The sequence below is a fragment of the Aegilops tauschii genome, chromosome 2 (genome assembly GCF_002575655.3).
Source record: "Aegilops tauschii subsp. strangulata cultivar AL8/78 chromosome 2, Aet v6.0, whole genome shotgun sequence".
NCBI classification, from domain to species: Eukaryota; Viridiplantae; Streptophyta; class Magnoliopsida; order Poales; family Poaceae; genus Aegilops; species Aegilops tauschii.
Window position 1 is genome coordinate 444,493,092 of NC_053036.3, and position 72,089 is coordinate 444,565,180.

General features: G+C 45.1%; 1 protein-coding gene across 1 annotated transcript; it reads right to left on the bottom strand.

Annotated features, from left to right (window-relative positions):
* Positions 1-9,452: 9,452 nt before the first annotated feature.
* LOC141041106 (uncharacterized) lies at positions 9,453-31,533 on the bottom strand. The gene is made up of 5 exons (XM_073507220.1): positions 31,474-31,533; positions 21,550-22,239; positions 20,757-21,402; positions 20,370-20,480; positions 9,453-11,446 (listed from the first exon to the last, which is right to left on the bottom strand). Exons 1-5 carry the CDS (start codon positions 31,531-31,533, stop codon positions 9,453-9,455), a joined length of 3,501 nt encoding a protein of 1,166 aa, XP_073363321.1.
* Between the last annotated feature and the right edge of the window lie 40,556 nt (positions 31,534-72,089).

Consider the following 72,089-nt stretch of genomic DNA (forward strand, 5'->3'; position numbering starts at 1 on the left):
TTTTTTCTACGGTTTGGGTGTGATCGAGAGTTTTGGTTGAGCGAGAGGGCCGGGGGGGGGGGTGCTCCCGTGGTATAAGTTATCACGGTCGAGAGGGGGTATAAATATCGACCGTCCATCATGTCGAAGTTATCTGGGAGGGAGTTATATATATCGACAACGACGACATACATACATGGGAAAATAATGTTATCGGGGAGGGGGTATATCGACCCCCCACGTGTTGAAGTTATCGGGAGGGGGTTATATCGACAACGACAACGAACGTATATGGGAAAATAATATTATCGGGGAGGGGGTATATCGACCCCCCCTCGTGTTGAAGTTATCGGGAGAGGGGTATATCGACGACGACAAACCCGATAAAACATAAGAAAACGAAGAAGAAACAAAAAGAGGAGAAGAAGAAAAGGAATAGAGGAGAAGATCGAAGAAAAAAAGAAGAAGAAAAAGAGGAGAAGAAGAAAGGAATAGAGGAGAGAAGAAGAAAAAATAGAATTTTTTCTATTTTTTCTTCTTCTCTTCTATTCCTTTCTTTTTCTCCTCTTCTTTGTCTTCTTTTTTCCTCTTCTTATTTATTTCTCCTCTTCTTCCTCTCCTCTTCTTCTCCTTTCTTCCTCTTCTTAATTACCTTTTTCCTCTCATTCATAAAAAAAATGTTCAAATAGAAAATTTCGAAAAAAAGTAAAGGTTTTGCCTAATGCATTGTTCATATGAATATACAAACATTTGCATATTCTACAATAATTAATATCACCAAAAAAATCTATGAACAGAAAAAATCCTAACTTTTCTAAAAATCTATCTTTTGCATATATACATGAACATATATATACACAGAGAACATATATACATACATATACACAGAGAAAATGCAAAAAAAAAGATCTAAAAAAAGGACATATAAACAGATATACACACATGCATATACTCATACATATACATATAAGCATATAAATGTGCAGAAAAAACAGGGAGGAATTAGGGGGCAGTGCCAGCCCTGACCAAGGCGACGGCGGCGCATCGGGGCAGGGGTAGAGGCGACGGCGGCGTGGTCGGGGCAGGGGCAGAGGCGTCTGCGGCGAAGGGCGGGGCAGGGCGACGGTGACGACGGGGACGGGCCGGGGCGGCGCGCGTCAGGGCAGGGGCGCGGCTGACGGCGAGGGCACGGGCAACGGCGACGACGACGATGGGCACGGGCGACGGCGGGGGCGGCGGGCGGTGTCGGGGCAGCCTGGCGGCGTCGGCGTCGTCGGGGCGGCAACTGCTAGGTAACTCTGAAAATTTCCTAAGTGTGAACTTATATAGCAAAGCCTTTAGTCCCGGTTCGTGGCACCAACCGGGACCAAAGACCTCTTTTCAGCAGCGCAAAGGGCGGGAAGCGGCGGCCTTTGGTCCCGGTTGGTGGCGCCAACCGGGACTAAAGGGGGGGCATTGGTCCCGGTTGGTGCCACGAACCGGTACCAATGCACCCCTTTAGTCCCGGTTGGTGGCACCAACCGGGACCAAAGGCCTCTTGCTGCCCGCGTCGCGGCCAAAAGTTTAGTCCCACCTCGCTAGTTGAGAAGGGCTCGGAGTGGTTTATAAGCCCCGCTGCGGCTGCTGTCTCGAACTCCTCTCTATAGCAGGCTTCTGGGCCTAACTTTGGCGCGCTGCCCGTTGAGCCCTCTAGCCCTTCTGGGCCTGTATTTGCAAACCCGAGGGTTGGAGGGCCCAGCGGACAGCGCCCCAACAATTTTTTTTGCTGTATTTAGTTTTTTTGTTTTCTTTTTTGCTTTATTTATTTTGTTTTGTTTCTACTTACAACAAAAAACTTATTTATTTTGTTTCTAATTACTTATTTATTTTACTTTATGATAATTCTTTTTGCTATTAAAGTTTCTATCAAAAAAGTTCTTTATGAAAATTCTTTTTGCTGTATTTAGTTTTTTAGTTTTCTTTTTTGCTTTATTTATTTTGTTTTGTTTCTACTTACAACAAAAAACTTATTTATTTTATTTTATTTTGTTTCTAATTACTTATTTATTTTACTTTATGATAATTCTTTTTGCTATTAAAGTTTCTATCAAAAAAAGTTCTTTATGAAAATTCTTTTTGCTTTTAATGATTTTGAACAGAAAATACTTCGATAATTTTAGTTGCATCAATTTTATATGATTTTAGTTTCAATAATACTAGAGGTTTCTTATAATGTTTTGAACAGAAAATACTTTGTTAATTTTAGTTTCATAAATTTTATTAAAGTTTATTTTATTTTGTCGGAACACAAGAAGTCCGGAGTTGTAATAAGTTATTAAAAATAAAAAAGAGGCGCAATGCTCGTTGATTTGCTTCAAGCCTTTCGGAATAGTGTAGACTGCACTGCACATAGCTCCATGCAGTCTACCTTATTCCTCAAGGCTTGAAGCTAAGCAACGTGAGCATTGCGCCTCTTCTTCATCGTCTCTGCACTCAGGGCTTATAAACCGCTCCTAGTGCCTCTCAGCTAGCGAGGTGGGACTAAAAAACTGCTTAGTAAGAAACTCTAGTACCGGTTCGTGCCACGAACTGGTACTAAAGGTGCTCGTGGGGCCACAGCCTCATTAGTACCGGTTCGTGGCACCAACCGGGACCAAAGGGTGGAATTGGTCCCGGTTCATGCCACCAACCGGGACCAATGGCCTTGCACAGCGGCGTGGTGGTGAGTTTAGTCCCACCTCGCTAGCTGAGAGAGAGCCGCACCTGTTTATAAGGTGCGGTGCGCCTGAGCTGTCGAGCTCCTCTCTAAAGCAGGCTTACGGGCCTAACCTCTCTGTACATGCCTGTGGGCCTACTGGGCCTTCTGCGGGCCTGAATCCTGGCCCATGGATGGGTTTCTAATCGTATTCAGGCCGTGGTGGCCCAGTAGGTGGCATAATTTTTAATTTTTGGCCTGTTATTTTTCATGCATTTACTAATTATTTTGAGCTATAAGACCCTAAAATTGAAAAGCATTTCAAATGAACTCTGAAAAGGTTGAAAGTTGGCATGGTATCATCATTTCATCCACATAGCATGTGCAAGAAAGTTGAGAGGGTTACGACAAAAACTAGATGCACTTCGTGTACAAAACGGACAATGGTATCATACTCGTCTGTTACAAAGTTGGCATGGTATCATCATAATAGTTGCGGGAGAAAGTCTTCACTTTTTCTTCGCTTGTGTCATTTGCTTATTGCGCCGTAACCATGGATAATCTTCATCGTTTATCAGGATGCTTGGGTCAGCCTTGACTTTGAAGGGAGGAATTTCATGAAACTTTTCATAATCTTCAGACATGTCTGTCTTGCCCTCCACTCCCAGAATGTCCCTTTTTCCTGAAAGAACTATGTGGCGCTTTGGCTCATCGTATGATGTATTCGCTTCCTTATCTTTTCTTTTTCTCGGTCTGGTAGACATGTCCTTCACATAGATAACCTGTGCCACATCATTGGCTAGGACGAACGGTTCGTCAGTGTACCCAAGATTGTTCAGATCCACTGTTGTCATTCCGTACTGTGGGTCTACCTGTACCCCGCCTCCTGAGAGATTGACCCATTTGCACTTAAACAAAGGGACCTTAAAATCATGTCCGTAGTCAAGTTCCCATATGTCCATTATGTAACCATAATATGTGTCCTTTCCCCTCTCGGTTGCTGCATCAAAGCGGACACCACTGTTTTGGTTGGTGCTCTTTTGATCTTGGGCGATCGTGTAAAATGTATTCCCATTTATCTCGTATCCTTTGTAAGTCAATACAGTCGAAGATGGTCCCCTGGACAACGAGTACAACTCATCACAAACAGTGGTGTCACCTCTGAGACGTGTTTCCAACCAACTGCTGAAAGTCCTGATGTGTTCACATGTAATCCAGTCGTCACACTGCTCCGGGTGTTTGGAGCGCAGACTGTTCTTGTGTTCATCGACATACGGGGTCGCCAAGGTAGAGTTCTGTAGAACTGTGTAGTGTGCTTGAGACCAAGAATATCTGTCCCTGCATATTATTGAGTCCCCTCCAAGCGTGCCTTTTCCAGTCAGTCTCCCCTCATACCGCGATTTAGGGAGACCTATCTTCTTAAGGCCAGGAATGAAGTCAACACAAAACCCAATGACATCCTCTATTTGATGGCCCATGGAGATGCTTCCTTCTGGCCTAGCGCGGTTACGGACATATTTCTTTAGGACTCCCATGAACCTCTCAAAGGGGAACATATTGTGTAGAAATACGGGCCCCAGAATGACAATCTCGTCGACTAGATGAACTAGGACGTGCGTCATGATATTGAAGAAGGATGGTGGGAACACCAGCTCGAAACTGACAAGACATTGCGCCACATCACTCCTTAGCCTTGGTATGATTTCTGGATCGATCACCTTCTGAGAGATTGCATTGAGGAATGCACATAGCTTCACAATGGCTAATCGGACGTTTTCCGGTAGAAGCCCCCTCAATGCAACCGGAAGCAGTTGCGTCATAATCACGTGGCAGTCATGAGACTTTAGGTTCTGGAACTTTTTCTCTGGCATATTTATTATTCCCTTTATATTCGACGAGAAGCCAGTCGGGACCTTCATATTGAGCAGGCATTCAAAGAAGATTTCTTTCTCTTCTTTCGTAAGAGCGTAGCTGGCAGGACCTTCATACTGCTTCGGAGGCATGCCGTCTTTTTCGTGCAAACGTTGCAGGTCCTCCCGTGCCTCAGGTGTATCTTTTGTCTTCCCATACACGCCCAAGAAGCCTAGCAGGTTCACGCAAAGGTTCTTCGTCACGTGCATCACGTCGATTGAAGAGCGGACCTCTAGCTCTTTCGAGTAGGGTAGGTCCCAAAATATAGATTTCTTCTTCCACATGGGTGCGTGTCCCTCAGCGTCATTCGGAACAGCTAGTCCGCCGGTACCCTTTCCAAAGATTACGTGTAAATCATTGACCATAGCAAGTACGTGATGACCGGTACGCATGGCGGGCTTCTTCAGGTGATCTGCCTCGCCTTTGAAATGCTTGCCTTTCTTTCGACATTGATGGTTGGTCGGAAGAAATCGACGATGGCCCAGGTACACATTCTTCCTGCATTTGTCCAGGTATATACTTTCAGTGTCATCTAAACAGTGCGTGCATGTGTGGTATCCTTTGTTTGTCTGTCCTGAAAGGTTACTGAGAGCGGGCCAATCGTTGATGGTTACAAACAGCAACGCGTGCAGGTTAAATTCCTCCTGTTTGTGCTCATCCCACGTACGTACACCGTTTCCATTCCACAGCTGTAAAAGTTCTTCAACTAATGGCCTTAGGTACACATCAATGTCGTTGCCGGGTTGCTTAGGGCCTTGGATGAGAACTGGCATCATAATGAACTTCCGCTTCATGCACATCCAAGGAGGAAGGTTATACATACATAGAGTCACGGGCCAGGTGCTGTGATTGCTGCTCTGCTCCCCGAAAGGATTAATGCCGTCCACGCTTAAACCAAACCATACGTTCCTTGGGTCAGCTGCAAACTCAGCCCAGTACTTTCTCTTGATTTTTCTCCACTGCGACCCGTCAGCAGGTGCTCTCAACTTCCCGTCTTTCTTACGGTCCTGACTGTGCCATCGCATCAACTTGGCATGCTCTTCATTTCTGAACAGACGTTTCAACCGTGGTATTATAGGAGCATACCACATCACCTTCGCAGGAACCCTCTTCCTGGGGGGCTCGCCGTCAACATCACCAGGGTCATCTCGCCTGATCTTATACCGCAATGCACCGCATACCGGGCATGCGTTCAAATCCTTGTACGCACCGCGGTAGAGGGTGCAGTCATTAGGGCATCCATGTATCTTCTGCACCTCCAATCCTAGAGGGCATACGACCTTCTTTGCTGCGTATGTACTGTCGGGCAATTCGTTATCCTTTGGAAGCTTCTTCTTCAATATTTTCAATAGCTTCTCAAATCCTTTGTTAGGCACATCATTCTCTGCCTTCCACTGCAGCAATTCCAGTACTGTACCGAGCTTTGTGTTGCCATCTTCGCAATTGGGGTACAACCTTTTTTGTGATCCTCTAACATGCGATCGAACTTCAGCTTCTCCTTTTGACTTTCGCATTGCGTCCTTGCATCGACAATGACCCGGCGGAGATCATCATCATCGGGCACTGGTTCCTCTTGATCTTCAGTAGCTTGCCCCCTTGCAGCATCATTGGGCACATCGTCTGGTTCCTCTTGATCTTCAGCAGCTTCCCCCGTTGCAGCATCACCGTATTCAGGGGGCACATAGTTGTCATCGTCCTCTTCTTCTTCGCCGTCTTCCATCATAACCCCTATTTCTCCGTGCCTCGTCCAAACATTATAGTGTGGCATGAAACCCTTGTAAAGCAGGTGGGTGTGAAGGATTTTCCGGTCAGAGTAAGACTTCGTATTCCCACATATAGGGAATGGACAACACATAAAACCATTCTGCTTGTTTGCGTCAGCCACTTCGAGAAAATCATGCACGCCCTTAATGTACTCGGAGGTGTGTCTGTCACTGTACATCCATTGCCGGTTCATCTGCGTGCATTATATATGATTAAGTGTGTCAAAAACCATTACAGAACATCATGAAAAGATAATTAAGTGACCAAATTAATAGAAGTTCATCATCACATTAAAACCAAAGTACATACATAGTTCTCATCTAACAACATATATATAGATCTCCAGAGCATCTAATTAATTACCATACATTGAAACTATGTAGAACATTTCAATGCGAAAACAAATGCGATCATAATCGCAACCAAGGTAACAATTGATCCAATGGCATAATGATACCAAGCCTCGGTATGAATGGCATATTTTCTAATCTTTCTAATCTTCAAGCGCATTGCATCCATCTTGATCTTGTGATCATCGACGACATCCGCAACATGCAACTCCAATATCATCTTCTCCTCCTCAATTTTTTTTATTTTTTCCTTCAAGTAATTGTTTTCTTCTTCAACTAAATTTAACCTCTCGACAATAGGGTCGGTTAGAATTTCCGGTTCAACCACCTCCTAGATAAATAAAATCTATGTCACGTTGGTCGGTATATTTGTCATAAACAATAAATGAACCAAATAGTTATAAAAAGATAATATATACCACATCCGAATCATAGACAGGACGAGGGCCGACGGGGGCGGATACCAAAACCATTGCACTATGTAATAAGAAGGAATAATAAAAGTAACAAAATTAGACAAGTAACTATCTAAAGTAAGAATTTTTTCCTTTCAGAAAGAAGATAAGAACAAGAGGCTCACCACGGTGGTGCTGGCGACGAGATCGGCGCGGGCGATCGACGGCGGTGAAGACGGGGACGGGACGTGACGGACCGCTAAACCTAGACAAATCTCGGGGAAAATGGAGCTCGGAGGTCGAGTTTCGAGAGGAGAAAGATTAACTAGTGTGGCTCAGACATTTCATCGAACACCTCATGTGCATAGGAGGTGAGCTAGAGCACCCAAATGCCCTCCCCTCGCCGGCCAGAAAAAACAGAGCACTGTGGAGTGCTCTGCTGTGGCGATGGGGTATATATAGGGAACTCTTTGGTCCCGGTTCGTGGCACCAACCGGGACTAAAGGCCTTTGGTCCCGGTTGGTGCCACGAACCGGGACCAATGCCCCCTTTAGTCCCGGTTGGTGGCACCAACCGGGACCAAAGGCCTTGTGCTGCCCCGCGTCAAAAGTTTAGTCCCACCTCGCTAGTTGAGAGGGCTCGAGAGTGGTTTATAAGCGCTGCTGCGCCCACCCTCTCGAGCTCCTCTCAACTGCAGGCTTTCGGGCCTAACCGTTCTCTTTGCCTATGGGGCCTACTGGGCCTTCTGCGGGCCTGAATCCTGGCCCACGGATGGGTTTCAAGTCGTATTCAGGCCGTGGTGGCCCAGTAGGTGGCATAATTTTTTTCTCTTTTTTTGTTTTCTCTTTTGCTTTATTTGTTTTGTTTTGTTTCTACTTACAACAAAAAACTTATTTATTTTATTTCTAATTACTTATGTATTTTACTTTAATTATTTTATTTATATTTATTTTACTGCTGCTATTTTTATTTATTTTACTGCTGCTATTTTTATTTAATTTATTAAGGTTAATTTATTTTAGTTACTATAGTTTATTTTATTTTATTTTATTAAGGTTTATTTATTTTTATTTATTTTATTAAGGTTTATTTATTTTATTTACTATAAAAAATGAACATAGATGCGCTTATAGAGGAAATTCAACCTAAATTCATAATAAATTTCTATGAAATTTACTGTGAATTTAGGTCAAATTCCCTGTATAAGGGCATCTACTTTCACTTTAAGAGGAGCTCAACAAGGCAGAGAGGGACGGGCTTATAAACTGGTGTGAGCGCCCTTCGGTTGGCGAGGTGGGACTAAACACTGGCCGCAACTAGGACCAGCCCTTTAGTCCCGGTTTGTGGTATGTATCGGGACTAAAGGGTGGTGGGGCAGGAGCGTGGCCCGTTGGTCCCGGTTTGTCCCACCAACCGGGACCAAAGGGTCCGAACGAACCGGGACCAATGCCCCCATGAGGCCCGGCAGGCCCGTGGCCGCACGAACCGGGACCAATGCTCACATTAGTCCCGGTTCGTGACTGAACCGGGACTAATGTGAATATTGCCCTGTGACCAAAGCCCAGTTTTCTACTAGTGATTGGATGTACAATTCGCTTTATATAAGATGAGGGTTGAGAGAGTAATAAACAAACAATACTCACTAGTGCTAAACCTTGACTAGTTGGCTTGACCATCGAAGAATTGGAATGCAGTATGGAGAATTGGATGTGTCGCCTAGTTTAATCGGACTAAATCTAATCAGGACTAGTGAGGCAAGAAGGAGCACCGGCGACCGGCAGCCTCCAATAACGCGTTAATCACGCTGGGAGCTAACCTATTCTTTTAGGGTAACGGCCTGGCTAGTAGTTAACGCATCGAGCGGCCTGTGAGGCTGGGACGCTCGACTCAGCGGCCAGAGGACCAGCGGCCCAGCGCCATGCATGACCCAGCGCACAGGATTATACACATAGGCTTATAAAATTTTTTGGGGCCCCCAAAATTGATGGGCCCTGTGCGGGCTGCACACTCGGCACCACTATGGGCCCGGCCCTGCTGCTGCACCATGCACCTGGGAAGGCCATGGAATGGGAATTCAGGATGCTGCAGATGCCTTATGGCAAGGGCGTCCCTGACTTTCTGTATGGTTCCTGGAATACCGACTCCGTCATCCCCTTTGGCGGTTCCTTGTGCTGGGTCGATTGCTACCTTGGCTTGCTGTTTGTCACCGTGCATGGAGATTGTGAGCGAGAGAGAGGGAAGAATGAGCTAGGCACCTTGCGGTCCTGTTGCTGTATTGGACTCGTATATATGAGTTATAGGCGCATGAGAGTGCGCGGTTTGTACAAGGCGATCGTGCGCCGGAGGAGGGGTCGTGCGCTAGAGCACGTCCCGAGTGACCTACGTGGGTTGACCATGCAGTTGCTTCTGACAGCCCGCCGCAGCTGAAGCGTTCGGAGGGCGGATGCACAAGCTTGATCGAAACTCTTGGAATGCCGGTGTTGGCAGCCCTTTCGTCATGATGTCCGCGAATTGCTGTGTCGTGGGGACATGAAGAACACGCAGCTCGCCGAGGGCAACCTTCTCGCGCACAAAATGTATGTCGAGCTCGATGTGTTTTGTGCGTCGGTGGTGAACCGGGTTAGCCGCCATGTAGACCGAGGAGATGTTGTCGCAGTAGACCACGGTGGCTTTGTGCAGCGGGGCGTGGAGTTCACCGAGGAGGTGACGAAGCCAGCAGCATTCTGCGACGGCATTGGCGACGGCGCGGTACTCCGCCTCCGCGCTGGACCGTGAGACGGTGGGCTGGCGTTTCGACGACCAAGGGACGAGGGAGTCGCCGAGGAAGATAGCGTAGCCCGACGTCGAGCGCCGCGTGTCCGGGCACCCGGCCCAGTCGGCGTCGGAGTAGGCGACCAGGTCGAGAGCGGACGAGCGGCTGATATGCAGCCCATGCGTGGAGGAGCCGCGGACGTAGCGCAGGATGCGCTTAACCAATGCCAGGTGCTGGGCGCGTGGGTCGTGCATGGAGAGGCATTCCTGCTGTACCGTGTACGCCAGGTCGGGCCTGGTCATGGTCAGGTACTGCAACGCCCCCACTATGCTGCGGTAGTCGGAGGGGTCGTCCACCGGTGGTCTGGCATCGCCAGAGAGCTTGCTGTGCGTGTCCACGGGCGTGCTCACGGGCTTGCATGCCGTCATGTTGGCGCGGTCGAGCAGCTCGGCGGCATACTTGCTCTGGGAGAGGAAGAAGCCCGTGTGTTCGCGGGTGACCTGGATGCCGAGGAAGAACTGGAGAGGGCCGAGATCTTTCATGGAGAACTCGGCAAAGAGCTGGCGCTGAAGGCGTTGCAGCAGTGCGGACGTCGAGGCCGTGAGAACAATGTCGTCCACGTACAGAAGAAGATACGCCACCTGATCACCGTGATGTAGCACGAACAGTGAGGGATCCGCCCGAGCTGCCACGAACCCGATCGCCCAGAGGAACGCGGCGAATCGGTCGAACCAAGCGCGGGGCGCCTGCCGCAGGCCGTAGAGCGACCGGTCGAGCAGGCAGACATGATCAGGCCGGCTCGCGTCGACGAAGCCAACAGGTTGCTGGCAGTAGACGCGTTCGGTGAGGTATCCTTGAAGGAATGCGTTGTTCACATCCATTTGATGGACAGGCCAATCCCCTGCGGCGGCAAGGGCGAGCACGACGCGGATGGTGGCGGACTTGACCACCGACGAGAAGGTCTCATCGAAGTCGACGCCGGGGCGCTGCGAAAAGCCGCGCACCACCCAGCGTGCTTTGTATCGTTCCAACGAGCCGCCGGCCGTGAACTTGCGGCGGAAGAGCCATTTGCCGGAGACGATGTTGGTGCCCGGCGGTCGGGGCACGAGAGACCACGTCTGGTTCGCCATCAACGCCCTGTACTCCTCCTGCATAGCATTAAGCCAGTGTGGATCCCGCATCGCAGCGTGCACACTATTAGGTAGTGGTGAGATGTCTGTGTTGGTGGTGGTCGTAGCGAGGTTTGCATCGGCGTATTTGGGGTTAGGGTGGAATTTGCCGAGTTTGCCACGAGTAACCATGGGATGCGTGGGGACGACGCTGCGGGTGGAGCGACTGGCCGGAGCTGCAGGTGGATCAGCGAGGGGTTGGTGCGGGGAGGAGGGTGGAGGTGTGCTGATGGGAGGCGTAGGTGTTTGACGTGTGGGGGTAGACGGGCTAGGGTTTGGCGGGTCGTCTATAGGAGTGGGGGCAGGGCGTGCGGCGTCGAGGGTGGACGCGGCGTTGGGAGGATGCGGCCGAGTGGAACGGGGCTGGCGCGGGATGTAGGCAGGGAATGGGTGCGGTGATGGATGGTCGTCGTCGATGGCAGAGGACGGGGGCGTGCATGGCACACTGTCGTCTGAGAAGGGGAAGTGGGTTTAGTCGAACACCACGTGCCGGGAGACGATGACACGGCCAGTGCTGCGGTTTAAGCAGCGGTAGCCTTTATGCTCCGGAGAGTAACCAAGGAACACGCATGGATGAGAGCGTGGTGCGAGTTTGTGAGCGCTGGTGGCGGTAAGGTTTGTTGGAAATATGCCCTAGAGGCAATAATAAAATGGTTATAATTGTATTTCCTTGTTCATGCTATAATTGTATTAACTGGAAACCGTAATACATGTGTGAATACATAGACCACAACATGTCCCTAGTAAGCCTCTAGTTGACTAGCTCGTTGATCAATAGATGGTTATGGTTTCCTGGCCATGGACATTGGATGTCATTGATAACGGGATCACATCATTAGGAGAATGATGTGATGGACAAGACCCAATCCTAAGCATAGCACAAGATCGTGTAGTTCGTTTGCTAAGAGCTTTTCTAATGTCAAGTATCAATTCCTTAGACCATGAGATTGTGCAACTCCCGGATACCGTAGGAATGCTTTGGGTGTACCAAACGTCACAACGTAACTGGGTGGCTATAAAGGTGCACTACAGGTATCTCCGAAAGTGTCTGTTGGGTTGGCACGAATCGAGACTGGGATTTGTCACTCCGTATGACGGAGAGGTATCTCTGGGCCCACTCGGTAATGCATCATCATAATGAGCTCAATGTGACTAAGGAGTTAGCCACGGGATCATGCGTTACGGAACGAGTAAAGAGACTTGCCGGTAACGAGATTGACCGAGGTATTGGGATACCGACGATCGAATCTCGGGCAAGTAACATACCGATAGACAAAGGGAATTGTATACGGGATTGATTGAATCCCCGACATCGTGGTTCATCCGATGAGACCATCGTGGAACATGTGGGAGCCAATATGGGTATCTAGATCCCGCTATTGGTTATTGGCCGGAGAGGTGTCTCGGTCATGTCTGCATGGTTCCCGACCTGTGGGGTCTACACACTTCAGGTTCGGTGACGCTAGAGTTGTTATGGGAAATAGTATGTGGTTACCGAAGGTTGTTCGGAGTCCCGGATGAGATCCCGGACATGACGAGGAGCTCCGGAATGGTCCGGAGGTGAAGATCGGTATATTGGACGAAGGGTATTGGAATCCGGAATTGTTCCGGGGGTACCAGGCTATGGCCAGCATGTCCGAAAGGGGTTTCGGAGGCCCCGACAAGCATTGGGGGGCCTTATGGGCCAAGGGGAAGGGGCAAACCAGCCCACTAAGGGGCTGTGCGCCCCTCCCAACCCCTCTCACGTAACCAGGAGAGATGGGGGCGCCTCCCCTAGGGCAGCCGCCCCTCCTGGCTTGGGGGGCAAGTCTCCTAGGGGTGGGGGCGCCCAGAACCCATCTAGGCTTTTCCCCTTGGCCGCCGCCCCTCCCCTAGGGCGCCTCCTCCACCCCCTTCCCCCTATATATAGTGAGGGAGAGAGAGGGCAGCCGCACCCCTTGCCTGGCGCAACCCTCTCCTCCTGCAACTCCTCCTCCGTAGTGCTTAGCGAAGCTCTGCCGGAGAACCACGAGCTCCATCGCCACCACACCGTCGTGCTGCTGGAGTTCTCCCTCAACTTCTCCTCTCCCCTTGCTGGATCAAGAAGGAGGAGACGTCCCCGGGATGTACGTGTGTTGAACGCGGAGGCGCCGTCCGTTCGGCGCTAGATCGGATCTTCCGCGATTTGAATCGCCGCGAGTACGACTCCATCAACCGCGTTCTTGTAACGCTTCCGCTTAGCGATCTTCAAGGGTATGAAGAGGAACTCCCTCTCTCTCGTTGCTAGCATCTCCTAGTTTGGTCTTGGTGACACGTAGGAAAATTTTGAATTATTGCTACGTTCCCCAACAGTGGCATCATGAGCTAGGTCTATGCGTAGATTCTATGCACGAGTAGAACACAAACTAGTTGTGGGCGATGATTTGTTCAATTTGCTTACCGTTACTAGTCTTATCTTGATTCGGCGGCATTGTGGGATGAAGCGGCCCGGACCGACCTTACACGTACTCTTACGTGAGACATGTTCCACCGACTGACATGCACTTGATGCATAAGGTGGCTAGCGGGTGTCTGTCTCTCCCACTTTAGTCGGATCGGATTCGATGAAGAGGGTCCTTATGAAGGGTAAATAGCAATTGGCATATCACTGTTGTGGCTTTTGCGTAGGTAAGAAACGTTCTTGCTAGAAACCCATAGCAGCCACGTAAAACATGCAACAACAATTAGAGGACGTCTAACTTGTTTTTGCAGGGTATGCTATGTGATGTGATATGGCCAAAAGGATGTGATGAATTATATATATGTGATGTATGAGATTGATCATGTTCTTGTAATAGGAATCCTGACTTGCATGTCGATGAGTATGACAACCGGCAGGAGCCATAGGAGTTGTCTTAATTTATTCTATGACCTGCGTGTCAATGAAAAACGCCATGTAATTACTTTACTTTATTGCTAACCGTTAGCCATAGTAGTAGAAGTAATAGTTGGTGAGACAACTTCATGAAGACACGATGATGGAGATCATGGTGTCATGCCGGTGACGAAGGTGATCATGCCGCGCCTCGAAGATGGAGATCAAAGGCGCAAGATGATATTGGCCATATCATGTCACTTTATGATTTGCATGTGATGTTTGTCATGTTTACATCTTATTTGCTTAGAACGACGGTAGCATAAATAAGATGATCTCTCACTAAAATTTCAAGAGATGTGTTCCCCCTAACTGTGCACCATTGCGAAGGTTCATTGTTTCAAAGCACCACGTGATGATCGGGTGTGATAGATTCTAACGTTCGCATACAACGGGTGTAAGCCAGATTTACACATGCGAAACACTTAGGTTGACTTGACGAGCCTAGCATGTACAGACATGGCCTCGGAACACAAGAGACCGAAAGGTCAAACATGAGTCGTATAGTAGATACGATCAACATGGAGATGTTCACCGTTGATGACTAGTCCGTCTCACGTGATGATCGGACACGGTCTAGTCGATTCGGATCATGTATCACTTAGATGACAAGAGGGATGTCTATCTAAGTGGGAGTTCATTAAATAATCAGATGAACTTAATTATCATGAATATAGTCAAAAGGTCTTTGCAAATTATGTCATAGCTTACGCTTTGGTTCTACTGTTTAAGATATGTTCCTAGAGAAAATTTAGTTGAAAGTTGATAGTAGAAATTATGCGGACTGGGTCCGTAAACTGAGGATTATCCTCATTGCTGCGCAGAAGGCTTATGTCCTTAATGCACCGCTCGGTGTGCTGAACCTCGAGCGTCGTCTGTGGATGTTGCGAACATCTGACATACACGTTTTGATGACTACGTGATAGTTCAGTGCGTAATGCTAACGGTTTAGAATTGAGGCACCAAAGACGTTTTTGAAACGTCGCAGAACATATGAGATGTTCCAAAGACTGAAATTGGGATTTCAGACTAGTGCCCACGTCAAGAGATATGAGACCTCTGACAAGTTTCTTAAGCCTGCAAACTAAGGGAGAAAAGCTCAATCGTTGAGCATGTGCTCAGATTGTCTGGGTACTACAATCGCTTGAATCGAGTGGGAGTTAATCTTCCAGATGAGATAGTGATGGTTCTCCATAGTCACTGCCACCAAGCTATTAGAGCTTCGTGATGAACTATAACATATCAGGGATAGACATGATGATCCTTGAGCAACTCGCGATGTTTGACACCACGAAAGTAGAAATCAAGTAGGAGCATCAATTGTTGATGGTTAGTAAAACCACTAGTTTCAAGAAGGGCAAGGGAAAGAAGGGATACTTCATGAAACGGCAAATCAGTTGCTGCTCTAGTGAAGAAACCCAAGGTTGAACCCAAACCCGAGACTAAGTGCTTCTGTAATGAGGGGAACGGTCACTGAAGCAGAACTACCCTAGATACTTAGTAGATGAGAAGGCAGGCAAGGTCGATAGAAGTATATTGGATATACATTATATTAATGTGTACTTTACTAGTACTCCTAGTAGCACCAGGGTATTAGATACCGGTTCAGTTGCTAAGTGTTGGTAACTCGAAATAAAAGGCTACGGAATAAACGGAGACTAGCTAAAGGTGAGATGACGATATGTGTTGGAAGTATTTCCAAGGTTGATGTAATCAAACATCGTACGCTCCCTCTACCATCGGGATTGGTATTAAACCTAAATAATTGTTATTTGGTATTTGCGTTGAGCATAGACATGATTGGATTATGTTTATCGCAATACGGTTATTCATTTAAGGAGAATAATGGTTACTCTGTTTATTTGAATAATACCTTCAATGGTCTTGCACCTAAAATGAATAGTTTATTGAATCTCGATCGTAGTGATACACATGTTCATGCCAAAAGATATAAAATAGTAATGATAGTACCACATACTTGTGGCACTGCCATTTGAGTCATATTGGTATAAAGCGCATGAGGAAGCTCCATGTTGATGGATCTTTGGACTCACTCATTTTTTGAAAAGATTGAGACATGCGAACCATGTCTATTGGTAGATATGCATGAAGAAACTCCATACAGATGGATCGTTTGGACTCACTTGATTTTGAATCACTTGAGACATGCAAATCATACCACATGGGCAAGATGACTGAAAGGCCTCGTTTTCAGTGAGATGGAACAAGAGAGCAACTTGTTGGAAGTAATACATTTTGATGTGTGCAATCCAATGAGTGCCGAGGCACGCAGTGAATATCGTTATGCTCTTACTTCACAGATGATTTGAGTAGATTCTAAGTATATTTACTTGATGAAACACAAGTATGAAATATTGAAAGGTTCAAGTAATTTCAGAGTGAAGTTGAAGATCATCGTGACAAGAGGATAAAATGTCTATGATATGAATATCTGAGTTACGAGTTTGGTACACAATTAAGACATTGTGGAAATTGTTTCACAACTAATACCGCCTGGAACACCATAGTGTGATGGTGTGTCCGAACATCATAACTGCACCCTATTGGATATAGTGCATACCATGATGTCTCTTATCGAATTACCACTATCGTTTATGGGTTAGGCATTAGAGAGAACCGCATTCACTTTAAATAGGGCACCACGCAATTCTGTTGAGACGACACCGTATGAACTATGGTTTATAGAAACCTAAGCTGTCGTTTCTTAAAAGTTCAGGGATGCGACGCTTATGTGAAAAAGTTTCAGGCTGATAAGCTCGAACCCAAAGCGGATAAATGCATCTTCATAGAATACCCAAAACAGTTGGGTATACCTCATATTTCAGATCTGGAAGCAAAAGTGATTGTTTCTAGAAATGGGTCCCTTCTCGAGGAAAATTTTCTCTCAAAAGAATTGAGTGGGAGGATGGTGGAGACTTGATGAGGTTATTGAACCGTCACTTCAACTAGTGTGTAGCAGGGCACAAGAAGTTGTTCCTGTGGCACCTACACCAATTGAAGTGGAAGCTTATGATAGTAATCATGAAACTTCGGATCAAGTCACTACCAAACCTCGTAGGACGACAAGGATGCGTACTACTTCAGAGTGGTACGTAATCCTGTCTTGGAAGTCATGTTGCTAGACAACAATGAACCTACGAGCTATGGAGAAGCGATGGTGGGCCCGGATTCCGACGAATGGCTCGATGCCATAAAATCCGAGAGAGGATCCATGCATAAAAGCAAAGTATAGACTTTGGAAGAACTACTTGATGGCCGTAAGGCTGTTGGGTGCAGATGGATTTTAAAAGGAAGACGGACAATGATGGTAAGTGTCACCATTAAGAAAGCTCGACTTGTCGTTAAGATCTTTTCCGACAAGTTCAAGGAGTTGACTGCGATGAGACTTTCTCACTCGTAGCGATGCTAAGAGTCTGTTGGAATTATATTAGCAGTTACTGCATTATTTATGAAATCTTGCAGATAGGATGTCAAAACATTGTTTCCTCGACGATTTTCTTGAGGAAAGGTTGTATGTGATACAACCAGAAGGTTTTGTCAATCCTGAAATATGCTAACAAGTATGCAAAGCTCCGGCAATCCTTCTAAGGACTGGAGTAAGCATCTCGGAGATGGAATGTACGCTTTGATGAGATGATCAAAGATTTTGGGTTTTTACAAAGTTTATGAGAAACTTGTATTTCCAAAGAAGTGAGTGGGAGCACTATAGAATTTTTGATGAGTATATGTTGTTAACATATTGTTGATCAGAAATGATGTAGAATTTCTGGAAAGCATACAGGGTTATTTGAAAAGTGTTTTTCAATGGAAAACCTGGATTAAGCTACTCGAACATTGAGCATCCAGATCTATAAGGATAGATCAAAAACACTTAATAGTACTTTCAAATGAATACATACCGTGACAAGATTTTGAAGGAGTTCAAAATAGATCAGCAAAGAAGGAGTTCTTGGCTGTGTTACAGGGTGTGAGTATTGAGTAAGACTCAAAACATGACCACGGCAGAAGAGAGAGAAAGGACGAAGGTTGTCCCCTATGCTTTAGACGTAGGCTCTACAGTATGCTCTGCTGTGTACCGCACCTGAAGTGTGCCTTGCCATGAGTCAGTCAAGGGGTACAAGAGTGATCCAGGAATGGATCACATGACAGCGGTCGAACTTATCCTTAGTAACTAGTGGACTAAGGAATTTTCTCGATTATGGAGGTGGTAAAAGAGTTCGTCGTAAAGGGTTACGTCGATGCAAACTTTGACACTAATCCGGATGACTCTGAGTAGTAAACTGGATTCGTATAGTAGAGCAGTTATTTGGAATAGCTCCAAGTAGCGCGTGGTAGCTGCATCTACAAGATGACATAGAGATTTGTAAAGCACACACTGATCTGAAAGGTTCAGACCCATTGACTAATAACCTCTCTCACAAGCGATATATGAACAAATCCCATGGGTGTTGGATTCATTACAATCACATAGTGATGTGAACTAGATTATTGACTCTAGTGCAAGTGAGAGACTGTTGGAAATATGCCCTAGAGGCAATAATAAAATGGTTATTATTGTATTTCCTTGTTCATGATAATTGTCTATTGTTCATGCTATAATTGTATTAACTGGAAACCGTAATACATGTGTGAATACATAGACCACAACATGTCCCTAGTAAGCCTCTAGTTGACTAGCTCGTTGATCAATAGATGGTTATGGTTTCCTGGCCATGGACATTAGATGTCATTGATAATGGGATCACATCATTAGGAGAATGATGTGATGGACAAGACCCAATCCTAAGCATAGCACAAGATCGTGTAGTTTGTTTGCTAAGAGCTTTTCTAATGTCAAGTATCATTTCCTTAGACCATGAGATTGTGCAACTCCCGGATACCGTAGGAATGCTTTGGGTGTACCAAACATCACAACGTAACTGGGTGGCTATAAAGGTGCACTACAGGTATCTCCGAAAGTGTCTGTTGGGTTGGCACGAATCGAGACTGGGATTTGTCACTCCGTATGATGGAGAGGTATCTCTGGGCCCACTCGGTAATGCATCATCATAATGAGCTCAATGTGACTAAGGAGTTAGCCACGGGATCATGCGTTACGGAACGAGTAAAGAGACTTGCCGGTAACGAGATTGAACGAGGTATTGGGATACCGACGATCGAATCTCGGGCAAGTAACATACCGATAGACAAAGGGAATTGTATACGGGATTGACTGAATCCCCGACATCGTGGTTCATCCGATGAGATCATCGTGGAACATGTGGGAGCCAATATGGATATCCAGATCCCGCTATTGGTTATTGGCCGGAGAGGTGTCTCGGTCATGTCTGCATGGTTCCCGACCTGTGGGGTCTACACACTTCAGGTTCGGTGACGCTAGAGTTGTTATGGGAAATAGTATGTGGTTACCGAAGGTTGTTCGGAGTCCCGGATGAGATCCCGGACATGACGAGGAGCTCCGGAATGGTCCAGAGGTGAAGATCGGTATATTGGACGAAGGGTATTGGAGTCCGGAATTGTTCCGGGGGTACCAGGCTATGGCCAGCATGTCCGAAAGGGCTTTCGGAGGCCCCGGCAAGCATTGGGGGGCCTTATGGGCCAAGGGGAAGGGGCAAACCAGCCTACTAAGGGGCTGTGCGCCCCTCCCAACCCCTCTCACGTAACCAGGAGAGATGGGGGCGCCTCCCCTAGGGCAGCCGCCCCTCCTGGCTTGGGGGGCAAGTCTCCTAGGGGTGGGGGCGCCCAGAACCCATCTAGGCTTTTCCCCTTGGCCGCCGCCCCTCCCCTAGGGCGCCTCCTCCACCCCCTTCCCCTTATATATAGTGAGGGAGAGAGAGGGCAGCCGCACCCCTTGCCTGGCGCAGCCCTCTCCTCCTCCAACTCCTCCTCCGTAGTGCTTAGCGAACCTCTGCCGGAGAACCACGAGCTCCATCGCCACCACGCCGTCATGCTGCTGGAGTTCTCCCTCAACTTCTCCTCTCCCCTTGCTGGATCAAGAAGGAGGAGACGTCCCCGGGCTGTACGTGTGTTGAACGCGGAGGCGCCGTCCGTTCGGCGCTAGATCGGATCTTCCGCGATTTGAATCACCGCGAGTACGACTCCATCAACCGCGTTCTTGTAACGCTTCCGTTTAGCTATCTTCATGGGTATGAAGATGCACTCCCTCTCTCTCGTTGCTAGCATCTCCTAGATTGATCTTGGTGACACGTAGGAAAATTTTGAATTATTGCTACGTTCCCCAACAAGGTTTGGGTAGCAGAGACAACCGAACACCCGAACGGCGGAGTACGTGGGAAGCACGCCGTAGAGCAGGTAGAAGGGCATGTGGTTATGCCGTGCGCGGCAGGGGCGACAGTTTAGGAGAAAGGTTGCTGTGTTGAGGGCCTCGACCCAGAAGGTGTACGGCATAGACGCATGGACGAGGAGGGAGCGAGTGATGTCGTTGAGTGTACGTAGGATACGTTCCGCTCGGCCATTCTGTGGCGAGGTGTATGGGCACGACAGGCGGAGCTGAATGCCTTCGGAGGAGAAGAATGCGCGGGATGCGTTGTTGTCAAACTCGCGCCCATTATCTGTTTGCATAGTTAGGATGTTTAGGTTGAAATGGCAGCGTACAAACGTGTGAAAGCGTTTGATGGTGAGCGGAACGTCAGATTTGTGTCGTAGGGGAAAGGTCCAGGCGAAGTGGCTATAATCATCGTGAAGCATAAGGTAATACTGATAGCCTGACATACTGATTACAGGAGAAGTCCATACATCGCAATGCACTAGTTGAAAGGGAAAGTACGACACATGATCAGAGCTGCTAAACGGGAAACGAGCGTGTTTTCCTAATTGACGAGCTTTACAGGAAGACGACGGAGCGCCATGAGCTGTGATGGCCGAGGAGCGAAGCAGATGGGCGAGGGAGTCGTGCCCCGGATGACCAAGCCGCTGGTGCCAGACGTCAGTGGTGACCGCGGTGAGAGCATGGTGCTGGGTGGGCTGGGACACGGGGTAGAGCTCGTCGCCGGAGTCGTTACATCGGAGGATCACCCGCCTCGTCCTTCGATCCTTGACAGAGCAACCAAAATCGTCAAACTCGACGTTAACAGGGTTTTCACGAGCAAGTTTCTTGACAGATATGAGGTTTTTGATTAGGTGAGGGGAAACGAGAACGTCATTGAGAGCTAAGGAAGCTGTGGTGGTGGGAAGTGTGGCTTGGCCGGTGTGCGTAACTGCAAGCGAGGTTCCATCACCAACTAAAATGCCAGAGGAGGTGTAAGGGCGAGATGAGGAGAGCATACCAGAGGAGGAGGCCATGTGTGTGGACGCGCCCGAGTCCAGGTACCATTCGGCGGAAGGCGCGGGCGGCTGCTGCTGCTGGACGTGCAGGTTGTTGAGGGCATGCACCAGAGTGGACTGATCCCAGGCCGGGCTGGGCGCGGCCGCGCCGGGCCCGATCGGCGCGCTGTATGGCGGGTGGACGGGGATAGGGACGGCGCCAGGGTGCCACTGCGGCGGCGGGGCGCCAGCAGCGACGGGGTAGGGCGCGCCTTAGTGTGTGGCGGCACCGGCGAACGGCGCAGGCCCGCCTAGCCGCGGCCCAAGGACACCAGCGCCCGGTGCATGAGGACGCCACGGCATCGGCCAGGCGTGTACCATGCCGGTCCAAGGCGTGGTGCTGACCGGTGCAGGCGGCGCGGGGCCGCGGATGGAGGACGCCCCGCCGTGCGGCGAGCCACCGGAATTGTCCAGCGCCTTCCCTTTGCCGCGATTGCGGCCGCCACCCCCGCCGGAGCCGTTGTGGCGGTTGTTGTTGCCGCTGTAGGAGCTCGGTGGAGGAGGAGTGCGAGCGGCGTGAAGCGCCGTCTCGTGGGTGAAGTCGGGGGTCAGGCGGCTCTCTTGAAGAAGCAGAAAGGCGCGGCAGTGGAGGAAGGTAGGGAATGGCGTCTGCATCATGAGGATGGGGATGGCGTACCGGAGACGAGGGTGAAGGCCGCGAAACATGTTGAGAACTTGGTCGCGGTCCGACACGATCTCGCCGAGGTCAGCGAGCCGGTCGGCGCACTCCTTGAGGCGCCCGAAGTAGTCGATGACGGACGCGCCGCCCTGCTCGATGCGGCGGAACTCCGTGGCGAGGAGGACGACTTGGTGCTCAGCGTTCTCCATGAATAGCGAGAGGACCGCGGCCCATATCTCCGCGGCCGTGGCGCCGCGCTGGTGAACGAGGCGGAAGATCTCCGAGCTCACGCACGTGTATAGCCAGGAGAGGATGTGGGCGTCGTCCTGTACCCAGGCGGCGTCGCCGGGACGAGCCGCGCCGGTGATGTGGTCGGTGATCACGTACTTCTGAACATGACCTCGAAGAGAGTTCGCCACTGAGAGAAGTTGGGGGGTGAGGGTGAGCGTTATGGGCACATGCTGGTTGATGTAGATGCCGGCTAGGGGGGAGAAGGTCGATGCCGCTGAGGAGGAAGCGGCGGGATCAGTCAGGAGGAGGGGGCGCCGCGAGCGAGCACAGACGGCGTGAGCAGAGGCTGCTGGGGGCGCGCCGGTGTCATGGGAGAGGAGCCATGGCCAGGGAAGGTGGTGTTGGGGAACGTAGTAATTTCAAAAATTTCCTACGCACACGCAAGATCATGGTGATGCATAGCAACGAGAGGGGAGAGTGTTGTCCACGTACCCTCGTAGACCGACAGCGGAAGCGTTATCACAACGCGGTTGATGTAGTCGAACGTCTTCACGATCCGACCGATCAAGTACCGAACGCACGGCACCTCCGAGTTCTACACACGTTCAGCTCGATGACGTCCCTCGAACTCCGATCCAGCCGAGTGTTGAGGGAGAGTTTCGTCAGCACGACAGCGTGGTGACGATGATGATGTTCCATCGATGCAGGGCTTCGCCTAAGCTCCGCAACGGTATTATCGAGGTGTAATATGGTGGAGGGGGCACCGCACACGGCTAAGAGATCTCAAGGATCAATTGTTGTGTCTCTGGGGTGCCCCCCTGCCCCCGTATATAAAGGAGCAAGGGGGAGGCAGCCGGCCAAGGGTATAGGCGCGCCAAAGGGGGGAGTCCTACTCCCACCGGGAGTAGGACTCCTCCTTTCCTTGTGGGAGTAGGAGAAGGGAAGGGGGAAGGAGAAAGAAGGAAGGGTGCGCCCCCCTTCCCTAGTCCAATTAGGACCAGGCCATGGGGAGGGGTGCGGCCACCTTTTGAGGCCTTTCTCTCCTTTCCCATATGGCCCATTAAGGCCCAATACGAATTCCCGTAACTCTCCGGTACTCCGAAAAATACCCGAATCACTCGGAACCTTTTCGAAGTCCGAATATAGTCGTCCAATATATCGATTTTTACTCTCGACCATTTCGAGACTCCTCGTCATATCCCTGATCTCATCCGGGACTCCGAACTCCTTCGGTACATCAAAACTCAATAAAACTGTCATCGTAACGTTAAGCGTGCGGACCCTTCGGGTTCGAGAACTATGTAGACATGACCGAGACACCTCTCCGGTCAATAACCAATAGCGGGACCTGGATGCCCATATTGGCTCCCACATATTCTACGAAGATCTTTATCGGTCAGACCGCATAACAACATACGTTGTTCCCTTTGTCATCGGTATGTTACTTGCCCGAGATTCGATCGTCGGTATCTCGATACCTAGTTCAATCTCGTTACTGGCAAGTCTCTTTACTCGTTCCGTAATACATCATCCCGCAACTAACTCATTAGTCACAATGCTTGCAAGGCTTATAGTGATGTGCATTACCGAGTGGGCCCAGAGATACCTCTCCGACAATCGGAGTGACAAATCCTAATCTCAAAATACGCCAACCCAACAAGTACCTTTGGAGACACCTGTAGAACACCTTTATAATTACCCATTTACGTTGTGACGTTTGGTAGCACACAAAGTGTTCCTCCGGTAAAAGGGAGTTGCATAATCTCATAGTCATAGGAACATGTATAAGTCATGAAGAAAGCAATAGCAACATACTAAACGATCGGGTGCTAAGCTAACGGAATGGGTCAAGTCAATCACGTCATTCTCCTAATGAGGTGATCCCGTTAATCAAATGACAATTCATGTCTATGGCTAGGAAACATAACCATCTTTGATTAACGAGCTAGTCAAGTAGAGGCATACTAGTGACACTCTGTTTGTCTATGTATTCACACATGTATTATGTTTCTGGTTAATACAATTCTAGCATGAATAATAAACATTTATCATGATATAAGGAAATATATAATACTTTATTATTGCCTCTAGGGCATATTTCCTTCAGTCTCCCACTTGCACTAGACTCAATAATCTAGTTCACATCGCCATGTGATTTAACATCAATAATTCACATCACCATGTGATTAACACCCATAGTTCACATCTCTATGTGACTAACACTCAAAGGGTTTACTAGAGTCAATAATCTAGTTCACATCGCTATGTGATTAACACCCAAAGAGTACTAAGGTGTGATCATGTTTTGATTGTGAGATAATTTTAGTCAACGGGTCTGTCACATTCAGATCCGTAAGTATTTTGCGAATTTCTATGTTTACAATGCTCTGCTCGGAGCTACTCTAGCTAATTGCTCCCACTTTCAATATGTATCTAGACCGAGACTTAGAGTCATCTAGATTTAGTGTCAAAACTTGCATCGACGTAACCCTTTACGACGAACCTTTTGTCACTTCCATAATCGAGAAACATATCCTTATTCCACTAAGGATAATTTTTGACCGCTGTCTAGTGATCTACTCCTAGATCACTATTGTACTCCCTTGCCAAAATCAGTGTAGGGTATATAATAGATCTGGTATACAGCATGGCATACTTTATAGAACCTATGGCCAAGGCATAGGGAATGACTTTCATTCTCTTTCTATCTTTTGCCGTGGTCTGGCTTTGAGTCTTTACTCAATTTCACACCTTGTAACACAGGCAAGAACTCTTTCTTTGACTGTTCTATTTTGAACTACTTCAAAATCTTGTTAAGGTATGTACTCATTGAAAAAACTTATCAAGCGTCTTGATCTATCTCTATAGATCTTGATGCTCAATATGTAAGCAGCTTCACCGAGGTCTTTCTTTGAAAAAAAAACTCCTTTCAAACACTCCTTTATGCTTTGCAGAATAATTCTACATTATTTCTGATCAACAATATGTCATTCACATATACTTATCAGAAATGCTGTAGTGCTCCCACTCACTTTCTTGTAATACAGACTTCACCGCAAGTCTGTATAAAACTATATCCTTTGATCAACTTATCAAAGCGTATATTCCAACTCCAAGATGCTTGCACCAGTCCATAGATGGATCGCTGGAGCTTGCATATTTTGTTAGCACCTTTAGGATTGACAAAACCTTCTGGTTGCATCATATACAACTCTTCTTTAATAAATCCATTAAGGAATGCAGTTTTGTTTATCCATTTGCCATATTTCATAAAATGCGGCAATTGCTAACATGATTCGGACAGACTTAAGCATAGATACGAGTGAGAAACTCTCATCGTAGTCAACACTTTGAACTTGTCGAAAACCTTTTTGCGACAATTCTAGCTTTGTAGATAGTAACACTACTATCAGCGTCCGTCTTCCTCTTGAAGATCCATTTATTCTCAATTGCTTGCCGATCATCGGGCAAGTCAACCAAAGTCCATACTCTGTTTTCATACGTGGATCCCATCTCGGATTTCATGGCTTCAAGCCATTTTGCGGAATCTGGGCTCACCATCGCTTCTTCATAGTTCGTAGGTTCGCCATGGTCTAGTAACATGACCTCCAGAACAGGATTACCGTACCAATCTGGTGCGGATCTTACTCTGGTTGACCCATGAGGTTCAGTAATTACTTGATCTGAAGTTCCATGATCATCATCATTAACTTCCTCACTAATTGGTGTAGGAGTCACAGGAACAGATTTCTGTGATGAACTACTTTCCAATAAGGGAGCAGGTACACTTACCTTATCAAGTTCTATTTTCCTCCCACTCACTTCTTTCGAGAGAAACTCCTTCTCTAGAAAGGATCCATTTTTAGCAACGAATATCTTGCCTTCGGATATGTGATAGAAGGTGTACCCAACTGTCTCCTTTGGGTATCCTATGAAGACACATTTCTCCGATTTGGGTTTGAGCTTATCAGGATGAAACTTTTTCACATAAGCATCGCAACCCCAAACTTTAAGAAACGACAACTTTGGTTTCTTGCCAAACCACAGTTCATAAGACGTCGTCTGAACGGATTTAGATGGTACCCTATTTAACGTGAATGCAGCTGTCTCTAATGCATAACCCCAAAACGATAGTGGTAGATCGGTAAGATACATCATATATCGCACCATATCTAATAAAGCACGATTACGACGTTCGGACACACCATTACACCGTGGTGTTCCAGGTGGCATGAATTTGTGAAACTATTCCACATTGTTTTAATTGAAGACCAAACTCGTAACTCAAATATTTGTCTCCGCGATCAGATCGTAGAAACTTTATTTTCTTGTTACGATGATTTTCTACTTCACTCTGAAATTATATGAACTTTTCAAATGTTTCAGACTTCTGTTTCATTAAGTAGATATACCCATATCTGCTCAAATCATTTGTGAAGGTCAGAAAATAATGATACCTGCTACGAGCCTCAATATTCATCGGGCCACCTACATCTGTATGTATGATTTCTAACAAATTTGTTGCTCTCTCCATAGTTCCGGAGAACGGCGTTTTTAGTCATCTTGCCCATGAGGCATGGTTCGCAAGCATCAAGTGATTCATAATCAAGTGATTCCAAAATCCCATCAGTATGGAGTTTCTTCATGCGCTTTACACCAATATGACCTAAACGGCAGTGGCACAAATAAGTTGCATTATCATTATTAACTTTGCATCTTTTGGCTTCATTATTATGAATATGTGTATCACTACGATCGAGATCCAACAAACCATTTTCGTTGGTGTGTATGACCATAGAAGGTTTTTATTCATGTAAACAGAACAACAATTGTTCTCTAACTTAAATGAATAACCGTTTTGCAATAAACATTATCAAATCATATTCATGCTCAACGCAAACACCAAATAACACTTATTTAGTATCAACACTAATCCCGAAAGTACAGGAAGTGTGCGATGATGATCTTATCAATCTTGGAACTACTTCCAACACACATCGTCACCTCGTCTTTTACTAGTCTCTGTTTATTCTGCAACTCCCTGATTTGAGTTACTACTCTTTAGCAACTGAACCAGTATCAAATACTGAGGGGTTGCTATAAACACTAGTAAGTACACATCAATAACATGTATATCCAATATACCTTTGTTCACTTTGCCATCTTTCTTATCCACCAAATACTTGGGGTAGTTCCGCTTCCAGTGACCAGTCCCTTTGCAGTAGAAGCACTTAGTCTCAGGCTTAGGACCAGACTTAGGCTTCTTCACTTGAGCAGCAACTTGCTTGCCGTTCTTCTTGAAGTTTCCCTTCTTCCCTTTGCCCTTTTCTTGAAACTAGTGGTCTCGTCAACCATCAACACTTGATGTTTTTTCTTGATTTCTACCTTCGTCGATTTCAGCATCACGAAGAGCTCGGGAATTACTTTCGTCATCCCTTTCATACTGTAGTTCATCACGAAGTTCTACTAACTTGGTGATGGTGACTAGAGAATTCTGTCAATCACTATTTTATCTGGAAGATTAACTCCCACTTGATTCAAGCGATTGTTGTACCCAGACAATCTGGGCACATGCTCACTAGTTGAGCGATTCTCCTCCATCTTTTAGCTATAGAACTTGTTGGATACTTCATATCTCTCAACTCGGGTATTTGCTTGAAATATTAACTTCCACTCCTGGAACATCTTATATGGTCCATGACGTTCAAAACGTCTTTGAAGTCCCGATTCTAAGCCGTTAAGCATGGTGCACTAAACTATCAAGTAGTCATCATATTGAGCTAGCCAAACGTTCATAACGTCTGCATCTGCTCCTGCGATAGGTCTGTCACCTAGCGGTGCATCAAGGACATAATTTTTCTGTGCAGCAATGAGGATAATCCTCAGATCACGGATCCAATCCGCATCTTTGCTACTAACATCTTTCAACATAATTTTTCTCTAGGAACATATCAAAAATAAACACAGGGAAGCAACAACGCGAGCTATTGATCTATAACATAATTTGAAAAATACTATCAGGACTAAGTTCATGATAAATTTAAGTTCAATTAATCATATTACTTAAGAACTCCCACTTAGATAGACATCCCTCTAATCATCTAAGTGATTACGTGATCCAAATCAACTAAACCATGTCCGATCATCACGTGAGATGGAGTAGTTTCAATGGTGAACATCACTATGTTGATCATATCTACTATATGATTCACACTCGACCTTTCGGTCTCCGTGTTCCGAGGCCATATCTGTACATATGCTAGGCTCGTCAAGTTTAACCTGAGTATTCCGCGTGTGCAACTGTTTTGCACCCGTTGTATTTGAACGTAGAGCTTATCACACCCGATCATCACGTGGTGTCTCAGCACGAAGAACTTTTGCAACGGTGCATACTCAGGGAGAACACTTTTATCTTGAAATTTTAGTGAGAGATCATCTTATAATGCTACCGTCAATCAAAGCAAGATAAGATGCATAAAGGATTATCATCACATGCAATCAATATAAGTGATATGATATGGCCATCATCATCTTGTGCTTGTGATCTCCATCCCCGAAGCACCGTGCTCGTGATCTCCATCTCCGAAGCACCGTCATGATCACCATCGTCACCGGCACGACACCTTGATCTCCATCGTAGTATCGTTGTCGTCTCGCCAACTTATTGCTTTTACGACTATCGCTACCGCTTAGTGATAAAGTAAAACTATTACATGGCGATTGCATCTCATACAATAAAGCGAAAACCATATGGCTCCTACCAGTTGCCGATAACTCGGTTACAAAACATGATCATCTCATACAACACATTATATCACATCATGTCTTGACCATATCACATCACAACATGCCCTGCAAAAACAAGTTAGACGTCCTCTACTTTGTTGTTGCATGTTTTACTTGGCTGCTACGGGCTTAGCAAGAACCGTTCTTACCTACGCATCAAAACCACAACGATAGTTTGTCAAGTTGGTGCTGTTTTAACCTTCGCAAGGACCGGGCGTAGCCACACTCGGTTCAACTAAAGTGAGAGAGACAGACACCCGCCAGTCACCTTTAAGCAACGAGTGCTCCGAACGGTGAAACCAGTCTCGCGTAAGCGTACGCGTTATGTCGGTCCGGGCCGCTTCATCTCACAATACCGCTGAACCAAAGTATGACATGCTGGTAAGCAGTATGACTTATATCGCCCACAACTCACTTGTGTTCTACTCGTGTATAGCATCAACGCATAAAACCAGGCTCGGATGCCACTGTTGGGGAACGTAGTAATTTCAAAAATTTCCTACGCACACGCAAGATCATGGTGATGCATAGCAACGAGAGGGGAGAGTGTTGTCCACGTACCCTCGTAGACCGACAGCGGAAGCGTTATCACAACGCGGTTGATGTAGTCGAACGTCTTCACGATCCGACCGATCAAGTACCGAACGCACGGCACCTCCGAGTTCTACACACGTTCAGCTCGATGACGTCCCTCGAACTCCGATCCAGCCGAGTGTTGAGGGAGAGTTTCGTCAGCACGACGGCGTGGTGACGATGATGATGTTCCACCAACGCAGGGCTTCGCCTAAGCTCCGCAACGGTATTATCGAGGTGTAATATGGTGAAGGGGGGCACCGCACACGGCTAAGAGATCTCAAGGATCAATTGTTGTGTCTCTCGGGTGCCCCCTGCCCCCGTATATAAAGGAGCAAGGGGGAGGCAGCCGGCCAAGGGTATAGGCGCGCCAAAGGGGGGAGTCCTACTCCCACCGGGAGTAGGACTCCTCCTTTCCTTGTGGGGGTAGGAGAAGGGAAGGGGGAAGGAGAAAGAAGGAAGGGTGCGCCCCCCTTCCCTAGTCCAATTCGGACCAGACCATGGGGAGGGGTGCGGCCACCTTTTGAGGCCTTTCTCTCCTTTCCCATATGGCCCATTAAGGCCCAATACGAATTCCCGTAACTCTCCGGTACTCTGAAAAATACCCGAATCACTCGGAACCTTTCCGAAGTCCGAATATAGTCGTCCAATATATCGATATTTACGTCTCGACCATTTCGAGACTCCTCGTCATATCCCCGATCTCATCCGGGACTCCGAACTCCTTCGGTACATCAAAACTCAATAAAACTGTCATCGTAACGTTAAGCGTGCGGACCCTTCGGGTTCGAGAACTATGTAGACATGACCGAGACACCTCTCCGGTCAATAACCAATAGCGGGACCTGGATGCCCATATTGGCTCCCACATATTCTACGAAGATCTTTATCGGTCAGACCGCATAACAACATACGTTGTTCCCTTTGTCATCGGTATGTTACTTGCCCGAGATTCGATCGTCGGTATCTCGATACCTAGTTCAATCTCGTTACCGGCAAGTCTCTTTACTCGTTCCGTAATACATCATCCCGCAACTAACTCATTAGTCACAATGCTTGCAAGGCTTATAGTGATGTGCATTACCGAGTGGGGCCAGAGATACCTCTCCGACAATCGGAGTGACAAATCCTAATCTTGAAATATGCCAACCCAACAAGTACCTTTGGAGACACCTGTAGAGCACCTTTATAATCACCCATTTACGTTGTGACGTTTGGTAGCACACAAAGTGTTCCTCCGGTAAAAGGGAGTTGCATAATCTCATAGTCATAGGAACATGTATAAGTCATGAAGAAAGCAATAGCAACATACTAAACGATCGGGTGCTAAGCTAACGGAATGGGTCAAGTCAATCACGTCATTCTCCTAATGAGGTGATCCCGTTAATCAAATGACAATTCATGTCTATGGCTAGGAAACATAACCATCTTTGATTAACGAGCTAGTCAAGTAGAGGCATACTAGTGACACTCTGTTTGTCTATGTATTCACACATGTATTATGTTTCCGGTTAATACAATTCTAGCATGAATAATAAAAATTTATCATGATATAAGGAAATATATAATACTTTATTATTGCCTCTAGGGCATATTTCCTTCAGGTGGGACGGGGAGGAAGTGGGGGAGGTGGTGGTGGCGGAGAAGGAGCCGCCATTGTTGCGGGCTCGGAGACGAGGCAGCGGAAGCTGGAGGTTACAGACAGGGGATGGAACCGGCGTCTGATACCATGCGAGCGAGAGAGGGAAAAATGAGCTAGGCACCTTGTGGTCCTGCTGCTGTATTGAACTCGTATATATGAGTTACAGGCGCGTGAGAGTGTGCGGTTTGTACAAGGCGATCGTGCGCCGGAGGAGGGGTCGTGCGCTAGAGCACGTCCCGAGTGAGCTACATGGGTTGACCATGCAGTTGCTTCTGACAGAGATCTTACAAGGCCGCCCCGCTATGTCTCGATGCCAGCAGATCCGGATACTCGTCGTCTCTATATTGACCCAGGGGTCCCTGACCCAGCACGCCGTGTGTGCGTCACTCACAGCGGCATGATTAAGCTCATTTGTATCAGCGATGTTGCAGGCCGCAGCGTGCATATACATTCTTCTGATTTCAAAATCAGGACATGGAATCTGTCCAACGGGGTATGGAAAAAACATGCCACCATGGAAGCCCGTGAGCTCGAGAATGTTCTTTCCTCTGACAAGCGCCTCCCCCTGCTCCTGCCAAAGTTTCCTATCATGAACTTGGTTGATCATGATGTTGTCTGCTTTGTGTTGAATAATAGAAACGACACTTTCTGGCTGGTTGAGGTCAATCTGAGGAAGAAGGCGCTTGGGGCAGTCACCCTCTATACCAACGAAGAAAAAGAAAACCAAGCAGCAGCAGAAGAACACCTGACCTGGGATGACATTGTCCGCAATACCTTCTTCACCACCGTCTCCGTCAACCCCATCTCCTTCATCCCCAGCCAATTCATCATGTACTTGGATAGGCATGCCATCAAAAGGTATTTAAGTCTCATGTTTATGTGATTATCCTTGCCATTCATGTTAATGTTAAATCTTCTATCTTGTAGCATTTCTTAGCATTGGTTAGTACTACTTTTACTCATCTGTCATTTATGTTCTTGTTAATTTTTGAACTCAACTCAACAGAAGGTGATGTTTAATTGCTACTCCCTCCGTCTCAAAATATAAGAACGTTTTTGACACTAATGTAGTGTCAAAAACGTTCTTATATTACGGGCCGGAGGGAGTAGATAATAAGCTTATAGGAAAACCTATATTAGCTAAATGACTAATTAATCTTGTAAACCATGGTTTGTTGTGTCACATCATAGCAACACTCAATGTTGTGTAAATGGCGACTCAATCTTTTAAATATTCATTAGTCATCCGATTTTTAATATGGCAGTTATACTCTGTACTTCCTCTTAGTTATATTTCCCTTGGCATCAAGTAGAATTTTACATTTGCTCTTATATTGATGCTGATCTTCTTGAACATGATATCAGTATCGTACATAGTTCGGTCAGGTAATTGAATAAAGACATTATTAGGCAGTGTAAAACATAACCGAATATTTTTAACATTAACTTGCAAGTAGTACTACTAAAGCAAACACTGATTTCATATTTTCATGTAACAATATGTCTCATGCATCCTTGCTTAAGAAGCACAATATTTAATCAGTATCCGATAGAATGGAAATATATTCTCTTCGATCAGGTAGCATAGTAGTTTGTCCATCAAGTAGTGGCAAGGATGTTCTGGTTCCATCAAATACTACATAATTACATAAACTTTGTGCCTCAGTTTGTGCAACAGGGATATATTACGAAAACAGAGGGAGTACACATTATGTGATGTAAAACAAATAGCCAAAAGAAATGACGTTCGTTGCACTTTGTGTCATAAGGGCTATCTGCTTTGTAGTTTTCTCTGTGACTGACATCTCCAAAAATATATGTCATGAATCCTGTTTATTGTTATTTTCATGGTCCGACATAATCTCGGTTTATTGACTTGTGCTCACATCTACATTTGCAAACAACAACACTTGGTCCTGCTCGATAGCCTCTGGCGGTCATCCTCTGCATGATCAAGTGTCGGCATACTTTTTGCACTTCAGATTCATTCAGCTATTAACATGTATTTCTCTATCAGCAGTTGCTTTAGAGCATCTACCATTATGATAGTCATCATAGTGGATTGCTGTAGAGTTTTATGTACATGAGATTGGATTGTTAAATCTCTTTCACAAGCCAAGTAGATAAAGCGGAGCAAATTATTACATCCGTTTGAATATCTGGACTGCGCTTATATATTTTCCGAGACAACTTATGTTTGCATCTCACACTAACGATTTTTTTGGGGGGAACCAAGTTACTATAGCCGCCTTGTGACCTAAGTTTGCTTTGTATTTTGATGAAGCCTTGGTTTCAGCAAGAAGTTAGAGGAGGAAGAAGTAAAGCGAGCAATAGAGAATGGATGGATTAAAGACTCAATGGGAGATGTTGAAGAAATCTGCTGATGCATTTATCTACTGTTGCTGCTGCTGCTACTACTACTAGCGCCTGCTGCACGACGACTATGCCACTGATGACGTTATCTTGCTTCATCTTGTTGATGTAGCTCCTGCCTGTCTTCATGCCTGACTTGGATTCGGGAAGAAGACGTAGATCTGCAGGGACATTACCAACATCGTCAATCAGTCAACACCCTACATTGGAAATCACGGGGAGGTCGGCGGAAGGAGAGGATGAGGGGAGTGGGGGGGTGCACCTGTTTCGCCAGGCTTGTTGTTCTTGATGCGCGGAGAATGAAGTAAAATTGAAGCAAAACAAGCAAAGCTTTGCCAGTTTCTCCAAAAAAAAAACAGTTCTAATAAAGCTTGGCACTGGTCAGAGTCGAACTTGCAACTTTGCATGTACATAGAATAGGCCTCTCTCTGCATGAAATTCCCCTCTGCTCTTTACTTCAGCTTGTAAAAAGTTATTTTAATCTCCGTTAATCTTTACCTGCTCTCCTTTTTTAGTTTGGGATTTTGTTTCCCTCTTCTTTGTAAAAAGAAGCTTGTTCACTGTTTTCAAACTTTGGCTCAGGCCGGCTTTATGCCCGCCGTAGTTCCCTCAAAAGGCAAATCAGAGTTTCTTAGCAGATTGCAGGTTGAGGTTTTCCAGCCAACTGATTGCTTGACGCAACATTACAGTTTGGGGTTGACAAGTATTAAAGGAGATTGGCACGGTTTCTAATTCTGCTTGCTAATTATTCCGTTACCTTCTTTTTGGAAATTTCAGTAGAAGTGAAGCCCTGTAGAAGCGCCCTAAGGACTCTAGCTAAGACCTTTTTGAGACCCTGGGTGACTCGCGTGCCGATCAAATCAACTGATCAGTTAGGAACTCTCCCATTCCATTTGCATATTCACTTTAAGTTTTTGTCAAAGCTTTTTATACCTGTTCCGGGCAGCAGGGGGTTAGATGATGGGGCCCCTATTCTGTGAGGGAGAAATCGCGCACATGCAAGGGAGGAAATCGCCCCCGCGCGTGCGCGCATATAGTACTGCTCCATTATATAGTCTAGTACAGCTCAATCCAGTCGTGAGATTTATGCTGCAATCTCATTAGATTTTTGCATCTACTTTAAATGGAAGTGGAATAAGACCAGCATTATGAACTACTGTTCACTGAAAACCGTATGTGAACTACTCACTTCCAATCCAAGTAGAAGTAGACTTACTTGATCGGAGAAAATCGGCTATTTGCCACTTTCAATACGGGGCTTCGCAAAATTGCCACTCTCAACACTGGCTTCGTAAAAATGCCACCCAGCTCGTGTGCACTTTGATTAACATGCCATTTTCCCTTTTTTCATTGCTTTTCTTTTTCCTTTTCATTTTCTAGCACCTGAAAGGACCAAAGTACCCTTGGATATTTCAACCTTGTCTGATGTGTTTGTGGACTGGTTGCATGGGGATTGCTTGTGACTAGCTCATCCTTGTTGTCACGTTGCTCACCGTTGTACTTCATTGATGGTTGCCTGAGCCAGCGCAGCTCCCCGCCTTAGCTGGACCACGCCCTGACGCCCGGGTGAGCAACAACAGGTCGCCGCCGTTGCTAGCCCATGCCTGCGAGCGCCACCACGGCTTGCTGCCTTAGCTGGACCACGCCCGTGTGGTGTGGGTAACCGCAGGTCGCCGCCGTTGATAGCCCACGCCCGTGCGCACCACCGCGACTCACCGCTCTAGCTTTACCATGTCCGTGTGAGCAACCGCAGGTCGACGCCGGTGCTCGCCCTTGCCGTGCTATGCCTGCAGCTCGCCTCCGGTGCTCATCCACGTCTGTACGGGCCGGCGCAGCCTCGCGGATGCCTGCGCGAGCCATCGTAGCTGGCTGTCGGTGCTCGTCCACGTCTGCACGGGCCGGCGCAGCCTCGCGGATGCCTGCGCGAGCCACCACAGCTCACCACTGGTGCTCGCCCATGCCTGCGCACGCCAGCGCAGCTTGCCCTCCCCTTCGCGCGTTTGCAGCAGCAGCTGGAGGAGTAGACGGATGCGTGCACAAGTTGTGAAGATGGAGAATGCAAGACATGCAAGCAACCTGTAAGTGATGTTTTCTCTAATCTTTGACTTGATCTTGGATTGCAATGCAATTACATAAAAAATAGCAGGCTAGTTTCTGTGTCAGGTTCAACTGAGCGACAATACGATTACAGGGCACTGAATAACCATAAAGGACTACCAACTGTGGGCAGCGTCCAGCGACTGAAGCAAGACGTCCAGGCGATCAGGGATGCCGACACGATATTCTTGGCGGGCAGCACGGACTCACCCGCTTCAAGCGCTTTGATCTGATGGCAAATACGTGTAGAGAGCAGTAGATAGCATCAGGGGTACTTTGGTCCTTTCAGATGTCAGAAAATGGAAAAGACAAAGAAAAGCAATGGAAAAATAGAAAATGGCATGTTAATCAAAGTGCACACGAGCTGGGTGGCATTTTTGCAAAACCAATATTGAGAGTGGCAATTTTGCGAAGCCCCGTATTTGCTATGCGTGCACTTCCATATGTTACTAATTTTCCAGGTTACCTTTATTCATCTGCACCTTATATGACCAGTATTGCTCTCGTAGCGTATTCACCACTTATATCAACTATGCTCTGACTACAAGAGCATTTGTTGCAAGGTCATTTGTAATGAAAACGATATGTGCATATTTATGTAAAAGTTGTACTAAGTCAGCGACATTTATTTTGAAACGGGAGAAATACTACAGTACGAAGTGAATATCCGAATAGTGGCGCAGGACTCCGTTTATTCAGGCAGAACAAACCAATAATGGCATAGTTTTAGCATTCAGGCAAATACAAACCAATAATGGCATAGTTTTAGCATGCCTGACTCTGAAGCCTGAGCACCTTGACATCAAACGTCATCAAAAAATGTGAGTGTTTCTCATACGAGTTGCTGACAACATCTGATATCAGCAAAAAAAATCTTACCATTAAGGAAGTAAACCAAATCCAACATATCACTTGTTTTCATAATATAACAATCAAAGGAGATGGCATCTACTGGTAAGAACACTTCAGCATAAGAATGCGCAGGTCATTTCATCTGAAGATGCGTGTGCAACAGAATTAAGAACAAACAATCACCAACTTAATAATTGTCCTAAGCAGCACAACAGTGGACGAATAGCAAGAAGCCAATAACTAGCAACAAATTGACCATCTGATGCAAAATTCAGGTTATCAATTCATTGCAGTAAACACATACTCCCTCTGTCCGGAAATACTTGTCGGAGAAATGGATAAAAATGAATGCATCTAGAACTAAAATACGTCTAGATACATCCATTTCTCCGACAAGTATTTCCGGACGGAGGAAGTACTTATGTAGTTATGTGACAATTGCATATGTGCAGGTTTGTATTGGAAGAACGGGAGAGGGAGTTGATTTAGCCTTGGCGTGGGAGTTGCTTTATAACGAGGGTGATGTTTAGCTACAAATCACGAGGATGAAGGGACGGCCGAGATGTAACTTGTTCCATGGGATCGTGAACTAAATGGATCTCGAGGACGAAGGGACGGCCGGGATGTGACTTGTTCCACGGGATCGTGAACTAAATGGCATATTTGCAAATTTCCTCCCTGCTGAACTAGGCAGCAGGATATCATGTAAAATTATAAATAATAAAATAAAATGGAAAAGCTTCTCCTCAACCGACTAATAGTTGGCACGCATCGACCGCAGCGACCGTTCGACTGGTCTTTGATCATGCGGCGCCCAACGTCCTCCCCACCACACACACATGCTTTGCAACACGGGTTGTGTTGCAGACAACCGAGGGCAACATGGGGTGTGTTGCAATCCCATCGAATAATTTTAGTGTAGCATCAACCACCTCATGTGATCGCCACGTGTCCGATGGGCCCATGCGCTATCCACCTTATCCTCTCCATTGCCAGTCGTCTTCATTGTTCCTCTACTTCTCTCGCGCGCGTATGCCTCCTAAACCAGGTCGAGACGAAGTACTCGAGCTAGCCATTGCTACTAGTGCAGGCTTGCTCCCCTTCCCTACCTCCTCCTCCCCGCCTTCTCATCCGCCGCGTCTGAAGGATACTAACAACCTTGCGCGCCCATCACCGATGCTATAAAGCAGTGCCTCGACAACGACGATGACGACTATGAGAAGTGTTGCAATCCACAGGGGTGGTGATGCGGGAGTAACGTCATCCATGCTGTAAATGTCCGGTGTTGTGGAAGCAACATCAGCCATGTTGCAAACTGTCGGTGTTGTGGGAGCGCCCGTGCTCGTCCTGCGAGCAAATGTTTGTGCAACACGATGAATGTTGCGACGAGGGCAACTAGGTCGTGGGTTGGCGACGCACGGTGTGCAATGCCGGCCATGATGAGACAGGGTGATGCAAGCTGGACAACCAGAACAACGACCACAGTGGGCAACATCAGTCATGCTATGATGGGATGCTACAAGATGGGCCACCACAACAATGTTGGTGTTGCAATGCGACGACGGCAACACTACACTGGTTGGCGGTCAACATGAAGGTTGACAATGTTACATGCTTACAGCTCAGGGGTGCCTCGCCTTGTCTGCTGTCGTCTCAGATTGTTGAGGTTTTCATGGATGATTTTTTTTCCGTTTACGGAACTTCTTTTGATGATTGCTTAAGCAATCTTGATCGAGTTTTGCACATATGCGAGGAACTAATCTTGTCTTGAACTGGGAGAAGTGCCACTTTATGGTAAATGAAGGTATTGTATTGGGACATAAAAGTTTTGAACGAGGTATTGAGGTGAATAAAGCTAAAGTTGATGCAATTGAGAAAATGCCATGTCCTAAAGATATCAAAGGTATCCGTAGTTTCCTGGGTCATGCTGGTGTCTATAGGAGGTTTATTAAAGATTTCTCTAAAATTTCTAGGCCCCTTACAAATCTTTTACAAAAGGATGTTCCATTTGTTTTTTATGATGATTGTGTAGAAGTCTTTGAAACACTTAAGAAAGCCTTAATTTCTGCACCTATTGTTCAACCACCTGATTGGAACTTGCACTTTGAAGTTATGTGTGATACTAGTGATTATGTTGTTGGTGTTGTTTTAGGACAAAGAGTTGATAAGAAATTAAATGTTATTCATTATGTTATTAAAACACTAGACATTGCCCAAAGAAATTATGCTACCACTGAAAAAGAATTTTTAGCTGTTGTGTTTGCTTGTGATAAATTCAGATCTTACATTGTTGATTCTAAAGTGATTGTTCACACTGATCATGCTGCTATAAAGCATCTTATGGAAAAGAAAGATGCTAAACCTAGACTCATTAGGTGGGTTCTCTTGCTATAAGAATTTGATTTACATATTACTGATAGAAAAGGAGCTGAGAACCCCGTAATTGATAACTTGTCTAGGTTAGAAAATATTCTTGATGACCCACAACTAATTAATGATAGTTTTCCTGATGAGCAACTAGTTGCAACAAATGTCTCTCAAAACACTCCTTGGTATGATGATTACGCTAATTATATTGTTACTAAATATATACCACCTAGCTTCACATACCAACAAAAGAAACAATTCTTCTATGATTTAAGACATTACTTTTTGGATGACCCACATCTTTATAAAGGAGTAGATGGTATTATTAGACATTGTGTACCTGAGCATGAACATGGACAAATCCTATGAAAATGTCACTCCGAAGCTTACGAAGGGCATCATGCGGGAGACAGAAATGCTCACAAGGTATTGCAATCTGGTTTTTATTGGCCTACTCTCTTCAAGGATGCCCGTAAGTTTGTTTTATCCTGTGATGAATGTCAAAGAATTGATAATATTGGTAAGCGTCAGGAAGCCTATGAATTATTCTCTTGTTGTTGAGCCATTTGATGTTTGGGGTTTTGATTACATGGGATCTTTTCCTTCCTCTAATGGGTATACACATATTTTGGTTGCTGTTGATTATTTTACTAAGTTGGTGCGACGACCCGAGACCGACGTTCCAGATGCCGTCCAGTTATTTTGTTGTCGCCGTGTGTTTTGCTTTGCTTGTTGCATTTCATCATCGCATCATCTGCATAGCATCGGCACTCCATTGCCGTCATCGTTTTCAAAAACTTGCGTCCGCTCGTAGTTGCCGCTTCTTCTTGTCTCTGTTGACCTCCTCTCAGATAAACCGGACCGCTCTTTGCTACCTCTTGAGCATGTGTTGGTTTTCCCTTGAAGAGGAAAGGGTGATGCAGCAAAGTAGCGTAAGTATTTCCCTCAGTTTTTGAGAAACAGGTATCAATCCAGTAGGAGACTACACGCAAATCGCCTAGTACCTGCACAAACAATCAAGAACCTTGCAACCAACACGATAAAGGGGTTGTCAATCCCTTCACGGCCACTTGCAAAAGTGAGATCTGATAAAGATAATAAGATAAATATTGCTGGTATTTTTGTGATATAGATTGCAAAATAAATAGTAAACTAGAATTGTAGATTGGAAACTTATATGATGTAAAGTAGACCCGGGGGCCATAGGTTTCACTAGTGGCTTCTCTCAAGATAGCATGTATTATGGTGGGTGAACAAATTACTGCCGAGCAATTGATAGAAAAGCGCATAGTTATGATGATATCTAAGGCAATGATCATGAATATAGGCATCATGTCCGTGTCAAGTAGACCGAAACGATTCTGCATCTACTACTATTACTCCACACATCTACAACTATCCAGCATGCATCTAGAGTATTAAGTTCATAAGAACGGAGTAACACATTAGGCAAGATGACATGATGTAGAGGGATAAACTCAAGCAATATGATATAAACCCCATCTTTTTATCCTCGATGGCAACAATACAATACGTGTTGTTTCCCTTTCTGTCACTGGGATCGAGCACCGCAAGATTGAACCCAAAGCTAAGCACTTCCCCCATTGCAAGAAAGATCAATCTAGTAGGCCAAACTAAACCGTAACTCGAAGAGACTTGCAAAGATATCAAATCATGCATATAAGAATTCAGAGAAGAATCAAATAATATTCATAGATAATCAAGTTCATAAACCCACAATTCACCGGATCTCGGCAAACACACCGCAAAAAGTATTACATCGAATAGATCACCAAGAAGATCGAGGAGAACTTTGTATTGAGATCCAAAGAGAGAGAAGAAGCCATCTAGCTAATAACTATGGACCCGAAGGTCCGTGGTAAACTACTCACACATCATCGGAGAGGCTATGGTGTTGATGTAGAAGCCCTCCGTGATCGAATCCCCCTCCGGCAGATCGCCGGAAAAGGCCCCAAGATGGGATCTCACGGGTACAGAAGGTTGCGGCAGTGGAGAAGTGGTTTCGTGGCTCTCCTGGATGTTTTCAGGGTATAAGAGTATATATAGGCGAAAGAAGTAGGTCGGTGGAGCTACGAGGGGTCCATGAGGGTGGGGGGCGTGCCCTCCTGCCTCGTGGCCGCCTTGTTGCTTCCTTGACATCCACTCCAAGTCTCATGGATTGTGTTTGTTCCAAAAAAGATCCTCGCGAAGGTTTCATTCCGTTTGATATTCCTTTTCTGCGAAACACTGAAATAGGCAAAAAAACAACAATTTGCACTGGGATTTCGGTTAATAGGTTAGTCCCAAAAATAATATAAAAAGGTATATTAAATCCCATTAAACATCCAAAACAGATAATATAATAGCATGGAACAATCAAAATTTATAGATACGTTGGAGACGTATCAAGCATCCCCAAGCTTAATTCCTGCTCGTCCTCGAGTAGGTAAATGATAAAATAGAATTTTTGATGTGGAATGCTACCTAACATAATTTTTCAATGTAATTCTCTTTATTGTGGCATGAATGTTTAGATCCAAAAAGATTCTAGACAAAGTTTTAATATTGACATAAAAATAGTAATACTTCAAGCATGCTAACCAAGCAATTATGTCTTATCAAAATAACATAGCCAAAGAAAGCTTATCCCTACAAAATCATATAGTTTGTCCATGCTTCATTTTCGTCACACAAAATGCTCCCATCATGCACAACCCCAATGACAAGCCGAGCAATTGGTTCATACTTTTTAACGCGCTTCAGCCTTTTCCACCCTTACGCAATACATGAGCGCAAGCCATGGATATAGCACTATAGGTGGAATAGCATATGATGATGGGGGTTATGTGAGAAGACAAAAAAGGAGAAAGTCTCACATTGACGCGGCTAATCAACGGGCTATGAAGATGCCCATCAATTGATGTCAATGCGAGGAGTAGGGATTGCCATGCAACGGATGCACTAGAGCTATAAATATATGAAAGCTCATCAAAAGAAACTAAGTGGGTGTGCATCCAACTTGCTTGCTCACGAAGACCTAGGGCATTTTGAGGAAGTCCATCATTGGAATATACAAGCCAAGTTCTATAATAAAAATTCCCACTAGTATATGAAAGTGACAAAATAAGAAACTCTCTATCATGAAGATCATGGTGCTATTTTGAAGCACAAGTGTGGAAAAAGGATAGTAACGTTGTCCCTTCTCTCTTTTTCTCTCATTTTTTTGTTTGGGCTTCTTTGGCCTCTTTTTTTTATTTGGGCTTCTTTGGCCTCTTTTTTTTTCATCCGGAGTCTCATCCCGACTTGTGGGGGAATCATAGTCTCCATCATCCTTTCGTCACATGGGATAATGCTCTAATAATGATGATCATCACACTTTTGTTTACTCATAACTCAATATTACAACTCGATACTAGAAAAAAATGACTCTATGTGAATGCCTCCGGCGGTGTACCGGGATATGCAATGAATCAAGAGCGACATGTATGAAAGAATTATGAAGGTGGCTTTGCCACAAATACGATGTCAACTACATGATCATGCAAAGCAATATGACAATGATGGAGCGTGTCATAATAAACGGAACGGTGGAAAGTTGCATGGCAATATTATCTCTGAATGGCTATGGAAATGCCATAATAGGTAGGTATGGTGGCTGTTTTGAGGAAGATATAAGGAAGCTTATGTGTGATAGAGCGTATCGTATCACGGGGTTTGGATGCACCGACGAAGTTTGCACCAAATCTCAAGGTGAGAAAGGGCAATGCACGGTGCCGTAGAGGCTAGCAAATTGCGAAAAGGTAAGAGTGCGTATAATCCATGGACTCACATTAGTCATAAAGAACTCATATACTTATTGCAAAAGTTTATTAGCCCTCGAAGCAAAGTACTACTACGCATGCCCCTAGAGGGGATAGATCGGTAGGAAAAGACCATCGCTCGTCCCCGACCGCCACTCATAAGGAAAGCAATCAAAGAACACCCCATGCTTCAAATTTGTCACACAATGTTTACCATACGTGCGTGCTACGGGACTTGCAATCCTCAACACAAGTATTTCTCAATTCCACAATTTCCCAACTAGCATGACTCTAACATTACCACCTTTATATCTCAAAACAACTATCAAGTATCATAGTATTTAATGCACTCTATATGAAAGTTTTTATTATACCCATCTTGGATGCCTATCATATTAGGACTAATTTTATAGCCAAAGCAAATTACCATGCTGTTCTAAAAGACTCTCAAAATAATATAAGTGAAGCATGAGAGATCAATAATTTCTATAAAATAAAACCACCACCGTGCTCTAAAAAAATATAAGTGAAGATTCATGTGTGTCTCTCTCAAAAGGTGTGTACAGCAGGGATGATTGTGGTAAACTAAAAAGCAAAGACTCAAATCATACAATACGCTCCAAGCAAAACACATATCATGTGGTGAATAAAAATATAGCCTCAAGTAAAGTTACTGATAGACGAAGACGAAAGAGGGGATGCCTTCCGGGGCATCCCCAAGCTTAGGCTTTTGGTTGTCCTTGAATTTTACCTTGGGGTGCCTTGGGCATCCCCAAGCTTAGGATCTTGCCACTCCTTATTCCATAATCCATCAAATCTGTACCCAAAAACTTGAAAACTTCACAACACAGAACTCAACAGAAAATCTCATGAGCTCCGTTAGTATAAGAAAAAAACCACCACCTTAAGGTACTGTAATGAACTCATTATTTATTTATATTGGTGTTAAACCTACTGTATTCCAACTTCTCTATGGTTCATACCCCCCGATACTAGCCATAGGTTCATCAAAGTAAGCAAACAACACACGAAAAACAGAATATGTCAAAAACAGAACAGTCTGTAGCAATCTGATTTGTTCGGATACTTCTGGAACTCCAAAAATTCGGAAAAACTAGGACAACCTGAATAATTTGTATATTGATCTACTGCAAAAAATTGGTATTTTATCACGTTCTGGTGAATTTTAACAATTATTTTCGTGAGCGTAAAGTTTCTTTCTTTTTCAGCAAGATCAAACAACTATCACCCAAGAAGATCCTATTGGTTCTACTTGGCACAAACACTAACTAAAACATAAAACCACATCTAAACAGAGGATAGATGAATTATTTATTACTAAACAGAAAAAAAATCAAGGAACAAAAATAAAATTGGGTTGCCTCCCAACAAGCGCTATCGTTTAACGCCCCTAGCTAGGCATAAAAAACAAGAATAGATCTAGGTATTGTCATCTTTGGTATGCAATCCATAAGTGGCTCTCATAATAGATTCATAAGGTAATTTAATTTTCTTCCTAGGAAAGTGTTCCATGCCTTTCCTTAATGGGAATTGGAATCTAATATTTCCTTATTTCATATCAATAATTGCACCAATCGTTCTAAGGAAAGGTCTACCAAGAATAATAGGACATGTAGGATTGCAATCTATATCAAGAACAATGAAATCTACGGGTACATAATTCCTATTTGCAACAATAAGAACGTCATTAATCCTTCCCATAGGTTTCTTAATGGTGGAATCCGCAAGATGCAAATTTAAAGAACAATCATCAAATTCACGGAAACCTAGCACATCACACAAAGTTTTTGGAATCGTGGAAACACTAGCACCCAAATCACATAAATCATAACATTCATGATTTTTAATCTTAATTTTAATAGTAGGTTCCCACTCATCATAGAGTTTTCTAGGGATAGAAACTTCCAATTCAAGCTTTTCTTCATAGGATTGCATTTAAGCATCAACGATATGTTTGGTAAAAGCTTTATTTTGACTACAAGCATGAGGATAATTTAACACGGATTGCAACAAGGAAATACAATCTATGAAAGAACAATTATCATAATTAAATTCCTTGAAATCCAAAATAGTGGGTTCATTGCTATGTAAAGTTTTGACCTCTTCAATCCCACTTTAACCAATTTTTGCATCAAGATCTAAAAACTCTGAATCATTGGGACGCCTTTTAACTAAAGTTGACTCATCTCCAGTCCCATCTTTATCAAGATTCATATTGGAAAACAAAGATTTAATATGGGACACATCAATTACGTTTAGATCTTCATCATTATTATCATGAAAACTAGAAGAACACGCTTTCACAAAGCAATCTTTTTTAGCACGCATCCTAGCGGTTCTTTCTTTGCACTCATCAATGGAAATTCTCATAGCTTTGAGAGGCTCATTGATATCATGCTTAGGTGGAATAGATCTAAGTTTCAAAGAATCAACATCAAGAGAGATTCTATCCACGTTCCTAGCCAACTCATCAATCTTAGGCAATTTTTCTTCAAGCAAAGCATTGAAATTCTTTTGCGAATTCATAAATTCTTTAACACTACTCTCAAAATCAGAGGGCATCTTATTAAAATTTCCATAAGAGTTGTTGTAGGAATTACCATAATTATAAGAGGAATTACTAGGGAACGGCCTAGAATTAAAGTTTCCTCTATACGCGTTATTACCAAAATTGTTCCTACCAACACAATTCACATCCAAAGATTCATTATTATTCTCAATCAAAGTGGACAACGGCATATCATTAGGATCAGAAGAAAAACTCTTATTAGCAAACAATTTCATAAGTTCATCCATCTTTCCACGCAAAACATTAATCTCTTCTATCGCATGAACCTTTTTACTAGTAGATCTTTTGGTGTGCCATTGAGAATAATTAACCATAATATTATCTAGGAGTTTAGTAGCTTCTCCTAAAGTGATTTCCATAAAAGTGCCTCCCGTGGCCGAATATAAAAGATTTCTAGAAGCAAAATTCAATCCGGCATAATTTTTTTGTATAATCATCCATAAATTCAAACCATGTCTAGGGCAATTACGTATCATTAGTTTCATCCTCTCCCAAGCTTGTGCAACATGCTCATGCTCAAGTTGCTTAAAATTCATAATATCGTATCTAAGAGAGATGATCTTAGCGGGAGGAAAATACTTAGAGATAAAAGCATCTTTGCACTTATTCCATGAATCAATACTATTTTTAGGCAAAGAAGAGAACCAAGTTTTAGCACGATCTCTAAGCGAAAACGGAAATAGCTTCAATTTAACAATGTCATTATCCACATCTTTCTTCTTTTGCATATCACACAAATCAATGAAGTTGTTTAGATGGGTAGCGGCATCTTCACTAGGAAGGCCAGAAAATTGATCTTTCATGACAAGATTAAATAGAGCGGCATTAATTTCACAAGATTCAGCATCGGTAATAGGAGCAATCGGAGTGCTAATAAAATCATTGTTGTTGGTATTGGAAAAGTCACACAATTTAGTATTGTCTTGAGCCATCGTGACAAACAATCAATCCAACACACAAGCATAGAAGAAGCAAGCAGAAGGAAGCGAACGAAAAAGGGCGAATAAAACGACAAAGGTGAAGTGGGGGAGAGGAAAACGAGAGGCAACTGGCAAATAATGTAATGCGAGGGATAAGAGTTTGTGATGGGTACTTGGTATGTCTTAACTTGAGCATAGATCTCCCCAGCAACGGCGCCAGAAATGGCTAGTTGACGGGAGATTAAATCTTGAGTTGACTTGGCGCAAATCTCCCCGGCAACGGCGCCAGAAATCCTTCTTGCTACCTCTTGAGCATGCGTTGTTTCTCCCTTGAAGAGGAAAGGGTGATGCAACAAAGTAGCGTAAGTATTTCCCTCAGTTTTTGAGAACCAAGGTATCAATCTAGTAGGAGACTACACGCAAATCGCCTAGTACCTGCACAAACAATCAAGAACCTTGCAACCAACGCGATAAAGGGGTTGTCAATCCCTTCACGACCACTTGCAAAAGTGAGATCTGATAAAGATAATAAGATAAATATTTTTGGTATTTTTGTGGTATAGATTGGAAAATAAAGATTGCAAAATAAATAGTAAACTAGAATTGTAGATTGGAAACTTATATGATGTAAAGTAGACCCGGGGGCCATAGGTTTCACTAGTGGCTTCTCTCAAGATAGCATGTATTACGGTGGGTGAACAAATTACTGCCGAGCAATTGATAGAAAAGCGCATAGTTATGATGATATCTAAGGCAATGATCATGAATATAGGCATCACGTCCGTGTCAAGTAGACAGAAACGATTCTGCATCTACTACTATTACTCCACACATCGACCGCTATCCAGCATGCATCTAGAGTATTAAGTTCATAAGAACGGAGTAACACATTAGGCAAGATGACATGATGTAGAGGGATAAACTCAAGCAAAATGATATAAACCCCATCTTTTTATCCTCGATGGCAACAATACAATACGTGTCGTTTCCCTTTCTGTCACTGGGATCGAGCACCGCAAGATTGAACCCAGAGCTAAGCACTTCTCCCATTGCAAGAAAGATCAATCTAGTAGGCTAAACTAAACCGATAATTCGAAGAGACTTGCAAAGATATCAAATCATGCATATAAGAATTCAAAGAAGAATCAAATAATGTTCATAGATAATCAAGTTCATAAACCCACAATTCATCGGATCTCGGCAAACACACCGCAAAAAGTATTACATCGAATAGATCACCAAGAAGATCGAGGAGAACTTTGTATTGAGATCCAAAGTGAGAGAAGAAGCCATCTAGCTAATAACTATGGACCCGAAGGTCTGTGGTAAACTACTCACACATCATCGGAGAGGCTATGGTGTTGATGTAGAAGCCCTTCGTGATTGAATCCCCCTCCGGCAGATCGCCGAAAAAGGCCCCAAGATGGGATCTCATGGGTACAGAAGGTTGTGGCGGTGGAAAAGTGGTTTCGTGGCTCTCCTGGATGTTTTCAGGGTATAAGAGTATATATAGGCGAAAGAAGTAGGTCGGTGGAGCTACGAGGGGCCCACGAGGGTGGGGGTGCGCCCTCCTGCCTCGTGGCCACCTCGTTGCTTCCTTGACGTCCACTCAAAGTCTCCTGGATTGCGTTTGTTCCAAAAAAGATCCTCGCGAAGGTTTCATTCCGTTTGATATTCCTTTTCTGCGAAACACTGAAATAGGCAAAGAAACAACAATTTGCATTGGGCTTTCGGTTAATAGGTTAGTCCCAAAAATAATATAAAAAGGTATATTAAAGCCCATTAAACATCCAAACCAGATAATATAATAGCATGGAACAATAAAAAATTATAGATACGTTGGAGACGTATCACTCTTTTCTCTCTCTTCTCTGAGCCCATCATACCCCCTTGTCTCCATGGCCTTTTGTCAGACCACCTCGCGTGCGCGTCCGAAACTTCTCCCGGACCCGACCCGACAGTCATGACCGATGGGTCCGGATCATCCCCAAACATCCCTAAAATATCTTCGGTTCTTTGTTAGACTCTCCTATCCTATATTTCCCAGGCCGTCCGATTACGATTGGAGGGACCAGATGTTGGGGAACGTAGCATGCAATTTTAAAAAAATTCCTACGGTCACGCAAGATAAATCTAGGAGATGCAAAGCAACGAGACAGGGAGAGTGTGTTAGGAGATGCATACCCACGTAGACCAAAAGCGGAAGCGTTAGGTTAACGCGGTTGATGTAGTCGAACGTCTTCGCGATCCAACCGATCTAGTATCGAACGTATGACACCTCCGAGTTCATCACACGTTCAGTTCGATGACATCCCTCGAACTCTTGATCCAGCAGAGGGTCGAGGGAGAGTTTCGTCAGCACGATGGCGTGGTGATGGTGATGGTGATGTGATCCACGCAGGGCTTCGCCTAAGCACTACGACGCTATGATCGGAGGAGTAAACTGTGGAGGGGGCACCGCACACGGCTAAGAGAACAACTGTTGTGCTTTGGGGTGCCCCCTGCCCCCGTATATAAAGAACGAGAGGGAGGAGGGCGGCCAAGGGGCGCGCCATGGGGGAAGGAAACCGACTTGGACTCCATGTCCAATTCGGCCTCCCCCTTCCTTCTTCCGGAGGGGGAAAGGGGGAAGGGGAGGGAAGAGGAGAAGGAAAGGGGGGCGCGCCCCCTCCCCTAGTCCAATTCGGACTCCCCATGGGAGGGGGGCGCGACCACCCCTTGTGGGCTTCCTGCCCTCTCCCGTATGGCCCATGTAGGCCCATTACTTTCCCCGGGGGTTCCGGTAACCCCTCGGTACTCCGAAAAATACCCGAACCACTCTGAAACCATTACGGTGTCCAAATACCATCGTCCAATATATCAATCTTTACCTCTCGACCATTTTGAGACTCCTCGCCATGTCCGTGATCTCATCCGGGACTCCGAACAATCTTCGGCCACCAAAACACATAACTCATAATACAAAATCGTCATCGAACGTTAAGCGTGCGGACCCTATAGGTTCGAGAACTATGTAGACATAACCAAGACACATCTCCGATCAATAACCAACAGCGGAACCTGGATGCTTATATTGGTTCCTACATATTCTACGAAGATCTTTATCGGTCAAACTGCAATGACAACATACGTTATTCCCTTTGTCATCGGTATGTTACTTGCCCGAGATTCGATCGTCGGTATCCTTATACATAGTTCAATCTCGTTACCGGTAAGTCTCTTTACTCGTTCCGTAATGCATCATCCCGCTACTAACTCATTAGTCACATTGCTTGCAAGGCTTATCGTGATGTGCATTACCGAGAGGGCCCAGAGATACCTCTCCGATACTCGGAGTGACAAATCCTAATCTCGATCTATGCCAACCCAACAAACACCTTCGGAGACACCTGTAGAGCATCTTTATAATCACCTAGTTACGTTGTGACGTTTGATACCACACAAGGTGTTCCTCCGGTATTCGGGAGTTGCATAATCTCATAGTCAAAGGAATATGTATAAGTCATGAAGAAAGCAATAGCAATAAAACTGAACGATCATTATGCTAATCTAAGGATGGGTCTTGTCCATCACATCATTATCCTAATGATGTGATCCCGTTCATCAAATGACAACACATGTCTATGGTTTGGAAACTTAACCATCTTTGATTAACGAGCTAGTCTAGTAGAGGCTTACTAGGGACACGGTGTTTTGTCTATGTATCCACACATGTATCAAGTTTCCGGTTAATAAAATTCTAGCGTGAATAATAAACATTTATCATGATATAAGGAAATATAAAATAACAACTTTCTTATTGCCTCTAGGGAATATTTCCTTCAGTCTCCCACTTGCACTAGAGTCAATAATCTAGTTCACATCGCCATGTGATTTAACACCAATAGTTCATATCACCATGTGATTAACACCCATAGTTCACATCGCCATGTGACCAACATCCAAAGGGTTTACTAGAGTCAAGAATCTAGTTCACATCGCCATGTGATTAACAACCAAAGAGTACTAAGGTGTGATCATGTTTTGCTTGTGAGAAACGTTTTAGTCAACTGGTCTGCCACATTCAGATTCGTATGTATTTTGCAAATTTCTATGTCTACAATGCTCTGCATGGAGCTACACTAGCTAATTGCTTCCACTTTCAATATGTATCCAGATTGAGACTCGGAGTCATCCACATCGGTGTTAAAGCTTGCATCGACGTAACTCTTTACGACGAACTCTTTGTCACCTCCATAACCAAGAAACATTTCCTTAGTCCTCTTTAGGTACTTAAGAATAATTTTGACCGCTATACAGTGATCTACTCCTGGATCACTATTGTACCCCCTTGCCAAACTCATGGCAAGGTACACAATAGGTCTGGTATACAACATGGCATACTTTATAGAACCTATGGCTGAGGCATAGGGAATTAATTTCATTCTCTCTCTATCTTCTGCCGTGGTCAGGTTTTGAGTCTTACTCAACTTCACACCTTACAACTCAGGCAAGAGCTCCTTCTTTGACTGATCCATTTTGAACTCCTTCAAAATCTTATCAAGGTATATACTCATCGAAAGTCTTATCAAGCGTCTTGATCTATCTCTATAGATCTTGATGCCCAATATGTAAGCAGCTTCACCGAGGTCTTTCTTTGAAAAACTCCTTTCAAACACTACTTTATGCTTTCCAGAAAATTCTACATCATTTCCGATCAACAATATGTCATTCACATATACTTATCAGAAAGGTTGTAGTGGTACCACTCACTTTCTTGTATACAGGCTTCACCGCAAGTCTGTATAAAACTATATGCTTTGATCAATTCATCAAAGCGTTTATTCCAACTCCGAGATGCTTGCACCAGTCCATAGATGGATCGCTGGAGCTTGCACATTTTGTTAGCACCTTTAGGATCGACAAAACTTTCTAGTTGCATCATATACAACTCTTCTTTAAGGAATGCAGTTTTGACATCCATTTGCCAAATTTCATGATCATAAAATGCGGCAATTGCTAACATGATTCGGACAGACTTAAGCATCGCTACGGGTGAGAAAATCTCATCATAGTAAACCCCTTGAACTTGTCGAAAACCTTTCGCAACAAGTCAAGCTTTGTAGATAGTAACATTACCGTCAGCATCGGTCTTCTTCTTGAAGATCCATTTATTCTCTATGGCCTGCCGATCATCGGGCAAGTCAACCAAAGTCCACACTTTGTTTTCATACATGGATTCCATCTCAGATTTCATGGCCTCAAGCCATTTCACGGAATCTGGGCTCATCATCGCTTCCTCATAGTTCGTAGGTTCATCATGGTCTAGTAACATGACTTCCAGAATAGGATTACCGTACCACTCTGGTGCGGAACGTACTCTAGTTGACCTACGAGGTTCGGTAGTAACTTGATCTAAAGTTTCCTGATCATCATTATTAACTTCCTCACTAATTGGTGTAGGCATCACTGGAACTGATTTCTGTGATGAACTACTTTCCAATTCGGGAGAAGGTACAAGTACCTCTTCAAGTTGTACTTTCCTCCCACTCACTTCTTTCGAGAGAAACTCCTTCTCTAGAAATGATCCATTCTTAGCAACAAATACCTTGCCTTCGGATCTGTGATAGAAGGTGTACCCAACAGTTTCTTTTAGGTATCCTATGAAGACACATTTCTCCGATTTGGGTTTGAGCTTATCAGGTTGAAGCTTTTTCACATAAGCATTGCAGCCCCAAACTTTAAGAAACGACAGCTTAGGTTTCTTGCTAAACCACAGTTCATATGGTTTCGTCTCAATGGATTTAGATGGTGCCCTATTTAACGTGAATGCAGCCGTCTCTAAAGCATAACCCCAAAACGATAGTGGTAAATCGGTAAGAGACATCCTAGATCGCACCATATCTAATAAAGTACGGTTACGATGTTCGGACACACCATTACGCTGTGGTGTTCCAGGTGGCGTGAGTTGCGAAACTATTCCAGATTGTTTCAAATGAAGACCAAACTCATAACTCAAATATTCGCCTCCACGACCAGATCGTAGAAACTTCATTTTCTTGTTACGATGATTTTCCACTTCACTCTGAAATTCTTTGAACTTTTCAAATGTTTCGGACTTATGTTTCATTAAGTAGATATACCCATATCTGCTCAAATCATCTGTGAAGCTCAGAAAATAATGATACCCACCGCGAGCCTCAACACTCATCGGACCGCATACATCAGTATGTATTATTTCCAGTAAGTCAGTGGCTCGCTCCATTGTTCCGGAGAACGGAGTCTTAGTCATCTTGCCCATGAGGCATGGTTCGCAAGCATCAAGTGATTCATAATCAAGTGATTCCAAAATCCCATCAGCATGGAGTTTCTTCATGCGCTTTACACCAATATGACCTAAATGGCAGTGCCACAAATTAGTTGCACTATCATTATTAACTTTGCATCTTTTGGCTTCTATATTATGAATATGTGTATCACTACGATCGAGATTCAACAAAAATAGACCACTGATCAAGGGTGCATGACCATAAAATATATTACCCATATAAATAGAACTACCATTATTCTTTGATCTAAATGAATAACCGTCTCGCATCAAACAAGATCCAGATATAATGTTCATGCTCAATGCTGGCACCAAATAACAATTATTCAGGTCTAAAACTAATCCCAAAGGTAGATGTAGAGGTAGCGTGCCGATGGCGATCACATCAACCTTGGAACCATTCCCGACGCGCATCGTCACCTCGTCCTTAGCCAATCTTCGTTTAATCTGTAGCCCCTGTTTCGAGTTGCAAATATGAGCAACAGAAGCAGTATCAAATACCCAGGCGCTACTACAAGCATTAGTAAGGTACACATCAATAACATGTATATCAAATGTACCTTTCACTTTGCCATCCTTCTTATCCGCCAAATACTTGGGGCAATTCCGCTTCCAGTGGCCAGTCCCTTTGCAGTAGAAGCACTCAGTTTCAGGCTTTGGTCCAGACTTGGGCTTCTTCCCGGGAGTAGCAACTTACTTGCTATTCTTCTTGAAGTTCCCCTTCTTCCCTTTGCCCTTTTTCTTGAAACTAGTGGTTTTGTTAACCATCAACACTTGATGCTCCTTCTTGATTTCTACCTCCGCAGCCTTAAGCATTGCGAAAGAGCTCGGGAATTGTCTTTTCCATCCCTTGCATGTTATAGTTCATCACGAAGCCTTTATAGCTTGGTGGCAATGATTGAAGAACTCTGTCAATAACACTATCATCAGGAAGATTAACTCCCAGCTGAGTCAAGTGGTTATGGTACCCAGACATTCTGAGTATGTGTTCACTGACAGAACTGTTCTCCTCCATCTTGCAGCTATAGAACTTGTTGGAGACTTCATATCTCTCAACTCGGGCATTTGCTTGAAATATTAACTTCAACTCTTGGAACATCTCATATGCTCCATGACATTCAAAACATCTTTGAAGTCCCGATTCTAAGTCGTAAAGCATGGCACACTGAACTATCGAGTAGTAATCAGCTTTTGTTTGCCAGACGTTCATGATACGTCCATTTTGCATCATGCTTTTATATCGATATTTATTGCATTATGGGCTGTTATTACACATTATGTCACAATACTTATGCCTGTTCTCTCTTATTTTACAAGGTTTACATGAAGAGGGAGAATGCCGGCAGCTGGAATTCTGGGCTGGAAAAGGAGCAAATATTAGAGACCTATTCTGCACAACTCCAAAAGTCATGAAACTCCACGGAAGTCAGTTTTAGAATAGATAAAAAATACTGGGCGAAGAAAGTACCAGAGGGGGGCCACCCACCATCCACGAGGGTGGGGGGCGCGCCCTACCCCCCTGGGCGCGCCCCCTGGCAGGCCTCCGGTGCCCATCTTTGGCTATATGAAGTCTTTCGCCCTGGAAAAAAATCAGAAGGAAGCTTTCAGGACGAAGCACCGCAGTCTCGAGGCGGAACCTGGCGAAACCAATCTAGGCCTCCGGCGGAGCTATTCTGCTGGCGAAACATCCCTCCGGGAGGGGGAAATCATCACCATCGTCATCACCATCGATCCTCTCATCGGGAGGGGGTCAATCTCCATCAACATCTTCACCAGCACAATCTCCTCTCAAACCCTAGTTCATCTCTTGTATCCAATCTTTGTCTCAAAACCTTAGATTGGTACCTGTGGGTTACTAGTAGAGTTGATTACTCCTTGTAGTTGATGCTAGTTGGTTTATTTGGTGGAAGATCATATGTTTAGATCCTTTATGCATATTAATACCCTCTAATTATCAACATGAATATGATTTGTGAGTAGTTACGTTTGTTCCTGAGGACATGGGAGAAGTCTTGCTATAAGTAGTCATGTGAATTTGGTATTCGTTCGATATTTTGATGAGATGTATGTTGTCTTTCCTCCAGTGGTGTTATGTGAACGTCGACTACATGACACTTCAGCAATAGTTGGGCCTAGGGGAAGGCATTGGGAAGTAATAACTAGATGATGGGTTGCTAGAGTGACAGAAGCTTAAACCCTAGTTTATGCGTTGCTTCGTAAGGGGCTGATTTGGATCCATATGTTTCATGCTATGGTTAGGTTTACCTCAATACTTCTTTTGTAGTTGCAGATGCTTGCAATAAGGGTTAATCATAAGTGGGATGCTTGTCCAAGGAGGGGCAGTACCCAAGCACCGGTCCACCCACATATCAAATTATCAAAGTAACAATCGCGAATCATATGAGCGTGATGAAAACTAGCTTGACGATAATTCCCATGTGTCCTCGGGACCGTTTTCCTTTATATAAGAGTTCGTCCAGGCCTGTCCTTTGCTACAAAAAGGATTGGGCCATCTTGCTTCACCTTATTTACTTTTATTACTTGTTACCCGTTACAAATTACCTTATCACAAAACTATCTGTTACCAATAATTTCAGTGCTTGCAGAGAATACCTTGCTGAAAACCGCTTGTCATTTCCTTCTGCTCCTCGTTGGCTTCGACACTCTTACTTATAGAAAGGACTACGATAGATCCCCTATACTTGTGGGTCGTCAAGAATCTTTTCTGGCTCCGTTGCCAGGGGGCGAAGCGCCTTTGGTAGGTGGAATTTGGTAAGGAAAAATTTATATAGTGTGCTAAAATTTACTGTTACTTGTTACTATGGAACATAATCCTTTGAGGGGCTTGTTCGGGGTATCTTCACCCTGATCAGTAGATCAAAGAGTTGCTCATCAACCTACTGAACCTACTGAAAATGTTTACTTTGAAATTCCTTCGGGTATGATAGAGAAACTGCTAGCTAATCCATTTACAGGAGATGGAACATTGCATCCCGATTTGCACCTAATCTATGTGGATGAAGTTTGTGGATTATTTAAGCTTGCAGGTATGCCCGAGGATGTATCAAGAAGAAGGTTTTCCCTTTATCTTTTAAGGGAAAGGCATTGACATGGTTTAGGCTATGTGATGATATTGGATCATGGAACTACAAACGATTGAAATTGGAATTTCATCAGAAGTTTTATCCTATGCATCTGGTTCATCGTGATCGTAATTATATATATAATTTTTGGCCTCGCGAAGGAGAAAGTACCGCACAAGCTTGGGGGAGGCTTAAGTCAATGTTATATTCATGCCCCAATCATGAGCTCTCAAGAGAAATTATTATTCAAAAAATTTATGCTCGACTTTCTCTCAATAATCGCTCCATGCTCGATACTTCTTGTACTGGTTCTTTTATGATGAAGACTATTGAATTCAAATGGGATTTATTGGAAAGAATTAAACGCAACTCTGAAGATTGGGAACTCGACGAAGTTAAGGAGTCAGGTATAACACCTAAGTTTGATTGTGTTAAATCTTTTATGGATACCGATGTTTTCCGTGAATTTAGCACTAAACATGGACTTGACTCTAAGATAGTAGCTTGTTTCTGTGAATCATTTGCTACTCATCTTGATCTCCCTAAGGAGAAGTGGTTTAAATATCATCCTCCCATTTAAGTAAAAGTAGTAGAACCTATTAAAGTTGAAGAAAAGACTATCACTTATAATGTCTCCTATTGTTCCTACCGCTTATATTGAGAAACCACCTTTCCCTGTTAGAATAAAGGATCATGCTAAAGCTTCAACAGTGGTTCGTAAGAGTAATACTAGAACACCTACACCCCCTGAGCAAATTAAAGTTGAACCTATTATTGCTATGGTTAAAGATCTCTTGGCCGATAATATTGATGGGCATGTTATTTTCCTCTGTGATGAAGTTGCTAGAATTGCTAGACCCGATACTATGGGTAAACATAGACCTGTTGTGGGCATGCCTGTTGTTTCTGTTAAAATAGGAGATCATTGTTATCATGGCTTGTGTGATATGGGTGCTAGTGCAATACCTCATTCCTTATACAAATAAATTATGCATGATATTGCACCTGCTGAGGTAGAAGAAATTGATGTTACAATTAAGCTTGCCAATACAGATACTATTTCACCAGTTGGGATTGTTAGAGATGTTGAAGTCTTGTGTGGGAAAGTTAAATATCCTACTGATTTTCTTGTTCTTGGTTCCCCACAAGATGACTTTTGTCCCATTATATTTGGCAGACCCTTCTTGAATACTGTTAATGCTAAGATAGATTGCAAAAAGGATGTTGTTACTACTGGATTAGGGGATATGTCTCATGATTTTAATTTTGCTAAATTTCATAGACAACCCCATGATAAAGAATAGCCTAGTAAAGATGAAATTATTGGTCTTGCTTCTATTGCCGTGCCTCCTAACGATCCTTTAGAACAATATTTGCTAGACCATGCAATGATATGTTTATGAATGAAAGAAGGGAAATAGATGAAGTATTCTTTAAACATGGACCTATTTTGAAACACAACTTGCCTGTTGAAATTTTAGGGGATCCTCCTCCACCCAAGGGTGATCCCGTGTTTGAGCTTAAACCATTACCTGGTACTCTTAAGTATGCTTATCTTGATGAAAAGAAGATATATCCTGTTATTATTAGTGCTAACCTTTCAGAGAGGGAAGAAGAGAAATTATTGATAACTCTTAAGAAGCACTGTGCTGCTATTGGATATACTCTTGATAATCTTAAGGGCATTAGACCCTATCTATGCCAGCACAAAATAAAATTGGAGAAAGACGCTAAACCGGTTGTTGATCACCAACGACGGTTAAATCCTAAGATGAAAGAAGTGGTAAGAAAAGAAATACTGAAGCTTCTGGAGGCAGGTATAATTTATCCTGTCGCTGATAGTCAGTGGGTAAGTCCTGTCCATTGTCTCCCTAAGAAGGGAGGTATTACTGTTGTTCCTAACGATAAAGATGAATTGATCCCACAAAGAATTGTTACAGGTTATAGAATGGTAATTGATTTCCGTAAACTAAATAAAGCTACTAAAATGGATCATTACCCTTTACCTTTTATTGATAAAATGCTAGAAAGATTATCCAAACATACACATTTTTGCTTTCTAGACAGTTATTCTGGTTTCTCTCAAATACCTGTGTCAAAAGAGTATCAAGGAAAGACCACTTTTACTTGCCCTTTCGGTACCTTTGCTTATAGACGTATGCCTTTTGGTTTATGTAATGCATTGCCACCTTTCAAAGATGTATGAATGCTATATTCTCTGACTTTTGTGAAAAGATTGTTGAGGTTTTCATGGATGATTTCTCCGTATATGGAACTTCTTTTGATGATTGCTTAAGCAACCTTGATCGAGTTTTGCAGAGATGTGAAGAAACTAATCTTGTCTTGAATTGGGAGAAGTGCCACTTTATGGTTAACGAAGGTATTGTCTTGGGGCATAAAATTTCTGAAAGAGGTATTGAAGTTGATAAAGCCAAAGTCGATGCTACTGAAAAGATGCCGTATCCTAAGGACATGAAAGGTATAAGAAGTTTCCTTGGTCATGCCGGTTTTTATAGGAGGTTCATTAAAGACTTCTCAAAAACTTCTAGGCCTCTGACTAATCTCTTACAAAAAGATGTTCCTTTGTCTTTGATGATGATTGTGTAGAAGCATTTGAAATACTTAAGAAAGCCTTGATTTCTGCACCTATTGTTCAGCCACCTGATTGGAATTTATCCTTTGAAATTATGTGTGTTGCTAGTGACTATGCTGTAGGTTTTGTTCTAGGACAAAGAGTTGATAATAAATTAAATGTTATCCAATATGCTAGTAAAACTCTAGACAGTGCCTAGAGAAATTATGCTACTACTGAAAAATAATTTTTAGAAGTTGTATTTGCTTGTGATAAGTTCAGACCTTATATTGTTTATTCTAAAGTAACTGTTCACACTGATCATGCTGCTATTAAATACCTTATGGAAAAGAAAGATGCTAAACCTAGACTTATTAGATGGGTTCTCTTGCTACAAGAATTTGATCTGCATATACTTGTGCTTCCGAATATCCTTAAACTCGGTTTTGCCATGAGAGTCCACCATATCTACCTATGGATTGAGTAAGATCCTTCAAGTAAGTTGTCATTGTTGCATGCAATAAAAATTGCTCTCTAAATATGTATGATCTATTAGTGTGGAGAAAATAAGCTTTATACGACCTTGTGATATGGAAGCAATAAAAGCGACGGACTGCATAATAATGGTCCATATCACAAGTGGCAATATAAAGTGACATTCTTTTGCATTAAGATTTCGTGCATCCAACCACAAAAGCACTGCACAACCTCTGCTTCCCTCTGCGAAGGGCCTATCTTTTATTCTTGTCTTATACCTTATACAAGAGTCATGGTGATTATCACCTTTCCTTTTCACATTTTATCCTTTGGCAAGCACATTGTGTTGGAAAGATCCTGATATATATATATATATCCAATTGGATGTAAGTTATCATAAACTATTATTGTTGACATTACCCTTGAGGTAAAAGGTTGGGAGGCAACACTATAAGCCCCTATCTTTCTCTGTGTCCGATTAAAACTCCATACCCATAAGTATTGCGTGAGTGTTAGCAATTATGAAAGACTAAATGATAGTTGAGTATGTGGACTTGCTGAAAAGCTCTTATATTGACTCTTTCCGACATTATAATAAATTGCAATTGCTTCAATGACTGAGATTATAGTTTGTTGGTTCTCAATGAAGTTTTTGATTCATACTTGACATTGTGAATAGATTGTTACTTTAGCATAAGAACTCATATGACAATATCCATATATGGTGCTGTTATAAGAATGATCATGATGCCCTCATGTCCGTATTTTATTGTATCGACACCTCTATCTCTAAACATATGGACATACTTTTCGTTATCGGCTTCTGCTTGAGGACAAGTGAGGTCTAAGCTTGGGGGAGTTGATACATCCATTTTGCATCATGCTTTTATATCGGTATTTATTGCATTATGGGTTGTTATTACACATTATGTCACAATACTTATGCCTATTCTCTCTTATTTTACAAGGTTTACATGAAGAGGGAGAATGCCGACAGCTGGAATTCTGGGCTGGAAAAGGAGCAAATATTAGAGACCTATTCTGCACAACTCCAAAAGTCCTGAAACTCCACAGAAGTCAGTTTTAGAATAAAAAAATATTGAGCAAAGAAAGTACCAGAGGGGGGCCACCCACCATCCACGAGGGTGGGGGGCGCGCCCTACCCCCTGGGCGCGCCCCCTGCCTCGTGGGGCCCCTGGCAGGCCTCTGGTGCCCATCTTTGGCTATATGAAGTCTTTCGCCCTGGAAAAAATCAGAAGGAAGCTTTCAGGACGAAGCGCCACTGTCTCGAGGCAGAACCTGGCAAAACCAATCTAGGGCTCCGGCGGAGCTATTCTGCCGGGGAAACATCCCTCCAGGAGGGGGAAATCATCACCATCGTCATCACCATCAATCCTCTCATCGGGAGGGGGTCAATCTCCATCAACATCTTCACCAGCACCATCTCCTCTCAAACCCTAGTTCATCTCTTGTATCCAATCTTTGTCTCGAAACCTCAGATTGGTACCTGTGGGTTACTAGTAGTGTTGATTACTCCTGGTAGTTGATGCTAGTTGGTTTATTTGGTGGAAGATCATATGTTCAGATCCTTTATGCATATTAATACCCCTCTGATTATGAACATGAATATGATTTGTGAGTAGTTACGTTTGTTCCTGAGGACTGGGAGAAGTCTTGCTATAAGTAGTCATGTGAATTTGGTATTTGTTCGATATTTTGATGAGATGTATGTTGTCTTTCCTCTAGTGGTGTTATGTGAACGTCGACTACATGACACTTCACCATTATTTGGGCCTAGGGGAAGGCAGTGGGAAGTAATAAGTAGATGATGGGTTGCTAGAGTGACAGAAGCTTAAACCCTAGTTTATGCGTTGCTTCATAAGGGGCTGATTTGGATCCATATGTTTCATGCTGTGGTTAGGTTTACCTTAATACTTCTTTTGTAGTTGCGGATGCTTGCAATAGGGGTTAATCATAAGTGGGATGCTTGTCCAAGGAAGGGCAGTACCCAAGCACCGGTCCACCCACATATCAAATTATCAAAGTAACAAACGCGAATCATATGTGCGTGATGAAAACTAGCTTGACGATAATTCCCATGTGTCCTCGGGAGCGTTTTCCTTTATATAAGAGTTCTACAGGCTTGTACTTTGCTACAAAAAGGATTGGGCCATCTTGCTGCACCATATTTACTTTTATTACTTGTTACCCGTTACAAATTACCTTATCACAAAACTATCTGTTACCGATAATTTCAGTGCTTGCAGAGAATACCTTACTGAAAACCGCTTGTCATTTCCTTCTTCTCCTCATTGGGTTCGACACTCTTACTTGAAAGGACTACGATAGATCCCCTATACTTGTGGGTCATCAATTCATAATGTCCGGAGTTTCTCCTGCAGCGGGCCTTGCACCTAGCGGTGCTTCCAGGATGTAATTCTTCCGTGCAGCAATGAGTATAATCCTCAAGTTATGGACCCAGTCCATGTAGTTGCTACCATCATCCTTCAACTTAGCTTTCTCTAGGAACGCATTAAAATTCAAGGGAATGGTAGCACGGGCCATTGATATACAAGAACATAGATTTTCAAAAACTACCAGGACTAAGTTCATGATAAATTTAAGTTCAATTAATCATATTACTTAAGAACTCCCACTTAGATAGACATCCCTCTAGTCATCTAAATGATCACGTGATCCATATCAACTAAACCATGTCCGATCATCACATGAGATGGAGTAGTTTTCAATGGTGAACATCTCTATGTTGATCATATCTACTATATGATTCACGTTCGACCTTTCGGTCTCAGTGTTCCGAGGCCATATCTGCATATGCTAGGCTCGTCAAGTTTAACCCGAGTATTCTGCACGTGCAAAACTGTCTTGCACCCGTTGTATGTGAACGTAGAGCTTATCACACCCGATCATCACGTGGTGTCTCGGCACGACGAACTGTCGCAACAGTGCATACTCAGGGAGAACACTTATACCTTGAAATTTAGTGAGGGATCATCTTATAATGCTACCGCCGTACTAAGCAAACTAAGATGCATAAAAGATAAACATCACATGCAATCAAAAAATGTGACATGATATGGCCATCATCATCTTGTGCCTTTGATCTCCATCGTCACCGGCTTGACACCTTGATCTCCATCGTAGCGTCGTGGTCATCTCGCCAACTATTGCTTCTACAACTATCGCTAACGCATAGTGATAAAGTAAAGCAATTTACATGGCGTTTGCATTTCATACAATAAAGCGACAACCATAAGGCTCCTGCCAGTTGCCAATAACTTTTACAAAACATGATCATCTCATACAACAACGTATATCACATCATGTCTTGACCATATCACATCACAACATGCCCTGCAAAACAAGTTAGATGTCCTCTACTTTGTTGTTGCAAGTTTTATGTGGCTGCTACAAGCTTCTAGCAAGAACCGTTCTTACCTACGCATCAAAACCACAAGGATTTTTCGTCAAGTGCTATTTTAACCTTCAACAAGGACCGGCCATAGTCAAATTCGATTCAACTAAAGTTGGAGAAACAGACACCCGCCAACCACCTTTATGCAAAACAAGTTGCATGTCTGTCGGTAGAACCGGTCTCATGAAGGTGGTCATGTAAGGTTGGTCCGGGCCGCTTCATCCAACAATACCGCCGAATCAAAATAAGACATTGGTGGTAAGCAGTATGACTGTTATCGCCCACAACTCTTTGTGTTCTACTCGTGCATATCTGAAGGAAATATGCCCTAGAGGCAATAATAAAGTTGTTATTTATATTTCCTTATATCATGATAAATGTTTATTATTCATGTTAGAATTGTATTAACCGGAAACTTAGTACATGTGTGAATACATAGACAAACAGAGTGTCACTAGTATGCCTCTACTTGACTAGCTCGTTAATCAAAGATGGTCAATTTTCCTAGCCATAGACATGAGTTATCATTTGATGAACGGGATCACATCATTAGAGAATGATGTGATTGACTTGACCCATCCATTAGCTTACCACTATGATCATTTAGTTTATTGCTATTGCTTTCTTCATAACTTATACATGTTCCTATGACTATGAGATTATGCAACTCCCGAATACCGGAGGAACACTTGATGCTCTACAGGTGTCTCTGATGGTGTTTGTTGAGTTGGCATAGATCGAGATTAGAATTTGTCACTTCGATTGTCGGAGAGGTATCTCTGGGCCCTCCCGGTAATGCACATGACTATAAGCCTTGCAAGCAATGTGACTAGTGAGTTAGTTATGGGATGATGCATTACAGAATGAGTAAAGAGACTTGCCGGTAACGAGATTGAACTAGGTATTGAGATACCGACGATCGAATCTCGGGTAAGTAACATACCCATGACAAAGGAACAACGTATGTTGTTATGCGGTTTGACCGACAAAGATCTTCGTAGAATATGTAGGAACCAATATGAGCATCCAGGTTCCACTATTGGTTATTGACCGGAGATGAGTCTCGGTCATGTCTACATAGTTCTCGAACCCGTAGGGTCCGCACGCTTAACGTTCGATGACGATCGGTATTATGAGTTTATGTGTTTTGATGTCCCGAAGGTAGTTCGGAGTCCCGGATGTGATCACGAACATGACGAGGAGTCTTGAAATGGTCGAGACATAAAGATTGATATATTGGACGATGTTATTCGGACACCGGATGAGTTTCGAGGGTCACTGGATAAATATCGGAGTGCCGGGGGATTATCGGAACCCCCGGGGGAACTAATGGGCAACATGGGCCTTGTAAGAGAGAGAGAGGAGGGGCCTGTCGTGGTTCTAAGACTGACAGTAGAATGGGGGGGTAGGTATGAGGAGGCAAGATCCCAGCTATGGTGAAGTTGTACTCACAAGGTTGACGAGTTCATGCCCTTCACAGTGGAAGTAATAGCCCTACGCCTCGGTGCCCGGAGGCGGTCGACTGGATTATATGTGTGTGGAGTTACAGGGGGTGCGAACCCTTGTCCCTGAGGAGGGGGGTGGCTTATATAGAGTTCGCCAGACCCCTCCGGCCCTCAGTTACACAGGGTTTAAGGTACATAAAGAGGGGGCGTTACTGGTAACGCCAGCAATAAAGATACATGAATGACCATTAAGTCTACAAAGTAAATGCCCAACCGTTGCTGTTCAGAGCGGCTTTAGACCTTCTGGTTGTCGAGTGACTAATGTTATGGTCGAGTGACATTGAATCTTCCGAGTGGAATGCTTCTGGTCGAGTGGATGATGTTATGCCTTGAATGCTTCTGAATTTAGGGTAATGTCCTTGGGTAGGGTGTCTAGGTCAGGCCTATGACCCTACCCTAGGAACATGTCGTCGTCATTAGCCCCCGAATGGTTCAGGGTTCGAGTGGAGAAGGAGTTGAAAATAATCACGACTCAATTTTTGCGCTTCGGAAGCGTCTTGCTGGGATCAATGAACAACATGATGACTTCAACTTCTTTTTCAGTCGCCTTGATCCATTCTTAGTTTGTCAAGTGAACTTTGCTGCTAAGCTTCGGGTGTTGATATGAAAAAAATCTTCGGTCTGACAGAATGCTCTGCTGCTCCCGGATCTTGCGGGATTTGAAATTTTGGGAAGCGCGCGGGACGGAGGAGGCCACAGTAATCGGGACGGATTAGGCAGGGACGCCTCGATATCTATGCCACCTTTTTTGCCATGTACCGATCGAGCGCCAGTTGCGGGATTTGACAGGATCGCCCAGGCCCAGTGATCAGTCACTCGGAAACGATTCCATATAAGGCATTGGATTGGGGAATTCTGCACAGTGCGCCCCAACTCCCCCTTCTTCCTCCTCTGCTTCTCCACCGCTGCCGCTTCCGTTCTCGACGCCACCTCTTGCCCGTGCTCCTCTTGCTTCGACGGCGAAGGACAAGACGACAGCGCTGGAATGCACGAAGAAGGGAGCGGCGAAGGGGAAGGGGAAGAAGACCGGCAGGAGCGGGTCCTCGTCGAGATCTGGCTTGTCGCGCGGCTGGGTTCAGGGCGACTGGATCTAGTACACCATCGAGCTGGATGATCTGCGGGATCTGGCCAAGAGTGGACTGATCGAGCATGGTTCCTAGAGGCTCCCGGGGGACGAAACTGAGCCACAGCCCCAGGAGGGCGAATGCGTCTTGCTCGCCACCCACGTCGACCGCGGTTTTTCCTTGCCCCCACATCCCTTTTTCCGTGCCTTTCTGAACTTCTTCGGAGCTCAACTCCACCATTTCCCTCCCAATACTATCGCGTACCTTGCTGCCTTTGTCTCACTGTGTGAGAATTTCCTGGGCTGCTGACCCCACTGGGGTCTGTTCAAGCACATCTTCACATGTCGCTCGCAGACTGTGAAAAAAGCTAGCTCGAGTGACGAGAAAACCTAGGTAATCCAGATGTGTGGGGGCTTAGGCATCCAGATGCGGGGGAAGAGCGCTTTTCCTACGATGACTCTCCCTGACTTGGTTAGAGGGTGGCAGTCGACTTGGTTTTATTGCAAAGACAAGTGGACTCCTGTCCACTCAACTAGTCTCCCTCCCTTTTCTTTGGCGCGAGTCCAGAAAGCCACCACCTTGAAAGTGACTCCAACAGAGAAGTTGGAGGTGGCCATGTTGATGGAGCGAGTAGTTCAGCGGATTCATGAGGGTGTGACTGGAATGGATTTGCTTGAGGTATTTCTCAGTCGACGTATCCAGCCCCTCCAGGCTCGTGATCACTCGATGTGGATGTACTCGGGGATTGAAGATTCCACTCGGATCCACCCGGAGGACGTTGATGAGAAGACGGTGGCGCAGCGGGTGCAAGGCATCACAAGAAACAAGGACAACCCCAGGGGGTCCCGAAGAGTTTTTCCATTCGACGCCAACAACCAACCAGACAAGGTCCATTCTTTATTTCCGAGTGTTTTTCATTCTGACTTGCAATTGTTTACTGAGTCCACCATCCTTTGTTCACCTCTTTGGCTTCGCAGATCTATACGGATACATACTCAATGCCAAACGGGGAGCAAGAGCAGTACCGGGAAGAAGAAGAAAGCGGAGGCGAAAGCATGGATTATCAGTCTGATGGAGGAGAAGAGGAGGAGGAAAGTGAGGACTCGAGCAGTGGCGAAGAGGTCGAGTCACCACCTCGCAATGAAAGGCGTTCCAAGAATAAGCACGACCCAGCAAGTGTCCGTGGCAAAGTAGCTCCGCCGGCTTGACAGTCTTCCAAGCGCACTTGGACTTCTTCCCCAGCGCCGAGTGAAAAGGCTTCAAAGCAGCCCAGAGTTGCAGCATCGAAGTCTCAGAAGACCCTGCCCAAGATCAAGATCGATGTTCCCGTCGCTTTTGCGTAAGTGTCTTGCCTTCATTTTTTGCTCAAGGACCTGTGCTGTCGACTCTCTTCTTGATTTAACCGAGTGAATCTTGAAACTAGTAGTGCTGCTACCTCTGGGACTTCTGCTTACAGAGACAGTGACGAGGAAATGGGAGACGCGGTCACTTCCAACCCAGGTATGATTTTTGCGATCTTGTGTTTACTTTCTCAGCCATTTTACTGGTCGACTGAATTCCGGCGATTGATTCTTTTGCAGCTCCTCCCAATGTCATTGATCTTCCAGATGACGACGAGGATGTGCCGCTGAGGCCTATGGGAAGGAGAAGCAGGAAGACATCAACTGGCAAGGCGCCTCAGTCGACGCCGGTGACGGAACTGGTAATCCAGGAGACCGCGACGCCAATCGGACTTCTGTGACTTTCGCCGTACCATTGTTGAGTGCCCAGCCTTCAGCGTCGACTACGCAGGCTCCAGCCGATCCATCTTCACTCTTCACTGCACATCACGTCCCAGAGGACCAAGTGGGTGCTGCCAAAGAGGCTATACGCCAGGCGGGCAGCATGATGGAAGAGATGAAGGTGGTCCGAGAGGCCAGTCAAGCTGCTTACGACGCCAGCTCAGCTCTCCAGAGCAACGTCCAGGTTGGTTGATCACCGACTGACCCTTTAGCTTGTCGCTTGTTCTGTTAGGATATGCTACCTGAAACTTTCCTTGAGGGATCTTTCCATCAGTTTGCGTTTTGCATTTGTACACCCACCGGGTGTTTTAACTTACTGCCAAATAGTTGTGTTTCTTGGGTCAACTAGGTTGTGTCGATTGAGTTTTTGAACCAGTGGGGGCATGCTGAGTGCACCCACTGGGTGTAGTCCCTAAGACCATAGTTGATTGCGGGCAGTCGGCTATGGTCTGAGAATCAGAATTTTCTCACTCGGTCTGAACGGTCATGTCGAGTGGAACCTGAACTAGTGGGGGCACGCTGAGTGCACCCACTGGGTGTAGTCCCTGAGACCGTAGTCGACTGTGGGTAGTCGACTGCGGTCTGAGAACAACTTTCCTCTCTTTTTTTACACTCGGCCTGGGCGGACCACGTCGAGTGGAAACTGGACCAGTGGGGGCACGCTAAGTGCACCCACTGGGTGTAGTCCCCGAGAGTACTGTTGGATGTTTTGATTCGGCAGTAGTCTTAGAACTTGTTGAATTTATCACTCTATTGCTCTGAAGTAACCAATCTTTTCATCTGTCAACTGACTGTCCTTTGGTTACAGAAATCTTGTGAACTTGGAGCTCGTTTTGCTGACCTGGAGCAGAAGCAGATTCAGCTCAATCTTGATCTGGAGCTAGCAAGACAAACTTGTAGAAGGCCAAGGATGAAGCCGCTGGTACGAAAAACTTGTCGACTGACTTGTTCCTGAACCGGGTGTTATTTGCTTTTTTTGAACCGAGCGTTATTTCTTTCAGAAACAATGAACCAGGCTCTGGCGAAGAAGGATCTGTACCTTGCAGCCACGCAGAAAGCAGCCGAGGAGAAAACTGCATTCGCTGACCAGAAGTTGGCTTCAGTCGGCAAACTGGAGGAAGAGAACGCCAAGCTGAAAACTGCCCTTGATGAAGCCAACAAGGAGGCGACTCATCTGAGGAAGGACAAGAGGACCCTGACCGACGAAGTGGAAGACATCGCCCATAAGAGAGATGACTTGGAGAATTATCTAGGAGGGCTTGCCAAGAAGCTGTTCGTCATGCTTGAAGGTGCTTTCCTTTATTCGACTGAATTGTTGCTGTCGACTCGATGTATAACTACTGACTCGTCGATGTATTGTGTGTGCAGAATTCTACCAGAACTTCGAGGAAGAGACTAGGCGCATTGAGACAAGCTTGGACCCCATCCTCTCTCCTGTTAAGGACGAAGCTGCCATGAACGTGCTCCGACTGGAATCCCGTGTCGCTGGTGTTGTCGATTACCTTGCTCGGCTGAAAGTTGCGGTGTCACGAATCGACGCAGCGCTCTGGCCAGGGGAGACTCTCCAAAATGACCTCGAGTCTCTGATGACTCGACTCAATGAGGTCCCTGGTCGATTGCAAGAATGGAAGAAGTCTTCTGCTCGATGCGGCGTCGACGTGGCTCTGTCGCTGGTTCGTGTCCACTGCAAGGAAGTGCGAGAAGAGAAGCTAGCGGCGATCAAGGTTGCCAATACCAAAAGGCACGACTTCCAATCCTTTATGGAAACCTTCATTGCTGCTGCCACTCGGATTACTGACGGAATCGACCTGGATGAGTTCGTCGAACCTGCTAGCCCTCCTCCTGCCGAGTGAACAAACTTTATGCCTCACCTTAAATTTGCATCGGAATGCCGAGTGATTTTGTAACCGTTAAACTCCTTCGGGTATGATGCCCGAGTACTTTAATCTGTGGTCTGGAACATTAGGATTTATCTGAACTTGGTTTATCTCTAAATATGCTTGCATTTGCCTTCGAGTGGAACTTGTTTCTTAACTTGGAATAGTCTTTGTACTTGTGATGCAGCTCTGAGGAGAAGGTAAAAGTAGACCTGTACCTCGTCGTCCTTGCGGATTGGGATGGAGTGCACATTGTAATTATGGCGCAGCTCTGAGGAGAAGGTCGCAGTCGACCTGCACCTCGTCGTCCTTGCGGATCAGGATGGAGCGCACATTGTACTTATGGCGCAGCTCTGAGGAGAAGGTCGCAGTCGACCTGCACCTCGTCGTCCTTGCGGATCGGGATGGAGCGCACATTGTACTTATGGCGCAGCTCTGAGGAGAAGGTCGCAGTCGACCTGCACCTCGTCGTCCTTGCGGATTAGGATGGAGCGCACATTGTACTTATGGCGCAGCTCTAAGGAGAAGGTCGCTGTCGACCTGCACCTCCTCGTCCTTGCGAATCGAAATGGAGCACACATTGTACTTATGGTGCAGCTCTGAGAAGAAGGTCGCTGTCGACCTGCACCTCCTCGTCCTTGCGGATCGGGACGTGTCTTAAACTTAGGCGGGTACTGGACTGCAGCTAAGCCCCCGAGTGAAAGGGTTGCTCACCACTCGGTAGGATTTTTCAAGCTTAGGCGAGTACTCGACTGCAGCTAAGCCCCCGAGTGAGAGGGTTGCTCACCACTCGGTAGGATTTTTCAAACTTAGGCGAGTACTGGACTGTAGCTAAGCCCCTGAGTGAGAGGGTTGCTCACTACTCGGTAGGATTTTTCAAATAGGCGAGTACTGGACTGCAGCTAAGCCCCCGAGTGAGAGGGTTGCTCTTCACTCGGTGGGATTTTTCAAACTTAGGCGGGTACTGGACTGCAGCTAAGCCCCCGAGCGAGAGGGTTGCTCACCACTCGGTAGGATTTTTCAAACTTAGGCGAGTACTGGACTGCAGCTAAGCCCCTGAGTGAGAGGGTTGCTCACCACTAGGTAGGATTTTTTAAACTTAGGCGAGTACTGGACTGTAGCTAAGCCCCCGAGTGAGAGGGTTGCTCACCACTCGGTAGGATTTTTTAAACTTAGGCGAGTACTGGACTGCAGCTAAGCCCCCGAGTGAGAGGGTTCCTCACCACTCGGTAGGATTTTTCAAACTTAGGCGGGTACTAGACTGCAGCTAAGCCCCCGAGTGAGAGGGTTGCTCACCACTCGGTAGGATTTTTCAAACTTAGGCGGGTACTGGACTGCAGCTAAGCCCCCGAGTGAGAGGGTTGCTCACCACTCGGTAGGATTTTTCAAACTTAGGCGAGTACTGGACTGCAGCTAAGCCCCCGAGTGAGAGAGTTGCTCACCACTCGGTAGGATTTTTTAAACTTAGGCGAGTACTTGGACTGCAGCTAAGCCCCCGAGTGAGAGGGTTGCTCACCACTCGGTAGGATTTTTCAAACTTAGGCGAGTACTGGACTGCAGCTAAGCCCCCGAGTGAGAGGGTTGTTGTGATAGCCTGGCTTAATAGGGATGATAGACTACTCATATCAATAAGGAATTCCTTCTTTTCCGGAAGCCCATTCGGAGAAAACTCCAAAGTTAAGCGTGCTCAGCTTGGAGTAATTTCAGGATGGGTGACCGACCGAGAAGTTGCTCTCGGGTGCGCACGAGTGAGGACAAAGTGCGCAGAAAAGACTAGTATTGATCTGTGGGGCCAGTCTAGATCCCGCCAGGAGTAACGACCACCGGCGGGTGTGTCCGGGGCGTTACAAGTTGGTGTCAGAGCCGACCCTCGCGGTTACATGGATGTTTGCGGACAGGTGCGTGGTCATGTTGTTCATGACGTTTGTGACCCGTCGTGGCACACGGCATGGCACATGTACCGGACTGGATGCACAGACGTATGTGCCAAGAGGGAACGTTCCTGTAGCCCGATGAGGACATCGGTTCCTCTGAGGACATCGGTTCCTCTGAGTGGGGGTGTATGTATTAGCCTGGATTAATAGGGATGATAGACTACTCATATCAATAAGGAATTCCTTCTTTTTCGGAAGCCCATTCGGACAAACTCCAAAGTTAAGCGTGCTCAGCTTGGAGTAATTTCAGGATGGGTGACCGACCGGGAAGTTGCTCTCGGGTGCGCACGAGTGAGGACAAAGTGCGCAGAAAAGACTAGTATTGATCTGTGGGGCTAGTCTAGATCCCGCCAGGAGTAACGACCACCGGCGGGTGTGTCCGGGGCGTTACAGTTGCTCACCACTCGGTAGGATTTTTTAAACTTAGGCGAGTACTTGGACTGCAGCTAAGCCCCCGAGTGAGAGGGTTGCTCACCACTCGGTAGGAATTTTTAAAACTTAGGCGAGTACTGGACTGCAGCTAAGCCCCTGAGTGAGAGGCTTGCTCACCACTCGGGAGGATTTTTTTTTAAACTTAGGCGAAACTGATTCGCAGCTAAGCCTCCGAGTGAGAGGCTTGCTCTTCACTTGGCAGGATTTTCTTTTTTGGAACTTAGGCGAAACGGGTTCGCAGCTAAGCTAAGGCACCCACTGGGGGATTTAGAACACATAAAAAAGGAATAACAATCATTTAGGAGACTGTAAAATTGTGTCTTTGATAATCAAACTAGAAGGCATTTCTTATTACATCTCAACAGTCTGAATGCTTAAGTATAAAAGGGGCGGAGCAGCTCCGCATTCCAAGCGCGTGGCTCGTCTTTATTGTGCTCGACATTGTAGAGGTGATATGCTCCGTTGTGGAGCACTTTGGTGACGAGGAAGGGGCCTTCCCAAGCAGGAGCGAGCTTGTGTGGTTTCTGTTGATCCACTCGAAGAACCAAGTCCCCCTCTTGAAATGCTAGACCTCTCACGTTTTTGGCATGGAATCGACGCATGTCTTACTAATAAATGGTCGACCGGATCAGGGCTATCTCTCTTTCTTCTTCCATGAGATCAATTGCATCTTGCCGAGCCTGTTCTGCTTCATGTTCTGAGAAAAGTTTGACTCAGGGTGCATTGTGAAGCAAGTCACTCGGAAGCACAGCTTCAGCCCCATAGACTAAGAAGAATGGAGTTCGGCCAGTAGACCGATTAGGAGTTGTCCTCAATCCCCAAACCACTGATGGAAGTTCATCGACCCAGGCGCCTGCTGCATGCTTGAGGTCACACATCAACCGGGGTTTCAGTCCTTTGAGAATCAATCCGTTTCCGCTTTCAGCTTGTCCATTCGACTGGGGATGGGCGACTGAAGCATAGTCGACCCGAGTGCCTTGGGAAGCGCAAAAGGCTCTGAACTCATCAGAATCGAAGTTCGTCCCATTATCTGTGATGATGCTATGCGGGACACCATATCTGAATGTTAACTCTCTGATGAAGCTGACGACAGTACTTGCTTCGAGGTTTTTGATAGGCTTGGCTTCAATCCATTTGGTGAACTTGTCGACTGCTACGAGCACATGAGTGAAGCCACTCCTGCCAGTCGTTAGAGGTCCAACCATATCTAATCCCCAGGCAGCAAAAGGCCAGACGAGCAGAATGGTCTTCAGGGCTGATGCAGGCTTGTGAGACATGTTGGGGTAGAACTGGCAACCTTCACATTTGTCGACTATGTCTTTTGCCATTTCATTCGCTCGTGGCCAATAAAACCCCACTCGGTATGCTTTGGCCACAATTGTCCGAGAGGACGCATGGTGACCACAGGTCCCCGAGTGGATGTCGTTGAGGATCTCTCGACCTTCTTCCAGTGCTATGCACTTCTGAGCGACTCCGACAACACTTTCACTGTAAAGCTGTCCACCCATTACTGTGAAAGCTTTAGATCGACGGACAATCT

Bases quoted from the DNA above. Each gene is read 5' to 3' on its own strand.
- LOC141041106 (XM_073507220.1), bottom strand. From the start codon at position 31,533: ATGTATATGCACGCTGCGGCCTGCAACATCGCTGATACAAATGAGCTT. The intron at 22,240-31,473 runs GTGAGTGACGCA...GGTCATGTTCAG, and splicing joins ATGAGCTTAATCATGCCGCT to AAGTACGTGATCACCGACCA. The intron at 11,447-20,369 runs GTATCCTACGTA...TCCCCTTCTCAG, and splicing joins ACAGAATGGCCGAGCGGAAC to ACGACAGTGTGCCATGCACG.